Raw genomic sequence first — 71,905 nt, 5'->3', positions numbered from 1 at the left:
GCAACTGAGTTAAAATGGTTGGTCCATGTCTCCTCTAGAGTTCAAATCTATTTTTTTTTTATCAAAAGAAAGTATTGTTTCATTGTAATTATAAGAACAACTGAACAATGATTGTAAGCTCTTTGGTCAAACTAATTATCTATTTGTTTGGTTTGTGGCTTGGTTTATGGAAATGTTTAAAAAACAGTCAAGAACTCCCCAAGGCAACTCGCAAGTAAATGTTGAACACCATTTTTCAGAGATTTTACATGCTGTATGCCCTTGAAGTCCAGTATTTTTTCCAAAAATAGTGGGGCCCAACTTCACAGGATGATCCAAACCGTTCTTTTGTTGGGCCACGACATAAATATGCTATACCTGTGAATCATCTCCATAGGATGATCCTAACTCTAGGATCTATAGAGGTTTGTATAATGTGCAATCCCTCTACAAATCGGACGGTTAGATCATCCAAAGGAAATGATTTATGAGGTACAGCCTATTTACATTGTGGCCCAACTAACTAACGGTTTGGATCATCCTATGAAGTGGGTCCCACTGTATAAAATCTCCTTTTCATAGGGGTCTCATTGAGTCATCGTGATACCATTTTCTTTGCTTGAAATGATTTTCTTCTACAAGTTATAGCAAATTGTATCTGGAGGAATGATAAATGCAAGGGCTCTCTTTATGCAAGGGCCGGGGAAGTGTCCTTGAATAGATCCATGTCAGTTTTAAAGTCGGTTGAGAAACTGAATTCGGTTGCACTTAATGACGTGGATCTATTCAAATGCCCTTCTTTAGCGTTGCATAAAGAGGGCCCTTTCATCTTAAAAGACCATTCAACTCAGCTCAACTCAACAAAGCCTTTGTCCCAAACTAGTTGGGGTCGGCTAAATGAATCCTTTAGAAAAAAATCATGAAGAAGGTAAAAGGAATCTACCCGGCTCTAATCCAGGCTCTAGCTGGGTTCTTCTACGTGGATCATTTTCTTCCGTTCTATCTTCTAGAAAACTAGACACCCTTTGGATAATTGGAGTGGAGTGAAGTGGCAGACAGGTGGAGTGAAGCCATACCATACGCTCATTCATCTGTATGTAGCAAAAAGAAAATTATGGAAAATATTATTTTTAATGTAAAAATTATTCCATTGAAAAAATGGTCTGGTAGGTTTGCAGGTTTTGAGTAAAACTTTTACCTAATAATGTGTTTTAATATGGAGTTTTTTTTTGTTTTTTGGTTTGGATGGTTTCCTTTTCTTTTCTTTCGATCCATTGCTGCATAAAACGAAATTTCCAAAAGATTTTTAGCTCCTCAATCGAAACCATTGATCTTGTAGAACATTAGGAGGCAACCCATGTGATTTCGGTCCCATCTAATGCCTACAAAAATCAACGGTTTAGTTTCTCTTGACAGAACAATAACAAAAATCAACGGTTTAGCTTTTTCTAACAGAACAATAAACTAGACTTAAGAGGGATCAAGGGCCTAGGATTGGGCAAGGTAGGGCCTACAAAATGGATAATAAAAATTTGTCACTGCTGGATGATCCCTTGCTTTTGGAATCACAATGGGTTCAAGCAGTCCCTATTTAAGTAGACGGTTCTGATCAACCAAAGATGGGACCTACTGATCCATAGGGTAATCTCATCCTTTGAACAAATCTGTGTACACAATACACACAAAGGTTTCAAGGTTCTCAGTGCATTCAGCCAACTTTCTGTCTGGGTCTCATCGAAACAGCTGATATTAAAACTGGATGATAGAAAGAATAATGCTGGGAAACCGAGAATAGGACCTAAACAGGCTTTATCTAATCCTTGTACATGACTAACTATTTATTAATCTTGAAATTATCATGCCTACTGTTCACAAATTTTCTTGGATAAGCTGTTCATGTCAACCATTCAAAAAAAAAGATTAATAAATTATCCGAGCAGGATAGCCAAACCCAAGAACAACTTACCCAAGGATTTCTATCCCCGTAGAGAACAACCCCAATACTCTTGAGGACCTATTGGAGGCCGCCATTTCACTTCTGAGGCTACGACGCCAGCCAGCACAGTGAATACCAGACCATCACCTGTTGCGGGCCGAGTGCTACCAGAAAGGCGACTCCCCAGTGTTTAAAAATGCGGATGTGGCCGTATCCAAAGAACAGAACTCGGCCAAGGTAAAAGGGAGTCAAATTGGGGAATTCCCCCGATGATGCGGGTATGTTTTAAGACCGTGACTCCTTGCATGTTGAGGCCAACCCTAACCCAACCCAAGTCGAGGGACCAATTGTCCAAACCTAAGCCGACCCCACTCAACCCGTAAATGTCCAACACGACCCAACCCGCATATGGTTTCCCAACAAGAACCCAACTCGAGCAGATTAAAAATCTTAACCACCCATCTGTAAAAACTTGCTCACTGACATAAATCCATATAAGAGATCAAAACCCAGAAACCAGCATAAAAAGAAGACAGGTAAAATCTATGAACAGAAATATGAGAAACAACTGCTGATAGACTTAAGGTAGAAATAAATATGAAAAACCTCATAATACAATGTTTCAGCATGTCTAAAGAGCAGAAAACAAAACAAAATCAACAACAAAGCTACAGTATGGTGAATGTATCACAAGTCCCAAGTTCACCAGACCATGCTTATTAAACAACAGATATCACAGGGTCTGTCTAAAGAGGCTATTAACTTAGAATACTACAAAGTACTTTAGGGGATAAGATTTGAAAAATTAAGTACCAGCCCATTTATATGAGGTTGTGGGGAAGAAAATCACAGGCATTTTACTCTTTGGCATCATCATCAACACTGACCTCCTTATGGTGGGTGTTTTCTACTGGGCTTTCTGATGCCTCACCTTCTAAGGGATTATCAGCAATATCGGATGTCTCAGAGGGATCGGCAACAGGCCCGTCTACTACTGGCACAGTTTTCTTAACCGTTCCAACCTTAACGTACTTGCTCATGAACTTATATTCCCAATCCTGTAAGGCGTCGAGTTCAAATGGGCCAAGATCTGAGATATCTCCAGTTAAATCCTTTTCGTCGAATGACATTTTCGCTAGAGCTTTACTAGCATCTTTGCCAGTGAACAAAGCATAAGGGCCACCAGGTCCATAGAACATTCTACAAAAGTTATAGAAACCAATAATAATATCAGGACTGGGGATTTCTTATTCAAGAAATAAAAAACATAAGCCAAGTATATGGAAGTATGGAACGGCATGTGGGTGTCAAAACAGTGACCATGCAAAGGCTGAAAGAAATAAATTAGAACCATTTAAATAGAACATAAAACAATAAGAAAAGGGAACAAACTCCTGATCAATCTGAAAAGTCCACTATAAACAAGAACAAAATGGTTTATCAGCATTCAAGCTATAATTTTAAAGCTTGAGTTTGAAGAGGCAAGTCCAAATCATTCTGCGAAAATCAATATAAACTGACAACAAATGGGCAGTTGTTCTTCCTACTCCATTTAGATGACACATTCAGAATGTGGATCTGCATGTCTTTGGTTATGGAGGATGGGAATAAGGTAAACCTGTAACTGTCATAAAGGATAATAAAACTATAAACTAAAATTGTGGCCCCAATAACATATCAACATGATATTAAGTGCTGGCATGAGGCATTGATTCCTCGAGTTCAAGACATATTCTGACAATTGATGAGATGAAGTGTCACAGTGCTGGGAACTAAGGATAAAATCAGGCTAAAAAGGAAACAATCTTGGTTTTAAGAACATCAATAACTATGATGTTATGATATGTGGACACGGATTCGTGTGTCGAACTCGAATGTCGACACAGATACGAGGTAGGTGTTCGACACAACAACCTATAAAAATCTAAAAACAGGGACACACCCATATGCATATATACATATAAAATTACTAATTACAAATCATAATTTGCAACAAGATAAATATGGTTTTCATTTAACAATTAATAAATCTTAGGATTAAGCAACTATGAGTCTTAACACAAAGATAAGATAAAAATAGCAATGCATTATCAATTTATTCTGATACTCTTCAGTGACTCAGTCTGATATGCAGCAAGAAAGAGAGTCTAACAGGATACATAATTATTTATTTATTTTTTTGAATGGTAAGGATGCATAAATATAATATTAGAAGAAGAGTTTTTTTTAGGGTTTTAGGTTTAGCGGAAAGAGATAACAACAAATATTAGTTAAAGACAAGTTAATAATAAAATAAAAGCTAATGATAAATGAGGAGTTGAACATTATATTTAATAATAAACAATATTTTGTTTCTGAAATCAAGCAGTTGGTAAACTCTCGATAAGCCAAAACAAGACAATGAAATCAGGATCGAATTGGTAGAGTGGGAGACCAAAAAAATGACACCACCCTCCATTGAGAACCATGTGTGACCTGACGTGTATAAATTGTATATTTAGAATTCCTGCCACTTGATTTTATAGTCCACACATGAAGGATGTGCCAAAATTAAGAACCAGATGACTATAGAATAGTCTACAGTTGCCGAATTCTTCTACTTAGGATGTTGTTCCCTCTTTGGAATATTGTAAGTTACTAGGGCCCAAGCCTCCAGACATAATAAGATCCTACAGTCATTGGCCACTGTCTGGGTAACCACAGGCAGTCTTCGTGATCATATATCCAGCATATAGGCCATTACATATAGGCCATTAAAACACTCTATGAAGTGATTGGAGCCATTAGAAACCACTTAACCTTACAGTTGGAGACTACATAACAGCTGATCATAGGAGACCACAGTAATAAATTCCAGGCAATAGAAACCCAACTAGCAACCATCAACTATCGGACTGAAATTGTGAATAGGCAACAGAAATATGTAACTGCACTACGGACATGATAAACTTAAAAGTTAAAACCCAACTATTTCTAAATATGCATATTTCGCAATGGAAAAAGTGCAATCCAAACATGAAGATCGACTTCTAACACGATTGGGTATTACTTTTAAGATCTTTAATACGATAAATCCCATGTAAGTCGAGTATATAGGCAAAATTCAATTGTAGTAAACACTGACATCCAAAGAACAAATCTATTGACCAAATATATAGAACAAGAAAGCCTAAATCAAAAGGTCAAAATCAAATAATCCAGAACACAAACTTCATCAATGCAGTTAGCCCGGAGAATAGACAGTTACAAGTTAAAATAACCCAAAAATTACAGTAGAAAGAAACCCAAATATTTGAAAATGACCAAGATGGATAAATAGGATTTAGGTTTAGAAAACTAGACGATCTTGATCCTTGGGCTTCAGCCTTTGCTTTTAATATATCCTTGCTAAAAAAAACAAAAGATTTAGAATGACTAAATGATAAGAATAATTAAATCTTTCCGGGCTCATAAGTTATCAAACAACCTAAAATCTAACAAACCTAAAAGTAAGAATCAAGCAAGTACCGAGAAATCAGAATCGAAAGTTCACATTGATTCCAAATCAATGTCTCATCCACAGAGAATCAACCCTTATGCTGAAATCATCGAAAACACATCAAAGCACTAAAAATCAAAGGAAACCCCAAAAAATAGCACACCCCCAAACACACAGAGAGATCAACAAATATGGCACAATCTCCAATAACCATATGATAAAAAGGAAAATGACACCCTCTATAACAGAAGCAAAAAGATTACAAAACCTCATGCGAAAACCATAAGCGCCCTACAAAAGAGAATAGAGCAGAGAATAATTATGAACAAAAACTAAAGTAAACATGAAACAGACACCCAATGCTCAATTACACAGAAAGCATAATATAGAACAACAATCTATTGGAACGAACATGGAAAAAATTAAATTAAAAACACAAACCCATTCCTAAAACAACCCCAGACCCCTAAATCCACACCCCCATCTGCACAAACTCTCGTGTAAATTAGAAAGAGCGGGGAAAACCGCACAAACACATTTCCAGAAACCATCCAAAACTCCAGAAAACCTCACAGAATCATATTCTAAAACACCCCAAAACAAACAAAGGAAAAAACATAGAAAACAAAAGGAAAAACAGAAAACTAAGGCCCTGTTTGGATTGTAAGAAAAAAAAATTCTGGCAGAAAATTTTTTTCCTAGAGAAAATTTATTCGTTTCACAAATTAGGGGGAAATACTATGATTATGGTTATTTTAAAATAAAATTATCATAAACTGAACGTCCCCCTCTAAATAAAAATTGAAAAGGATTGGTCCAAGTTATGTTTTTTCATGTGTAAAAGAAATAAAAAATTTTACAAATATGTTTTCCTTCCCAAACTTTTCCAAAAAATTCCTGCAATCCAAAAATCAGTAAGACAAAGATGAAATCAAAACCAATCTAAGTAAAAACAAAAAACACCCTAACCCTATTTTCTAAATTAACCATAATCATATCATTTCCCTCTAAATCTTTCTTGCAATCCAACATGGCCTAAAGCAAAAGAAGAACTCAATAACTAGAAGATCAGAGAGAGAGAGAGAGAGAGAGAGAGAGAGAGAGAGAGAGATGGAAAAAAACCCTATAATTTCTAAATTAAGGAAAGCAAACACTTTTCCTAGTAAATTTTTCCATTAGAATTTTTTTTTCTTGCAATCCAAAAAGGGTGTACAGCAAAAGAAAAACCCAATAACTAGAAAATCAGTAAGAGAGATGAAATCAAAGCCAATCTAAGTAATTAAAAAAAAACCCTAATTTCTAAACTCCCCAAAAAACACAAAAAAACCCAAAACCCTATAGTCACACCCCCATGTGCTACTATGCCCAAAAACCTCGTGTAAATTAACAAGATCAGGGAAAAACTCAGAAACCCATTTTAGGAAGCCATCCAAAACACCCCCAAAAAAACAGAAAACTAAAAGAAAACCCCAATAACTAGAAAATCAGTAAGACAGAGATAAAACAAACAAAAAAACCTAAATTTCCAAATTGAGGAAAGAAAACTTTTTTCCTAATAAAATTTTCCATCAGAAACATTTTTCATGCAATCCAAACAGAAACTTAAAGAAAAGAAAATCCCAATAACTAAAAAAATCAGCAATACAGAGATTCATCAAAACCAATAAAACCAGAAACAAAACAAACCCTAACCCTAATTTCTAAACTCCCCAAAAAAATCAGAAAAAAACAGCAAGACCTGCTCTGAGAAACATCATAAATCTGTCCCTTGATCGCCATCAAGAGCGGCTTTTTCGGGTCCGCTCCATCGTAAACTTTCAATTCCTCCTCAGCGATTTCTCCAAGCTGGACTGGAGGAGGAAGTGGTTCTACCTCTTCCTCAACTTCCCTTGTCCTTGGGGCAGGGGGAGATTCAAAACAACCTGAAATTGCATAGTATAAAGCGATTGATACTGCCACCACCGTGAAGAAGGTGGCAGGAGAAAGGCCTGTGTAGGCAGTAATTGATTCTTTTAGGGTGTCCCAAAGTTGAGAAGCCATGCTTAAGATTTTCACTGAGAAACAGATAGAAGAAGGAGGAAGAGGAGAGGGATATGAGGAAGAGACGGCTAGATTCTGGTAGAAGAGGAGAGAAAAAGAAGACGTAAAGGTCGGACTTTTTTTTTTTTTTTTTAATATCTTTTTTGGCTCTTGTTATAGTGTAAAGTTACTCAAATGCCCCATCAGCATTCTTAATATCATGTTAATTTTATAAGGGTAAATTACTGTTACGTGTCAGAGAGGTGAATTATTGACATTTAAAATATCGTTTGTTGAGAAAAAACGAATAAATGCTTATTTATAAAAATTCAAAATTTTAGGACCAAAATGCCACTGGGTACATTTATTCTTCTTCCCTTCTTCTTTTTAGAGTTTTACTTTTACCCATTTTGTTCGAATCCTGTTTTTAACCTAGTTGAAGTGCTTCTTCATCTCCGGCGAAACCTACTCTTTTCCTGGTAATATATAAGAAGGTAAGCCTGAAATTAGGGGTGTAAACGAGCCGAGCCGAGCTTGGTCAGGCTCGGCTCGGGCTCGAACCAGGCTCGAGCTCGGCTCGGCTCGGTCAGGCTCGCGAGCCGTACCGAGCTCGGGTTAATGTTCACACCCCTCATCTTCCCTGGACAGCCCTACTAGTGTAATTTGACTACTTTTTTTACACTATGGGGGGGTGGTCCTAGTAACAAATGGGGTTCCAAAAATGAAGTGACATATTTTGCTCCCCCCTTTCACTTCCTGGACAACCCTTTTAATGTATAAATTAATATATAATATATATATTTAAATATATTAAATTCTTAACGAGCCTGGTGAGCCGGCTCGGCTCGGCTCGTTAAGGATTCGAGCCGAGCTCGAGTGAGCCTCCGAGCCCGAGCCAAAATTGACACCCTTACCTGAAATCTCATTCTCCCTCTCTCTCTCTCTCTCTCTATATTTCTATTTTTTTTTTCAAAACTCCATCTAACATCATCTCCTTCTCTCTCTCTCTCTCATTTTTTAGGGTATTCAAAGATTTTTTTTTGCTTGAAATGCACAAAATTGGACACATCGGCCTTCTGCCTCGTCAAATCTTTCTCAAAAAGGATTTCGAGATCTCCCCCTCTCCTTCTCGATGCAAAACAGGTACTCGAAGCGAAAACAGGTTATTCGAAGCCAAAATTTACTTGGTCGAAGTGAAAAATGTGTTTCCAGTAACATTCGCCGTTGTGTTTTTCGCTTTGACTAAATATTTTTAGGCTTCGAATAACTGGTTTTTTTGCTTCGACTAACATGTTTTTTGCTGCAACTAAAAATTTTGAATTCTAGTAACATTCAGAACTTTTTTCGTCTTTGACTAATAAATTTTAGCTTCGAGAAATATTTATTGGCTTCGACTATCACGTTTTGGGCTTTGATTAACTTCTTTTTTCGCTTTGACTAACATGTTTTGGCTTCGACTAAAATTTTTTAGCTTCGATAAATACTTTTTGGCTTCGACTAACTTTTTTTGGCTTCAAGTAACTTTTTCTGGCTTTGAGTAATTTGTTTTTTGACATCGACTAGTTTTTTGGCTTAAGTAAAAAATTTTTTTGGCTTCGAGTAAATTTTTGTTTGTCTTCGACTAACATTTTTTGGCTTCGACTATCACGTTTTGGGCTTCGATTAACTTCTTTTTTCGCTTTGACTAACATGTTTTGGCTTCGACTAAATTTTTTTAGCTTCGATAAATACTTTTTGGCTTCGACTAACTTTTTTTGGCTTCAAGTAACTTTTTCTGGCTTTGAGTAATTTGTTTTTTGACATCGACTAGTTTTTTGGCTTAAGTAAATTTTTTTTTTGGCTTCGAGTAAATTTTTGTTTGTCTTCGACTAACATTTTTTGGCTTCGACTATCATTTTTGCCTTCAAATAACTTACATTTTGCTTCGAGTACCTTGCTTTGCCTCATCTACTAATTTTCACTTCTTATTTTGGCTTCGACTATCACTTTGTGGGTTTGAGTTATTGATTTTGGATTCGAGTTACATTTTTTTAGCTTCAAGTATCCTATTTTTTGGCTTTGAATAACCCGTGCGAGTACCATTTTGGCTTCCACTACCTTTTGCCTAGTGAGAGCTCTTTGGGTAACTGATTTTGGCTACAGCCACCTATTTTTGGCTTCGACTAACTTTTTTTGGATTCGAGTAATATAGATTTTTTCTTCGACTCACTATTTTGGATTCAAGTGACATATGTTGCCTTTGATTAAACTATTTTGGCCCTAAGCTAGGATATTTGGAATTCAACTAATCTATATTGGAATGGATTAACAACTATTTTCTCTTCCAGTAATTAAATTTGCCTTCGAGTAACCAGAGTGTAAATTTGTTACAGGTTTGATAGGTGTGAAAAATGGTAAATAGCTTCTTTTATATTGCACTATGAGTCTATGATGCGAATTTGAAGGATAATATTTCGTATGACTATGTCAGTGGGGAGAGGAAGTTATTAACCGTGAATCGCCCATTTAATTTACGGGAATTTCAATCTCCAATTCACCGTAAGATCAATACAGAGGAAAATGAGGTTTCGTTAGCAATAAAATGCCGATATGCTGTTGATCAATTTCAGACCACTTTATATGATGTTGTAGACGAAGATGACCTCCAATCAACGTTTAGGCTTTTTGATAATAGTAGAGGGTTCAATTCTTTAAGTCTATACATAAGTAAGTTTAGTAGATATGCAGGTTATAATTCCCTGAATGTAAATTCACCTGTATTGCTCCTGAACGAAGTTCGTGTAAGTGCACCCTCTTCTCCCCCAAGCATGCCATTTATGAAGTCGACCTAAGGAAAGATCATGAAGAATCATTTTGTGGGAAGCACGTCATGAATGAGGTCGACATTAACATTAGACAAGATGATTCAGCCCAACAAATGAACAATGGCCGGTACTGTATTTCTTAGCTGACTATTTTGCAACTTCTACATTTGAAATTTGAAATATCAGTTAAAGTGTCCTAACTTTGAGGAGTCACAACGATGCAGGTGTCAATTAGACCTAAATAATGCTACTGAAGATGACTTTTATGTGAGCCATGTCAGAGAAGGGATCAATGAGAATATTATGCAACACGAATCATCCCAACCCATGAACAGTTGCCAGTACTTATTAATAGATTATTTTGCAACTTCTTTATTTGTAAACTGAGTGCATGGGTCTTGAGTGACAGATTAACATTTACACTTCAATGGACTGGTTTCATGTACATAAGCATGCCAATTCCTTCAATGGCAGCAACCAAAAATACAATGGAGCATTGCCCCTAAGAGTAAGTGCTATATAATCATTTACACTTTACTGCAATGGACTGTAATTGTTTCATGTACAAAACATGGTAGTAGTTTACCATCACTATCAAGGACAATCTTCTTGAATTGTTTCGTATTAGGAAAAATTGCCCCCACCATTATCTGATCACCATTCATATTGTCATTATGTGTTTGATTAGCTCCGACAAACATGTCATCCACTCCCAATCATAGTGTAATATAAACGAAGCTATTGAGTCTACCATTTTCAGCTCCTATCAAACCTGTAGCAAGGTTTGCAGAGTTAGTCGAAGCCCAAAAATACTTACTGGAAGCAGTTTCTCAAAGCCAAAAGCTATAAAACAGTGAACCTAAAAAACCAGTTACTCAAAGCCAAAAATCAACTTCTTAAGCCAAAAAACTAGTTACTCGAAGCCAATAATCAGTTAATCGAAGCCAAAACCAGTGACTCGAAACCAATAATCAGTTATTTGAAGCCCAAAACGCAGTTACTCGAACCTAAAAAACAGTTACTCGAATCCATAAATCAACTATTGAAGCAAAAAAACCAATTACTCAAAGCCAATAATCAGTTAATCGAAGCCAAAGACAGTTATTCGAAGCCCAAAACTCAGTTAGTAGAAGAAGAAAAAAAAACAGCAAATTTTGGATTCCAGTAACTGCATTTTGGCATCGACTAATTGCATTTTGGCTTCGAGTTACTATTTTGGCTTCCTATAACTCTTTGGCTTCGAGTCATTGTTTAATGGATTCAAGTTACTGGTTTTTTCAAAGAGAGAAAGGAAGATGAGATTTTGGGCTTACATGTTTACGTTTTTCCGAACAAAATTGCCTGAGAAGAAGCTCAAATTAGGGTTGACTAAAGCACCCTAAAAATGACAACAAGAAAGAGAGGAGATGATGTTAGATGGAGTTTACAACAAATTTTTATTTTTTTTACAGAGAGTACACAAAGTGAGGGGAAGGAGAAAGAGATCACATGCTTACCTTTACATGTTTTCCGGAGAAAAGTGGAGGTTTCGCCGGAGATTGCCGTTGTTTTACCGGAGAAGAAGGTTCAATTTCGAGAATAGGCTTCGAGAACAAATAAAAACTGTAAAGCAGTAGAAGAGGATTATGTTCATAAATGGTCGAGTACGGGCACCTTTGGAGTCGACTAAGGGTATTTTGGTAGTTGAATTTCATCTTTTAAATAAAAGAGCATTTATAAGTGATAAATGAACTTGCAACATTTTCTAGTCATATTTGCAACTCTGATGCACGTGACCGTGATTAACCCATTTTATAATCTTGTTTAGGGATTTGGTAGAATGGTAGGTGGTTCATATTCTATGGGCCACAGCATAAATGGGTTGTGCCTAAAAAATTATTTTCATATGATGATCCTAACCCTATGCTTATTATAGAAACCTCTATATAGGAGTGTTGGGGGGCAATGGTTCGAACTGCCTCACCTAGGCTTATCTTCACCTTCTCCTCCTCCCTCTGAACAGAAGTTAAGAAATGTGGAGGGAAATAGGGAGCTGTCACACTACCCTTCTTTATGTTCTCCACATCTCCTCCACGCCCGCCTCTGCTTATGGAGATCCGGCGCTCACCCTTAGGCTTCTTACCCTCCTTAAAGGGAGATACCAGAGGAGACAAGAAGGGCGCCACCACCACGAGCTCCCTTTCCTTCCAACTAGCCCCCTCGTCATCACCCACACTTCCTTGAAGGGACCAACCCCAATCAGAACATACAGCGGTACAAGGGGAGCGAGAAAGATGGGCTCAAGTGCCGGCTCACCGAAGATCACCGGAAGGTTAGGAACCCCTCCCCCCGAGCATTGGAGTTGCCGGAGGTAGCATCCCGCATACTACCCCAAAAATCGAGCCCCCGTAAGGAGGGGTCAACGAAGTTGAGCTGTGGTTGGACACTTGGACCCATGGGTGAGACTCGTGGTAGTTCTTTCCAGCACGGTTGAAACTCGAGGCAGATTCCAGTCCCCGAGACAGTCTACTCCACACAAATCACTGTCGGAAATAAAAAGCTTTTCGATCCTCTACAAAAAGGGAAAGAAAAACAAACTCAACATCTTGAAGACAACAGTAAAGAACCGGGCATCCTCACCCCTTCTTTTATAGAGCCACTCCGTAACGGCTCAAAACATGTTCCATCATATCAATGGTTGATATCATGTCGATTAATATTCATGGCCTAGATCCTGCCTCTTTAACTCTCCTCGAGGGCGTTAATCACGTTACGTCCGACGTTTCACCTCCCCGAATTTGGCGCAGAAGCTTTCGCCTATCATAATGCCTCGATAAATTACGAGGGAGGCACGCTGACCTCCACTCCTCTCTCCCGATCACCATAGCATCTTCCACAAAAAGGCTCCTTGACAATTGCCATCATGATCTGACATCACAAGGTTATGCCCCATATCTCAGTTTCGCGTATTAAAACCTGTATCAGCCTGCCGCCAATATGTCACCACCAGACCTCCTATCCTCTCGAATCACCTTCCAGGATCGTTCACGCATGCATTACCACAGCGATATCTTCAGCAATACACATAGCCCACGTCACGGTAACATCACGCCCAAGATACTGGAACTCCTGCCTATACAAGGGAGGACCCCCGATTCAAAAGGCAATGAGTAAAATACAAGAGAACTCCATAGCAAGCATAAAACCCTTGGTATTCCAGGGTCAGGGTAAGACACTCGCTCCAAGTGCACTACCGCCCTCTACATTCTAGTTCCCTTTTTCCTCCTGGTGCCTCGATCTGACTTGAGTGACAAAGGGTCCCCCCGGAGTTCCGACTCCGGGTGGTCTGTGGATGCAGGATACAGGTCAACATACACCCCACAAAAGGATCACCGATCTGGACCGTTCAAGCTCAAGTACGGATTTGAGCAGCATCACTTCCTATTAGAATGTCCTCTATTTTCAACTCTTTTGCTACATGAACACTACATAACTGTTAGCTTTGTTCCTAAGGTGGGTCATATTTGCTGCTATTATCCTCAATATACCTACATGAAGGATAAAGTAAAATTGAATATTGACCTCACGAGGAGCAATTAATAAACTCAAATCTAAAATGGTAAATTAGTCAGTTTCATAAGAGTGAACATGGATGATGGTAGGTGATGGTAGGTGTGGCTCTTTGGCTTAAAGTCTTGGGTATGCTCTAATGCTCTCCGAGACGAGAGTTCGAATCCCCTGGGCTTGCCCGATGCGCGCGGTTTACGGGTGATTGAGTGCATACGGAGGGAATTAGTCCCACTCTACAAAGTGGGGTGGGGACACCTACATCATCAAAAAAGAAAAAGAAAAAAAAAGTTAATGATAGGTGATGCCAGGGTCAAATTGGGAATTGAATTTTCTCAAAAATTTCTAGAAAGATAGATTTAAGATCAGGAGGAGAAAAAATAGGGAAATGATATTTACACCCCCTTTTATTACCAGGGACACGCATTTGTCAGTGTACTTTGCAATCAAAGCCGCTGGATTTTTCTGACATATTTGGTCCCTTTTTGCCATTGATACACTGACGTTGGGTGGCCAAGGATGGCTCTTCTTTCAAAATCTTTCTTCATTTTCTTGGAAAATTTATCCTAATATAATCCTTGGTTTTTTTTTTCTAGAATTTGGATTTTTCTTTTTTGAAAAAACTGCGAATAGGGGACACCAAAATACGAGAATTGGCAACCGGGGACATTCTTTTGAAAAATTGTTAGAGAGTGACGAAATGGGGGTTATCAAGTCTCTAAAAGGGGGTTATCAAGTATCAACCCTCTAAATGGGGTTATCAAACTCTCAAAAAAGTGGTTATCAACCCTCTTTAACAATTTTCCAAAACTGTGTTCCTCGTCGGCAATTCCAGCTTATTTGTGTCCCCCATCGGCAATTTACCCTTTTTTTAATAAAAAAGTTCCTTGTTTCCTAGGAAAATTTCATCCCAACTAGACCCTCGTGTTTCTTATTTCATGGAATATTTTTTCCATAGAAAAAATTCTGTCCATAAATTCTGAATTAAATAGATTTTACTAATTTTATAAGAACAATTTTCAACCATAGACATGTGTCACATGACTCATGTGACAAGTGACATGGTTAGAATTACTTAAAAGACACCGTTTATGAAAGGCATGATATTTGCACTACCACCTTCTGATAACGACACAAACTCACCCTGTATTTTACTTTTTAATTCCTGCTGAGAGCTCAGGGAATTGTAATAGCTTTTGACAACCGGTTAAAAAGAAAAATACAAGGTGAGTTTGTATCATTATCAAAACATTATAAAATAAGGTCTTTTTTCTTTGAAATAAAAGGGCGAAATGCCTTCTTTGATGGTCCCTAGCAAATCCCAAATTATAGAATTATCATTTACTATACAGCCCACTTCATAGGATGATCCAAACCGTTCATTTGTTGGGCCACAACGTAAATAGGTGGTGTCCCAATAGTCATTTCCATAGGATGATAGTAAGAGACCTTGTTGATCTCTTTCTTCCAAGTTTACACAAATCCCATCGTAGAAAACATTTCAAATCAACTTCACAACCATAGATAAAAATAGGAATGAGCAGCAGATACCATCATCACATCATATACACCACAATCCATACAATCAAAACATTCATAAGAGATCACATGATCTGTCTCACTCCGCATCAGAAAAGGAATATGAGATTCTACATTTACAAGCTTAGAGAGTAAGAGAAATGTAAGAGAAATGTTGCTGTAGCACAGACAACACCTCAACTGAAATTGACATCCTGGGTTGTTGAGAAAATGGGGCTCCAACCATTTCACATGTTGTAGACGAGAGGAAGATACACTATCTTCCTCAATTCATTTGAATCCAAGGAGGAGATGCACTATCTTCCTTTTACCTCACTCAAACGTCTCATATCTTGTTGAATGATGCCCACTCAAAGCTCATTTGAGTGTCATTTTAACACCAATGTAGTAGTAGTCCAAAATGTGTCCATCTCAAAGCCTCTTTTAACAGTAGAGAGCCCCTTGGTCCCACGCACTTGGGAGGGACTCCCACTCCATTGGTCCCACAAGTGAACCACATCCACACGAATCGGCCCTTTGATGATGCCCAAATACACAAAGATGGGTCCCAAACAGCCCAATCCGTGCAACTCCATTTGATTCATAATACTGACCCAAATGTTCCTAAAAAGGAACATTACAATGATCCTAACCCTCCCACATCCTAACCCTCTCATCCTATGGAAATGATTTTTGGGCAAACCTATCTACGTTGTGTGGACCAACAAATGAACGGTTTGGAACATCCAATGAAGTGGGCCGTACAGTACTTTTTGATAAATACTTGACTATAGGGCCACACACCATATAAAATCTCTCTCTCTCTCTCTCTCTCTCTCTCTCTCTCTCTCTCTCTATATATATATATATATATATATATATATAGATATATATAAGAATTTATATGATGGGTGGCCGTGAAAACACGTGAAGTCTGAAAAAGTAGGTACGGCCCACTCTATATGATGATCCAAACCGTTCATCTGTTTGGGCACAACGTAAATAGGCTGTGCCCCAAAAATCATTTCCATAGGATGATCTAACCCTCTTATCTGTAGAAGATTCCATAAATGATTTTTGGGGCACTCGATATTCAGATCAGTTCAGATCTATCTATCTAGATTATGTATGGTGTAAGCCCTTATAGCCCCGTATGTTTTCAAAATGTACTGTACGGACCAAACTATAGGATGATCCAAACCGTCCATGTGATAGGCCCTCTCTCTCATCTTACCATTCTTGCTAGTTTCTTTTTAAATGTTGGTAGGTAGGAAGATGTCTGTTTCAACTTTTCTCTCTATGTAGGTGTAATATCATTCTATGGTGGAGCCAAGTGGGACCCAAATGAAATTGCCCAAGGAGGGTTCAACAGTCATTTAAATTACCAATAAAAAAAAAATGAAGACCTCTCCATTTCAACTTTCAAGCCATCACGATTGAAGCAGCCTAAGAAGAAAGAAAACTAGGTTATACCATTTGGAGTTTTTACATGGTGTCTGAAAGTAGTTGCAGCTATTTTTGAAAAGAAAAAAAATACTGGGGTCTTGGAATCATGTGGGCCCCACTGAAAATTTTCAAAAAAAATAAAAAATAATTAGCAGAATGATAAATTCGCCCGCACCCTCTAATGTAAATGAGTGTAATCATGAACATGGTTTTAAATTTCGACCGAAGGGGACCGAAACCGGTATCTGGCGAAATTAAATATTTTGCCATTTACCAAATTTTGGCCGAAATTTCGAGAAAATGCATTTTTAAAAAAAAAAAAAGCATTACAAAATTTTGGCCGAAATTTTAGAATTTCGGTCCGGAATTTCGAACAAGTACCAAATTTCAACCGAAATTTCAGTTTTCCGGAAGTCCGAAACCGGTACCGAAATTGAAATTTTAAACCTTGGTCATGAATACGTTGTAGGAGGCTGTCCCAAGTAAAAGAAAGGGGCGAATTTATCACTTCCCGAAAAACACTTGCACCTATGTGGGGTCACCATGTAAAAAATATAGCACATGAATCATCCCAGCTTATTCCTATTCTATATTGTCTGTTTACTTCCTTTATTTTTTCTACAAGTGACATTAGGGTGATGATAAATTCGCACCCCCTATAGGATAATTCGCACCCCTTCAGCGTGAACTGATGTGGCAGACTTTAACTCTTATTCACAGTAAAAGGGTGTGAATTTTCGTACAGGGGGTGCAAATTTACCATTTCCCTTATTAAACTAAGGAAATGAGCTCCTAATATTGTTGGCAAAAGTTCTAGCAGGGGCCACTATTATGGTGAGCCAATTTGGGAATGATAAATTCACCCTCTTTTCTTCCCCGGGCCGCCCACTCTGTAGCGTAAAATAAGTAGCCATAAATACACTAGAGGAGGTGGCCCGGGGAAGAAATATTTATATACTAATTTGAACTGTGGTAATTCAATTTACTTTTTTTTTTTTCATGTGATCAAAACAATGGAGAACTAGGAAATTCTGGAGAAAATTTTCATTTCTAAACTTTTCCGAAAAATTCCTGCAATCCAAATGTGCCTCCTATTTGGATTGCAATAAAAATATTTCTGCTGAAAAAAATTTATTGGAAAATTTTTCTTTCCAAAATTTAGAGGAAAGTAATATGATTAAAGGTAATTTAGAGGGACATCATTATGAATTAAAGGTCCCTCTAGATAAAAAATTGAATAAGGAAGTTTTAGAAATATTTTTCCTTTCCAAACATTTTCAGAAAATTCCTGCAATCTAAATGGAGCCTTTCTTTAAACCATTGATTTTTGCACCCTCAATATTGCAAAAGAGAACTCTATTTGGTGTTAGACCATGTTCATCAAGACGAGATCAGTTTTCTCCCCTCTCTCTGTCTTCTCTCACCTCTCTTGTAGCCGCACCAAAGACTCGCACCCATGTCTTCACTTGTATGCTTCACCAAAAGAGAAAACCTGCACCTCACGTTTCCTCTCACGGTGGTGGGAAATAAGGCAACTTTCCCAACATGAATTACTAGCAAGGAAATTGGGTCGAATTAGGTAACCTTGTCAAGAGAAGAAACTATTAGTTTCAACTCAACCAAAAATATGACTATTGTTTTTTCTATTGGACTTTAAAAGCCTTATTAGACATCTCGCAAAACATGAAACATATAAAAAGACAACACACAATTAGCAACCAATTCATGTGCATTTATTACTTGGTGTCCTACCAACTCAAGCTTTCAGAGCAATATAAAATGGAAGTTCTAATTTGCCTCAGAGTCTATTCAATTTCATAAGAATTTTATACACTGGAAATTAAAAGGATAAAATTGTGCATAGATGCATTACTGAAACACAATCATCCCTCAATCGATACTCTTGAAGGGTTGAAACTTGAAACACAATCACAAATGATTAATGAATAACACTTCTCACACTCTCCTCATTCATGCCCTCTAAAGTCCTCCCACCCTCCTTGCCCCTCTCTCAGCACCTGAAAAGTTAATATCATGGTTGCCAACCATGCCCAAAGCCCTCACCAATTCAAATGAAACAAACACAGACGAACATTAAGAACGAACAACAGCTTGAGTTGCATTAGTTTAAAGGAAACTACAGGAGTATGCATGAAATGGAGGGAGACTTATGGAAAAAAAAGAAAGAATCAATCATAGCAAAAAATCACACATTCAAAATTTAAATGTTCTCATTCCTTATCATGTACTTTCTCTATGACACAAACGCCCTGGATTGCAAGAAAAAATTCTGATTTTCTCTATACGATTTAGAGGGTAATCTTTTATTGTATGTTAAAAATTAAGGAATTTTAGAGTTTGGTTCAAGTAATCTTGTTTCGTGTGATAAAAAAGTAATAACTTTGAGAGAGAAAAATTTCTTTCCAAACTTTCCCAGAAAAGTTGTTTTCCCTTTTCTGTATTGACCACCTCAGTCTCAGCTTATTAATAAAGTTGTCATCATTCAAAAAAAAAATTCCCAGAAAATTCCTGCAATCCAAGCAGGCCTAAGCTATGCCATCAAAAAATTTCAAAGAAAACGATACCATGATCCACAGTCAAAGTAGCAAATCACAGAAATCTGCAGCACTTACTGTTAAAACCCAAAATCCTAAAATCTCATCATTTTATATCAAACTTATCAATCCTAATCACAAACAAACCAAAAAAAAAAACTTATTGTACAATCCAATATAAAACAAAATAGGGAAGAACAGAAATTTGATTCAAGATAGTTGAAAATGAGTAAACAAAAATTGGACTTTTTTCCCGTGCTATTCTTCCTTTTCTTCTTTATTAAGAGTAAACCACCACACAATCAAAACTTAAGTATTTTAATTCCTCGACGAGTACTTTTTCTTTTCTTTAACTCTCTAATATAATCTTTTTACCCTCTAATATAATCTTTAGCCTCTAATATAATCTAAGGCGACGACATAAACTCAAGGTCCTGTTTGGATTGGAGGTAATTTTAGGAAAAGTTCGGAAAGGAAAAATATTTCTATTTTTTCTTACCCTTTTTACAAATGAAATAGGACAACTTGAACCAAATCTATTCAACTTTTATTTAGAGTGGCCTTCAATTTATAATAATATTTATCTAAATTGAAGGATCCTCTGTCCGGGCCTCGAACAAGGAGATCCTCTGTCGCCATTTCTTTTTGTTATCATCGCCGAGACTCTTAGCATATCGATGAGGAAAGGAAGTAACTCTGGTTTGTTTGAAGGATTCAAGATTGGTCTTAATGAGGTGGAAGTATCTCATCTACAGTTTGCAGATGATACCCTCATTTTTTGTGTTCCTGGTGTGAACCAGACACTGAACTTGAAGGCGTCTCTCAGGTGTTATGAGTTAACCACGGTACAAAGATCTAACTTTCAGAAATCCAGAATGTATGTTTTGAATATTTCTCCTACTTTGGCCTCGAATTTAGCGAAGACTTTGGAGGTGCCAGTTGTGTCATCTCCCACCCAACTGCTAAGGTGTCGCATGTTAAAGTCAAGCAAGGTTGCTTGAAGCATTACACCCTAGGTATCTAGTTTGGAATACCAAGTTTGTTGCCTACAGCCCCTATATATAGAGATACACTAGGGTTAATGACTGGTTAATGGACTCTAGCCCATGTAGGCCCACTACACCGGTCCATTATCTTATTGGGCTTATATTAGAACATACACGGGTTATATTATATACCCAACAATCTTCTCCTATGTTCTACATATAGCACAATCCAATAGATAGATAATGTGATGTTCAAACAAAATATTGAATCATCCATAGCACCATATCAAAAAAGATCTGTAATCCAACTGAAAACAAGAATACTTTTAAGACTAACCAAGAGTTTTAGAAATAATCTAAACTCAAACAAAAGCAGTTTCACATATAAATGAATTATTTTTTCAACTGAAAAGAAAATAATAGTCTCCACTACTTTATAAGGATTCACTCATCAAGTAAGTCATCCTCATCAAAATCCAAATCGAGGCAAGCTCCTCCATTTTTGCCAATTCCTGTAAATTTTCAAATATGAATTTCATGAAAATAAATTCAATCATTTGTGTAAAATATTGAAGTATCTAGTTCTACGAGAAGAACTTAATACAATTTCATAATGGCTGAAAAACAGATATCAATAAGCATCAATGTCAAGTTTCATTCAAGAATAAGACCTAAATAGTTTCTTTTGCAAAATAACATGGATGTAGGTTAAGACATGTCTACACAGTCTTTAACCCCATCTCCCCCACAGTTTTGAATATTCGATCTTTGTTCAGTCCCTTCTTAAGAGCATCGACCATATTATCCTTTGATCTCACATCAACCAAAGTGATAATACCTTGTTCTAAAAGATAATTCAGCGTGGTATGTTTCAGCCTGACATGTCTCATCTTACCATTAAAGAGTGAGTTATTCACAATCGTAATTGTAACTTGATTATCATAGAACATACTTAAAGAATTAATCTTTAAACTTGTCAATGGAATATCCAGGATCAGATCTCCTATCACTATGCTTCATCTCCTGTAGAAGCTAGAACATAAAGTTTTGATTCCATAGATGACAAAGCAATACAAGTCTGTCTCTTTGACTTCCATGCAACAACGGCTCCACCCAATGTAAATACATAACCACTAGTAGATTTACTGTCTCCTAATTCTGAACCCTATGATGCATCAGAATATCTTTCCAGGATAAGAGGATGGCCATTATAACATAGTGCATATCCTTGAGTACCCTTAAGGTATCTCATCAGCCTCATAAGGGCATCCCAGTGCTCGTGGCTAGGATTACTAGTGAAACGACTCAGCATGCCAACTGTAAAGGCTATGTCTGGTCTAATGCAACTCATTGCATATATGAGACTACCAATCAGTTTAGAATAATCCAACTAATTCACGCTGGCTCCTTCATTAGGTCTCAGCTTTTTGGTATAATCAAATGGTGTCTCAATCAGTTTACATTCACTGTATCCCCATGTAGAAAGTAGTTTCTCAATGTAATGAGCTTGGCTAAGAGTGATCCCTTGCCTTTCAAAACTTGCTTTCATACCAAGAATGATGTCTACCACATTAAGATCTTTCATGTTGAATTCTTTAGCCAAAGTTGATTTCACGTCACTCACTACAGAGAGATCGGAACCAAAAATTAACATGTCTACATACAAATCACAACCTTATTCGACACAGAACGAAAGTAAAGGCATTTATTTGAGTAACTGATTTGAAAACCAAAGCTCTTTACTGCCTTATCAAAAATTTTATGCCACAATTTAGGTGCTTGTTTAAGACTATACAAAGATTTGTGTAACTTACAAACTTTGTTTTCTAAACCTTCAATAACAAACCCTTCAGATTGGTAGTTAGATACATGAGCCACGTGTCATGTTTGCAACTCCAAGAAACTTTTAGTTGATGTAGTTGCCGCGAAAGAGACCGTTTGGAATACAAAGTTTGTTGCCTCCAGCCCCTATATATAGAGATACACTAGGGTTAATGGCTAGTTAATGGACTCTAGCCCATGTAGGTCCACTACACCAGTCCATTATCTTATTGGGCTTATATTAGAACATACATGGGTTATATTATATACCCAACATCGCATTGGGGGTGGGCTGACCTAAAAAACTTTATGGGATCCTATAGTGGAACATATTGAGAGGAGGTTGGTTTCTTTGCTTTTAAAACTTAACGTAAAAGGGGTTTTTTTTTGGGGGGGGGGGGGGATGATTTTATCCGTCAGAGGTGGGGCAAAATATCATTTGCCAAAGGAAAATGCTTTTAATTTGAATTTTAAATTTGAAATTAAATTAGAGAAAATCAAATATGAGATAAAATAGGGGGGAAATGTCCAAGGCACTCTTCTAATCTGTATTATCCAACTTGTTTTTTAAATTAGCTAATTTAAACTGATATTTATCTCTTTCAGAGAAAGTAGGGAAGTTGAGAATATTTTGGAATACAATTCTAATTCAAATTGAATTTCTACTGTTGGATTAAAACCAATACTCAACTCAACTAGGCCTTTGTCCCAAACTAGTTGGGGTCGGCTAATGAATCGTTTAGAAAATTTTCATAAAGAAGGTGAAAGGGCCTACCCTGCTCAAATTGACTAAGTCTAATGTTGACACTAATTAGATTAAAACCAATACGAGAAAAAATAGGGCAAAAAATGTGCAAGCCTTATTTTGTAGTGATTTGATCTCTTGGATTGTTTCATCAATTGTAATTCAAAAAGGATAACACTAACCTCCCTTGGAAATTCGTCCATCGCCTCTCCAAAAACTCTCTCTCTTCTAGTGCCAACTAGTTTCAACTTTTGTTGCTTCTTGAACACCAAAGCTCCATATTTTCTTTGTTGTTACTTTTGCTTCTAATTTTTAATCATAAGTATTCAAGAACAAGAGTTGTTCTTCTCCCATGGTGCAATTAAGAGGAAGCCATCGATTCAACTTGCGGGGTTGCATATTTGAGAACTTTTGCAGCCGGAGGAGATCAAGTGGAAGGTTTAATTTACACCAACAAATAAGGTAAGTTTTATCTTTATTATTTACTTTATAAATAGCAGTTCGTGTAGACCCTATGATCCTAGGTTTAGGGCATGACCGGATTTAAAAATTTTGTTCTATGAGGTTTTCCGCTGCACATAGCAATGTTGTCCGGGGTGAAAACCATTTCTAACAATTTTTTTTTGCAAGGGCACCCCTGCAAGAAGGGCTGAAAGGGTGCCCCCTTTGGTTGCATGTCATCAAAGTGCATTTACACTGAAATTGATAGTGGCACCTCATTTCCAATTATAATTTGAGGTATACTACACAAGGCCGGCAAAATTAGGCTGACAGGACACCCCCATTGGCTGCACATCACCATGGCAGGCAGTGGGGCCATGGTGATGTGCAGACAGTGGGGGCGCCCTGTCAGCCCATTTTTGCCGGGGCACCCTTATGTAGTATACCTCAAATTATAATTGGAAAAGAGGTACCACTATTAATTTCGGATAAGTATAACACAAAGGACACAAGAAATGGATGCACATATCAAAATGAAGGGTTATATTTCCAGCTTTTTTTCTTCCACCCCAACCCGATTCCCATTCATTAGCTGCCAAATACCAGCTGGAGGTAAGCCCACTTCCAGAGCAGACTGTCTCATGATATCTAATGGAATATGGACCCCAATTACAAAACTCTTAAAAAAAAAAATTAAAAAATAGCCACACAACAGAAAAAGCAGCTTCTTAAGCTGGGAAAACCATCCTTTCTCATTGCCTCAAATTTATCCATAGGCACCAAGAATGGAAGAACAAAACAATACCAATCAAACTGCAAAGAGGTATTCCTTTACATTTTACACCTTTATAACAAACTTCTATGAAGAAGGTTGCTGAAAACCAAAGTTTTTAACTCTATCTTCAACTGGTATTTCAGGTGTGCTGTGGTTACAGGGGCAAACAGAGGAATTGGATTTGAGATTTGTCGTAAATTGGCATCTAATGGAATAATGGTCATACTAACAGCTATAGATGAAAAGAAAGGGAATGAAGCTGTGGCAAATATCAAAGAATCTGGACTTTCTGATGTGATTTTTCATCAGCTGGATATAACAGACCCTGTTGGCATTGCATCATTAGCAAGCTTTGTCAAAACCCATTTTGGAAAGCTTGATATCTTGGTAAGAACATTAGTATTTATGTAGATTCAATAATTAATAACTGTCCAGTAATAACTCTGTTAGCGTTGCATTATTAGGAAGCTTTGTCAAAACCCATCTTGGAAAGCTTGATATCTTAGTAAGAAATAAATCAATTCATAAATAAATATTTGCATTATTAGCAAGCTTTGTCAAAACCCATTTTGGAAAGATTGATATCTTGGTAAGAAATAAAGCAGTTCATAAACAAAATCATCTCTTTTTTTTTTATTTCAATTGGTGGAACAAAGAGGAGAACATTAGTATTATTTGCATCCTCATTACTAATTTTCTTTTAGTACCATGTTTCATTAACAAATATAATCAAAAATTCAAAACACACTTTTGAAAGAGTGGACTTTTGTGAGAAACCAAATAAACCTATGAAATTTGAACATTCATGATTCCATATGAGTTCAAGATTGTTAGAAAATTCTTTATGTTAGTACTGTTCCATTAAGTAATGTTTTAGTGTCATTTCTTTGGTCAAGGGTATTGGAGATGGTCTATGATGAAAATTCAATAATCAATAATTTTAATGCAGCTCTAGTAGCTAGTTTTATTTTTGTTACCAAAACAGTTGAGAAAATAAGTGATTTACAAAATAAACATATCTTGATTTCAGTTGATTCCATAAAAATACAGAGAATTTTTGTTTTATAAATGATAACTTTTATTAAGAGGAAAAAATATTATAAGTTCAAATCAATGTACAAGGAATGCAAGGAAAATAAATGATCTCTAGTGGCTCCCAATTTAGCTAATCGGTCAGCCAACTCATTATCTTTACTGACCATTAGCCCAAGATACCACATAAGAGTATTCAGTTGTTCAAATTGGCATAGACACTCTTCTAACTTAACAAATATTTGAATGGTAGCATCTGCAATAAACTACCATATATGAAATCTAAATCTCTGATTTTCATTTTTTTTTCTTGTTGGGAGATAAATTGACAGTTGGGTTCTTTAGTTTGTTCTGGCTTTAGAAAAAAAAAATACAGATCCTAAAAGAGAACGTTGTGAAATGAAATGATCTTAAAAATGCCTAATTGATGGAAATCCTTGGTCATTTTTTCTTCTATTCGCTATTTCTGCAACGAGCATGGTGAAAAACAGAAATGTTTCTATGCAGGTAAACAATGCAGGGGACAATGGTGTCATAATAGATTTAGAGGCTTTGAAGGCCTTAAATCTTCCAGAAGGTGAGGTGAGTCTCTATTCTATAACCAACTTGGTTTATGCAAGGTTCAAATATATATTAAACATAACCATACTTATGGCTTAGAACAGTCTGCCAAGAAAACTATGAATAAGTCCTAATTCCTTGATAACAACAGCTATTTGTAAGCATATTTGGCAATTGCTTATGAATTGTGACATACTAATTACCTAATGGTAGCTGAAAATAGAAGGAAAAAAAGAAGATCATGATACTAACATTAAAACAACAAAAAGAAAGGATCATGATATTGTTGGTGCAAAAATTCTACACACTATCTTTACAAGAGAAAATATCCTTTGATCGAAGGTTGTGAATGCCCTTCCAATTAATTTAAGTGTAACTTGATTTCGAGTAATGTGTGAACTAAAATCAAAGGATTGTTTGTTCGAATGCCTCGTGAACAAGGACTTGACAATTTGTTTAATGTAAAGAAAAAAAAAAAACTCACCAAAGAACAAGACCAGAGAATACTTTCTTCGAGGCAATGTCCATTGATGTCTTTACCACACACAATAGAAAAGATACGAGCGGTATGTTGATGTTAGGGGAGGCCACAAACTCTTCTAATCTTTTTTTTTATGCACTATGATTTTGTTGATTGTTCTCGCCTGGGCACAAATTTCGAAAATGAGTTCTCGTACAGCTGAAAAGGTATGCTTCTGACAATTGGCGGAGACGCTATCTTTAAAGCGCTTTGCCTCCTCCTCCTCATCATCCCCTCCCCCAGGAGCCGACCCCAACCTTGGGATTACTCTGGGGCAATGACTGGTGGAAGTGGAGTTTCTTCTTCACCCAACCAAAGGTGCTTTCAGCGAAAGCCGGTCACCGGTAGGCTAAGGACCTTGATCACTTATGAAGAAAGCCACTTTTCAGGATCAGCAGGGGAGAGAAAGTGCTTTTATCAAAAGATTTGACTCGAGAGAGTGGCGTACAACTCACTGGTCACTGATTCGTACTCGCTATATGCTTAACACAAGAAAATGTTGCCAAATGGAGCGAGCATAGAACCAATGAAGCAATAGGTAATCCAATGTTTCATCTTCCTTGCCGCACAAGTAGCAGCAACTCAGAACTCTAATCCCAAGTCTAGTAAGTCTGTCACAAGTGAACACCTTACCCTGAAGAGCCTGCCACAGTAACTACTTTTCCTCTAACCACCAACTGTAATGTCTCCTTCAAATGTTGAATTTTGAGGGTGTAAACAGAAACTAATGTAAAAAAGAACAGTCAGATTCTTGTGGCTATGAAAGAATTGAATTATTTCTCTCATAAACATCTTTAAAATTGATGAATTTCTTCTTCATGCAGATGAATGATGAGCAAAAAAAGTTGGTAATGGGAGTACTGCATGAGCCTTATGAGAAGGCAGAACAATGTTTGAAAACAAATTACTATGGAAGTAAATCAGTAACTGAGGCACTTCTCCCCCTTCTTAAGCTATCCAAATCAGCAAGGATAGTGTATGTTTCCTCCTACCATGGAATGCTCGAGGTGATAAGCTCTCCCGATATTTCATAGTTATGTAATGTTGGGAAAAAATAAACAATCTCATGAAATCGGTTAACTAAGGGCCTGTTTGGATGCCAATGATTTGGATTTCTCACATTTGCAGCCCTTTTTGCGTTGTGATTGTTAGTATTTTAATATTTAAAATGAAAGGACATTTGCTTTTGCAAAAGATTCTTTTTTGCTTTTGAAATTTCCATCCAAATTTCAAAATTTTAAAAGATTCTCTTCTTTTGTAATTTCCCACCAAAACATTTGAACTTTTGAAGGAGGCTCTCTTACCTCTCAAATGTTTAGTCCAAGATGGGAAGGTAAGAAAAATTCTCCCATCCATATAAGAGGGAGTGTTGAGACAAAGGCTTGGGCCTTTCAAGGGCATTCAATTTGTTTGCCTTGGAGATTTTACAAAGAACACATAAGAACAAAATATAAATTAAAAAACACACGCGTGCGCCAAGCTGAGCCGTGGCGGGGCGGGGCGCGGGTGCGCGTGTGTGTGGGTTGGTTTGGTTTGGGTTTGGATTTTTCCCTAAACGAAATTATCGTTTTAATCACCAATAGTTATGTCCCTTTGTTTTATCTTAAACAACGTGTTTTTGTCTTTGATAAAAATCCAAAAGCCATGTCTTTTCTAAAGTGACCGTTAAAACCCTTCTTAAAACGTCTCTATTTTTTAAAATAACGTTTTAAGAGTTGTATCTCTACGGGTTTTAAAGGGTGTGTACGTTTCTTAAAGGGTGTCTTTAACAGACACGTTTTTGCTTATAAAAACATAAGCGTATCAACGTTTTTGAAAACACAACTTTTTTGCCTCCTCTTTCTCTGTTGTTAAAAGAACAGTGTATTACGTTTTCTTCTGTCCTTATCTAGTTATGTTTCTTGCTGGGCAATTGGAGTGTTGATCGTCTGGTTCAGATCTATCTGATCGTGCACTTCAGATAGATATGGACGGTGCGTTGGGCTGTTGTATCCTGGGGGTGATTGCGTTCGGATCTGTTGCACCGAAGGCTTTTCCGCAGAGGCGCAAAATCACCTTAAAGAGAGCGACCTAGTCCGTGTCTCATCTCGCCGCATTGAAAAATGTTCTACTTATCAGTTTCTCTTTTCCGTTTTCACATAAATACAGGCACGCCATATTGATATTTGGAGGAAAATTCTACAACAATGGTTTGGATCCAGATCAAATCCTTGGTTTTTCAAATCAACAATTGACAGTGAAAAAAAAATCAGATTTCCAAATATGCAGTTTCCTTCAACCTCTTTGCTCCTCAACCTCTCCCCTCCAGTAGGAAGTACCCCCTTCCCTCTGGCGGATCTATTCATTTTGTATTCAAAACTCAATTCCAAATCCAAATACAAAATATGAGGTATCCAAACGGGCCCTAATTGTATAGACAAATCTTGAGAAAACTTGAAACTCGACCGGGATTCAAGGAATGCCTTCAGTCCTAGTTGAGTTGAAACTGGGTCAAATTCTTGATCGAGATTTATATATCTTTTTAAAGGATTATATTGTAACCTGTCTTTCCAAGTTTTGAGTACTTAATTGAATTGTTCCTTATTTTATGGATACCAGGATGCCACTAGTTGCTCAAGTTGATTCAATTAATTGAGTTCTCCAAGTGCTCAGTCAAGTTCTTAAACCGGGTATAAATGTGTATGCTTAATGAATTGCCTCAAAACTTGGGGTGAGGGAAGAAAACAATTGATTCTATCCTTTGAATACTAGCAAATAGAATCTAAAGACAAAACTTTAAACTATTAATGGTATGATATGAAACCCAAATTCTTTCCTAGTACGAGGAGAAAGGTATTTTTTGACATGGTAAAGAAGTAAGGTGTTGTTTTAAATCCGCTGGGTTAATTAAGATTTGCACAATGCAACCACAGTGGACATAAGAGATACACACAAGCACAAGATGCACACACAAAGATTTACGTGGTTCGACAACAATGCCTACATCCATGGGTGAAAACATGATCTTACACTACATGAAAATCACGCGAAGATTGCAAGAGATTAAAAACAACCCTCATCCCAATCCTTACCCCCTCTCAACCCACAAGATCATCATGAATCTCACTGTCTTACACTCCAATAGAATACAGACAGCCTCTCTTGCTTCCGTAGAAGCACCTCACATTTCCACACTCCCAAGGGAAAACCCTCATTTGTTTTTATTTTATTTATTAAATAAGGCAGATAAGATCTCAACTCAACTCAACAAAGCCTTTGTCACAAACTAGTTGGGGTCGGCTATAAGGCAGATAAGATACCTTATATAATTAGGTTATAATTAGGTTTCCCAAACCTAAAGCATCCACTCGCTATCACTCTCATAATCTATTAGGAAATACTCAAAGATGGATCCCACCACTTGTGTGGGAAACAATACATAAACCCAACAATCTCCACACAGGCTTGTTTTTCCAGCCACTTGAAGATTTTTCATTGGCACTTGCTCATGGCTATTGTCATTGCAAACCATCATTGGCATTCTGAAGAACCAACTGCACATGTCATCAAACCATACTAATCCTCACTCTACCTAACTTGATCAACATGGTAAATGCACATTTGTAGCTGCCTCAAGTCAACTCTTCTAGTCAAATTTGGTGATGAACTTCACTCTATCCTCTCCTATCACAGGAACTACCTTGTCTCCATCATCATCTGCAACTTGGAAACAAGTTGAACTTGTGTCTGCTACAACTAGGAAAGAGACATTGCACATGCATGTGTGATTTTTATGGCTCCACCTACAATCGAGTATCTGCAGACCTTGGAGCCCAATCGGTCAGGAAAAATCAGAATCTTCCATATATTTTATAAATATAACAAACTACCCAAAATGCTCACCACTCCATTGAACATCTAGATCTTTCATTGGAGTACAAGATGCAACCACAATGAAAATGAGCAAGCCACACGAGCACAAGATGCACACATGAGATTTATGTGGCTCGACAACAATACCTATATCCACTGTTAAAAACAGGATCATCCACTATACCTAAACCTAAAGCACCAACTCTGGGAAGCAAGACAGAAACCCAACAAAAGGTATTTCAAAAATTATAGATTTAGCTTCTTTTTTTAATGATTTAAAGACAAAACAATGACAAAGTTGTTTTCTTGACAAGCTTAAATCTCTATGACATTCCATTTCTCAGGGAAACATATGATCCATGCACTGCTCTCATAATTGAAAATTGAGTCATTAATATTTTCCCATGGGATTCAATTCAAATAGTAATGTTTGGATGGTAGATCAAAGAATTGTTTTGACTCTGGTTTTTTCATCCTATTGTTTTTTTTTCCAGCGTATTCCTAATGAATGTATAAGAAAGGAATTGAGTGATGTGGATAGCCTGACAGTTGAAAGATTGGATGAGATTGTGCAAATGTTTCTTAATGATTTCAAAGAGGGTCTGCTGGAAATTCATGGCTGGCCTACTAATCTACATGCATATAGAGTCTCCAAAGCAGCTCTCAACACTTACGCAAGGATTCTAGCAAAGAGATATCCCACTTTCTGTATAAATTGTGTGCATCCTGGTGCTGTTAAAACAGACATGAACCCTATTGATGGGGTCTTGACCCCCGAAGAGGGCGCTAGAGGTCCCGCGATGTTAGCGTTGGTGCCTGATGGTGGTCCTACAGGCCTCTTCTTTGATCAGATAGAAGTTTCAACCTTTTGAATAGAATGCTAAGAACATCTCATTTATAGAGGGAACAAAGCTAGTTCTTTCCTCTACATGTATTTTCCTTTTTAGTATGTTAACTTGTACTTATGCATTTAGTTATGTTCTATTATGGTTCAAACTTTAAAATTTATGAGAAATGTTAATATATTATGCAGTTCTGATTGGGCCCACTCTGATCAAACAAATCATATTACTTTGGTTGGATACTACCAGTTTAAGAGTGAATAAGCATTGCATCCAAATCATATTATTTAAAGATCAAACTGGATACTTCTTGTACATGAATTTATGTTCTTCCATGCTTCAAACTTTAAAATTATTAGATATTTGAAGCTCAAACTGGATACTTCCTGTGCATGCATTTATGTTTTTTCATGGTTCAAACTTTAAAATTTATGAGAATATGTTAACTACATGATGCAGTTATATGAGAGTTCCCATTAGATGCTTTAATTGGGCCCACTCTGATCAGACAATGATAACTGTTTGATCAAAAGATTTCTGCCAAAGTTAACTCTACTGCTCAAAGACAGGTTCAATCACCAAATCTACGGCTGAGATTGGGCCCAATACCAACTTTGGTCGAAAATTGAACACACACAGATTGGGCCCATTGAACACAGATTGGGCCGAAAACCGGTCCGGCATGGGCTTGGCAGGACTAGTGCCTGGCTGGAGCTAAATAGTGGCATGGGCTAGGTCTGGCCCATTTACTGAATGGGCCTCAAAGATTAAATAATATTAAGCTCATATCCTAAACTGTGAAATATTTGCCCATTTTTTTAACTTGGAACAGGCCCCTCTAGTGTATTTATGACTAATCTTTTACACTAGAGGGGGTTGTCCCAAGTGAAAAAAAATAAAAAGGGGTGAATAATTTCATTTCCCTTGTTGGAAAGGGCAAAAAAATCAAGTGTGATTCCAAGTGTATGGTGGCTACGGAGGACCCAGATGGTGGACCTCTTCTATATGAGAATTTATATGGCGGAAGGCCGTGCATGCACGTGCAGCCCCAAAATACAGTGGGACCCACATCGTTTGGTTGATCTAAATGATTCCTGACATAGATAGGGTGTCCAAAAAATCTTCTCCACAGGATCATCCTAACCCTTGGATCTGTCAAGGTTTCTATATTATGCCGTCCATTTTAAACCTCCACAAATGAATAATTAGGGCCCTGACATAGATAGGGTGTGCCCAAAATCTTCTCCACAGGATCAGTCTAACCCTCCGGTCTGTCGAGGTTTCTATGCTGTGCTGTCCATTTTAAACCTCCACAGAATGGAGGGTTAGATCTGGATCATCCTATGGAGAAGATTTTATGGACCAACCTTATCTACGATAGGGCCCAACAAATGAATGGTTTGGATCACCTAAATGTGGGTCCCACTGCATTTTTGTGCACGCCGTCCGCCATATAATTTCTCCTTTTATGTGTAGGATTACATACTTTGGGTAAAAAAGGTGGGGGCAAAATAAGAAGAGTTTCTCCTTTGGAAAGATGTCTGTTTTTGAGTTCGACACAGATAACAACAAAAGGGCAGTAGCCATCTTCCAATTAATCTGAGGAGGCTGCTGTCAATTGCAACAGCCCATCTGCCAAATTCCTTGTGCTATGGATGCTAGCAACCTGACCTGGCAAACGGGTGGGCCGGGCCGGGTCAACCCGCGGGTGATGCGGCTGCGGGTCACACGGGTCGGGTCAGGAAATTACCCGCATTTTTGCGGGTCAGAATTTACGTGACCCGCGCGGCCCGCGGGTCACCCACAAATTCAAACAGTGGTTAAATTCAAACGATTTTTTAATTTAGGAAAATGTTAAAACTTAAAAGTAGGGTATGGCCGGCACCGTGAGATGATCCCAACCGTCCATTAGATGGCCCACAGCCTAAATAGGTTGTGCCCCAAAAATCATTTCAATAGGTTGATCCCAACCCTCCGATCTATAGAGGGTTAGGATCAAGTGATCAACCAATAGTGCGTGCCTTTTTCAGTATCTCTACGTAATCCATTTGGGGCCCACACACAATAGAAGATTGGATTTTATTGAAGGATTGAGATTGTTTGATTGGAGCAATTTGTGGGACTTTGACCTTTTTATGGTAGGACCCACAGTATGAACGGTTGTGATGACCCCCCTGTCTTTTTCGCGGGTGCCCGCGGGTTGACCCGACCCGACCCGTGTTTTTGCGAGTTGGGTAGTAGCAACTCCCTAATAAGAGGTTTTTTGAAATCCACAACGTGACTTATGACTTATGAGTAGACCTCGCAAACGGGTAAGCCGGGCTGGGCCGGGCCGGGCTTTACCCAACCCGTACCGGCCTGGTTGACACGGGTCAGGTCAAATGACCCGGAATCTTACATGTCACTATTTTGTGAATCCAGACCCCACCTGTATGGGCCCGGTGGACCCACGGGTCACCCAAATTTTTTTATTTTTTTTTCTATTTTTTTCCCCACACTATAGGATGATCTAAACTGCCAATGTGATGGGCCATAACGTATATAGCTTGTGCCCAAAAAATCATTTCCATAAGATGATCCTAGCCCTCTGATCTATAAAGGAATTGCATATTATTATTTATGGAAATCTCTATAGATCGGAGGGCTAGGATCATCCTAGTTCCGCTGTGTTCAATTTATTTGGACGGTTTAGATCATCCTAAGATGTGGTCCGTACAGTACTATCTGAAAAATACAGGACTATAAAGGACTATAAAGGCTTACACCATATAAAATCTCGGTCATTCTTGATCTATAGGAAAGATCGAATTTCTCTTAATAATGTTTTTGGGCGATGATATTTTCACCCCCTGTATTACGTATGCGCCCCCTTATAACGTGATTTGACGTCAAAAAGCGTTAAACTTGCTCACTTTTAGGGAAAACTAGGGTTCTTTCCTGAAGGAATTTCACGAGAGGACTTTGAATTTTATTAGTTCGGCTTCAGAAAAAAAAAAAAAAACAAGTTTCTTGAGGGATTTGTTCTAGAAATATCTATTCTTTGAGGTAAATTTACCTTTTTTTTATCATTTCTGCAAACTTATCTACTTTTTAATGTAGATATTTAGCTGTAATTAGCTCTCGATGCAGTTCTTTTTCTTGTATAGCTTGATTTTCGTTGATTTTTCTGTTTTTTTTCTTAGAAATTGACTCAATTTCTCCTTTTTCAATTACCTGTAGGGTTCAGCATTTTAGATCTGTTTCATGTTGCAATTTCCAATACAATTTGCCCCAAATTAGTCAGAATTTAACAGAGCAATAGAACTCTCAATTGTATATTGATGTATTAAAATTGTAAATGATATGTAACAGAGCAATAGAACTCTCAATTTGCCACAAACCCTTTATAATTTTGTGCATAATTGTGACAGAAACTATTTCCAAAGATGGCAGGAAGGAAAGCAGGTCTGATTGCTCTGTTTGATGTTGATGGGACCCTTACAGCTCCAAGAAAGGTACAATTTTTTCTCTTTTCTATGTTATCTATTTTACATTTTTTACAATGATAAAATAATGTTACTATACTTGGAAATTGATATTTCAAACTTTCATGATTGACTCAATTAAATCAGTTTAGAAGTCACCAGTTCTATACAAAATGTCTTGAGTTTGCTGATCATACTTAGAACCAAGTTTGGAGTCAAATTGATTACTCTGATGCATGATTTTAAATTTTGGTTACCGAATGCGTTTCGGTCCTCACCGAAACTGAAATTTCGGATGAAATCAGACGAAACCAATAAGTTAATATTTTATCTAGTCCTAAAACTTCGGCCGAAATTTCAGGAGAATATTAAATAATGTTAAAATTCCTGATTTTTTGGGATTTTCCTTAAATTCCTGCTTTTTTTTAAAATGAAAAAAAAAGGTTTTAAATTTCGACCCTCTGATGAACTTTGTCCCCGAAAATTACTGAACTCTGCCGCAATCCATTGTATGGAGACTGTGTTCTCTTTCTGTTACCAGATCATTAATCATCACATGTTGCACAAAATATATTTGTAGAAATTTCCATCAAAAGCTCCATTACATATTGGTTTTTCTCTATGAACTTATGGTATTTTCCCATTTCCATCAACCATATAGTCAGATTACCTTCATGTACTTTAAAATTGAATATGATGGTTTGTTGGTGTATCAAGTTTCTGAAGATGCACCCTTTATGTGGTCTAATTTGATAGTGCTCTTTTACTCAATTTCTACTTAATCACCAGGTAGTGACTCCAAAGATGTTAGAGTTCTTACGGAACCTTCGAGAGGTACTTGATTGCTACTATCTTCCATTCTAGCTTGGCAAATATAAAAATCTCTTTTCACATTTTGGCACTCTGTAGGAAAGATAAGGTTGCAAAATACATCCTATTATGCTTACTGAATTGTCTGATAACAGGTTGTTACAGTTGGTGTTGTTGGAGGATCTGATCTTGTAAAGATAACGGAGCAGCTTGGGAAGACAGGTTTGCTCTAACTAACTTGACTGTAGTGTCTGGATCTTCTACTTTTTGTGCTATTTGTTGACACTCGGGGTCATAAAGTAGTAGATTTTCAATTTTTTTATTCTAATTGCACTTCCTAGTTCCTACCACTCAAAACTAAGCTTTAGGCCATTCTTATTAAATGGGGCGTAAATGAGAAGGAACCCAGAAAATCTGGAGTTTTTTTTTATTTGCCTTGATGCATGCTGAAATTTGTGATATAAAATCTGAACCTAGCATCTATTGATATAATACTTGGTCCTAGAATCTAGAGCTTTAGTTTCAATGTAAAATGTGCCAGTTTCTACCCGTTATCGACTTTGTTGTCTTTGCATTCAGTAGAAATTCCTTTTTTTCCCAATAGTGCCATTCTTGAGTATCAATAGTTGTGATATGGGAGTAAGTTACTTATCACGTATAGGGCAAACAAGCTATTGATGCATTGAAATTATCTTATGAGAGCACCTATGTGAAAATTTTCATGGATGAAGTGTTTGGATATCTTGTTACAGAGGAAGAAGTAGACAGAAAGCAAGAGAACTTTCTTGACATGAAGGTTTGTAGTACCTCTCTTCCATGTAAAGTAGTTCAGCCCTCATTCTTGGATATTTCGCTAATAGTAAGAGAGCAGACCAAATGTTTCCCTTGTGGGACTGGGTGGTTATCCATGTTTTTTTGGGCTTTTCGGTCTTCTTATGTCTTTCGCCTGGTTATTCCTAACTATTTCTTTTTTAAGTATGATATCAAGCTACTCGTTCAGTATAGCTACCCAATCTTGATTGCTTGTTTGTTACACTTTTGCAATGCCCTTTTTCTATTATAGCAAGAGTTAAGTTAGCCAAATGAAGCTAGATATAAATGTTTCCCTCTGCTTTGATATCTCTGAGTGATTTCAAGTTGATCTTGAAAATATTATTTTGCTCACTAGTTATGTTATCTACGGCTGCACAAAAAACCGGCCAAACTGATAAACCGAACCGAACCGGGCCTTTCGGTTTGGTTCGGTTCGGTTTTTCTAGGCATCGGTTCGGTCACGGTTCAGACTTTTACCGAACCGATCCCATCGGTTCCATTCAAGGTTTTTGAGTTTTAATCCGAATTTGAACCGAACCGAACCGAACCGATGGGCATTTTTGTCATTTTTGCCGTTTCAACCCTAGATATAAATTACTGAACCGATCCCATCGGTTCGGTTCACGGTTTTTGTGATTGTTGAAATTCAATCTGTAATATTGAAGTCATTTGAATTTGGTCTTTTGAGTGTTTTCAGCTTTATCAAGTGAGGAGCGGACATTATGGTCCACAGGTTTTTTGTTGGTCACTTGAAACCAATTTTCAAGATCCAGGTCCCTTTATCTTACGAATGAGATCCGTTGGGTATTTGAACCAGGATCGTGTGGGTCGTCTCATGGTGGTCTAGAAGATCAACAGTTTCAGTTATAGATGCATATCCATTTTTAGATCCAAATATTGGTAGTTGGGATTGATCCTTTCAATGGCTGTCTATTTAGTAGGACTAAATTTTTTTTAGTGTGATTAAGTTGTGAATCTTATGATTGTATATGTTTTTGAAATTTTTTGCTCCTTGGTCAAAAAACGGATAAACCGTGAACCGAACCAAACCGAACCGGTCAAAATCGGTTTGGTTTGGTTCGGTTATTACCCCCATCGGTTTGGTTACAGTTTGGATTTTGTCCAAACCGATGCGATCGGTTCGGTTCAAAAAACCTCCAGTCCTCCATAAACCGAACCGACCGAACCATGTGCAGCCTATTATTATCCATTTGGGTTAGAAAATATTTTACAAAATCATCCACTTGGATTGGAGCATGTTGTTAACAATGGTGGTTGAAACAAGCAATGGCATTGTGTTATGATGGCACAACAAGCACATGCATCCTCTGTATCATACTAACACCTCCAGGATCTTCTTGGCCTGAAATAAAAATGTGAAAGAACTAATTTGGAAAGAATGTATCTAAAACAATCAGATCTGTCGGATAACAGGATTATGAAAACAAAGCATTTGGTTGATCTGAGCTCACTTTATCAGTACTGTTTCTAGATGGCAGTTTGTTTATATACTCGTGGTGGATTCTTTTTTTCAAAGAAATTGAATTTCCATACTATTTTATTTTATGATTTTCATGTCTATAGGTAAATTGTCTAAGACTAAATAAAAAATGAAATGAAACTTCTAGTCGTCTTTGTGTTTTTGGAGGACCTTCAGGGGAAAGCATAACTGGCTGGTGTTCATCTTGTGAATCGATTTATCATTTGATGCCTGAATTCTCAATTCTATAATAAGTAATAACAGTCTTACTTGTTATGTCTCTAGTCCATATCCCGCATGGATATAAACTTGACTTTCCTGAATTCTCAGCTCCATAGATGTTTTAGTTTTTACGACAACTCTATAGACAGTTACAAAACAATTCTTGGCTATATGAGAATGCCTCTAATGCACATTGCACATCTTTGATCTTGTTTGCCTACAGCTTATTCTTTTAAAACTCATGCGTCATTTATTTGAGAATATTTGATAACTAATTCATTACTGCGATTTATCTTCAAGATCTAACACCTATTTGACCATGTTCTTCTCTATGCAGTAATTGATGACTATGATTATGTGTTTTCTGAAAATGGTCTTGTCGCTCATAAAAATGGAAAGCTCATTGGCACCCAGGTATTAATCCCTAGTAATAAAATATTTGCAATTTTCATAGAGCAATTTTAGAACTGCATATTAGATTTATGTCACACCGAACTGTTTTTACTAGATAACTTTTATGATGAAACTACAGGAAGTGATGCATTTGGGGATGAGCCCATATTCAGGATTTTATGCCAAGCCTATTTGTCAGCAAGTATCAATAATCTGTATTTAAAGAAAATCTAAACCATTTAAGAAGAAAGTAATGGAATGTTATTCTTGTAAAAAATTAAAGCAACACATCTAAAGAATTTAAGAAGAAAGTAATGGGAGTTTTTTTAGTGGTAGAAAGTAATGGAATGCTATTTTTGTCTACAAAATTAGAACAACCTCTTTCCCCCATTTCTTCTTCTCCTTTTGTCCTGATTCCTTCTCTATATGCAAAAAAAACTCTAGTATTTCTACTTGCCATCATAGTCCAGGAATATCAACGCTGATATTGGTTTTTTCTTCCGCGCCTCTCATGATGATTGGAACACCCCACTAGGGGAAAACCCACTCTAGTGTAGATCTGTCTATACATGTGGTTGTATGGTCAGATCTACATGTATTGATAGGTCTAACCCTATGTGCATACATCTAGGGGTTTGGAAGGATCTTAATATGTTGTGATTTTCTCCTGTTTTCTTTATGGATGATGTTTTTTGTAGAAAGATTGATATCACATTAGATCTGGATTAGTTTGGGTTCTTGGTTATGTCAAGAGAGAACTTTCGGTGCACTGGTTTTTTCTCTTCTTTCTCTCTTGTGCTGTATTTTTCCTGGTGTGATTGGTATCTAGTTTATCCTGTGCAATCCCATCAATAAAAAAAAATCGTTATTAGTGCGAGAATTGGGAAATCTCCCGTGGGTTCTGGTGCAGCGCCCGGGAATTATGGTGTTGTGAATAGTTTATTGCACAAGACTAGTCACGGCGACCACTATCAAATTTATTGGTAGCAACTATTTAGAGTGGGCACAATCCTCCTGGATGTTTATAACTCGGACACATAAATGGTGATTCTTGATCAAAATCAGTTGGATATGAGATATGACAAGTGGGAAGAAGAAAAATTAACAGTTTTATTTTGGCTATTACATTAGATGAGTTGAAAATCAGAAGCGGTTTCTTGTTTCTACAACCAGCAAGAGATTTGGGAGTCGGCTTCTGAGACATACTCCCAGCTTGGAAAGTTTTTCAAGCTGTATGAGATTTTTTTCGATAGATGGTCTGGCTTGAACCCGCAACCTCCTGCTTGTTACTTGTTGCACTTGGGATTTTCCTACCAAGATAACATGCTCATGCCTAAAGAAGCCCAATTTTTTTTGGCGTCGCCCATACTTGAATCGGAGACCTTCATATGCAATAAAACCCTAGGATTTCTACTAACTGTTCTTCTTTCGGACTTCTCTAAGGTGCAGTTGCTCTATTTAGCTCAACTATAGAAAGTTGTTGCCATTTGACTATGTTACCCCGACACCTGGAAAGGATTAACATAACTTGTGCAACTCGTTTATCATGTTCTGAAAGCTTACGAAATGTGCCGTTTTCCTTCAGATTATCTCAAATATTTTATTTGTTTATCTCCATGCCATACTTGGCTAACACAACCCAATGGGCAGCTTTGCCTCACAAATACAGAAAATAAAATGAGCAATCCTCCTCTATCATGCAATATTGATTTTTGGATTTGGAAAAAAAAATTAGCGTGGAAATTTGTCTTTTTAATTGAAGCTTGAAATTCTTAACCAAGGCCTCCAAAACCAAACTATTTACCTTTTATGGATTTCTTCATATATCAGCCTCTTAATAGCCCCGCATGTTTCTATTTGTACTGCAGAGCTTGAAATCATTCCTCGGGGAAGAAAAACTCAAGGTGAGGCACTCCTACTCGTAACCAGACTTTGAAACATGTACAAAACTGTGTAAAATAATCACACGCTACAAATATCTGTGCAGGAATTTATTAATTTCACACTTCATTATATTGCTGACTTGGATATTCCAATAAAAAGGTGAATGAAGAAAACTTCTTTTAGCAAGTTAAGTCCTGTAAAGTATAAACATCAAATGAAAAAAAAAAAAAATCATTTCCTTATTTAGGGGAACCTTCATAGAATTCCGGAGTGGAATGCTTAATGTATCACCAATTGGGCGAAACTTAAGTCAAGAAGAACGAGATGAGTTTGAAAAGTATGACAAGGTATACATTTCTTCCAAAAGACAAAAAAAATGTCATTTCTTGTGTTTATGCTATCAAGTTCTTTGTGAGCAAATGAACATTCTAGTAACATTTTCAGGTTCACAACATAAGGTCAAAAATGATCTCTGTGCTTCGGGAGAAATTTGCTCACTTTAACCTGACATTTTCCATTGGGGGGCAGATAAGTTTTGATGTGAGCCAATGCCATCTCAGTTTTATGCATTGTTGGTTCTCTAACTGTCAAATCTGCATTTAAGTTTACTTTTGGTGCAATGGTTGTCACAGGTATTCCCTCATGGTTGGGACAAAACTTACTGTTTGAGATACCTTGAGGAGTTCCATGAAATCCACTTCTTTGGGGACAAGACTTACAATGTAAATTTCTCAAAGCTTTGAACAACAAAATTATGCATATGTATGTATATATATTTGCTAATGTTTTAACATAGTTGCAAATATCTCCGAGATTTTTTTAAAATATCGTTATATTTTGCAATTTTTTGATAAAACAATAAAATTTTCCCAAAATTCTAAAATATCATTGAGATTTCTTCATATTTTATTTTTTCTTCATATTTTATTTTTACTGTGAAGATATCACAGAAATGTCAGGATGAATTCACGATATTATATGTTGTCTTATTTTTGTTATTAAATTATATATATATATATATATATTAGATTTTAAATCTTTTTTCATGTTTTCCCAATATAAACCTGAAACTACCAAAAAATAAAAAAATAAAAATCCCAAGATTGACGCTGACTGTGTTTTTGTGAATACATCCGTACATAGATAGATATATACATATGTACATTAAGTCCATATCTATCATGTCTCTGTTTATATGTGTCATAATTTCCTCATTGCTGTGGGTTTCAGTTAGTGTGAACTTTATTGAACTTTATCAACTTTTGTTGAACAGGGAGGGAACGACTATGAGATTTATGAATCGGAGCGAACAGTGGGACATACAGGTTTATCCTTACCTTTTATAATTGAAATTCCAACTATTTAATTTAAGATTCAAGTGAATTAAATAAGGAGACTGGGTTCTTTATAGTTCTTGGTTTCACATCTTAGGACTAGCCCTGGTGAACTAGCCCTGATGAGGGCTGATGTCCCCAAAACATTCCCTGTTCGTTTTAGATTTTGACAACGGATTGAGTCCAAAACCGATTACTGAACTCAAAATTAAACGTGATTTTTGTGTCCAATAGTTGGTTTTGGACTCACAATCTGGTATCAAAATCTAAAAGGAACAGGGCCTTATTGAATCTGATTATCAGTCTATCATCATCTAATGCCAAGATCTTGAATGAGTTATTTTTCCTGTTACACCATTTTCGCCTCTTTATTCTCTTCATATATGCTTTTTTTTTACAGTGACCAGCCCTGAGGACACAGCAAATCAGTCTACAACCCTCTTTCTTGCCAAGCAAACTGGAGGTGCCTAAGTGTGCGTAAACATTGTATGTGCTCAATTATTTCATAGTTAATTTTTTCTAAATTAGCAGAATATAAATGATTAAGGATGCCATTAATTAGTATTAGCATTAGTAGCTTACATAATCTGTTTCCAGAAATGGGTAGGCAAGCACAATAATTATCATCAATAATTTAAAGATCTATTGTCGTATGCAAAACAGAAGGCGGAAAATGAGATGGGGAGATCTTAATCTCTTCCATATTTGTATTCGACTCAGTTTTCATCATTTTATATCATAATTAGTGAAATAATCACAAATTTAGGCTGCTGTTTCACTCATAATCTCTTTTAGTCTTAATCCCTTGTAGATCTTCAATTAGATTCCTTGAGATTGTAACGTCTTCATTTTTTAGGCCTATTCAATGTTTATGTTCTAAGGTGACCACCGAAGGATTTGGCTAATTCATGACTGCCGAAAAATTCCCTCGGAAATCATTAATTAGATTATCTTGTTAGATATCATTGTTAGATCGGGTGGTCAATGGTGAAGCATTTCAGCTAATCTATGGCCATGATCTTATGGGTTTTTTTGTTAATCAATGGTGGAACTGGGGCTTTAAGGATCAAGGCTTGGGATCGTCTGATCAAGATTTGATCAATGGGTCCCATAGGCTCTTTCCTAACAACCATGATTTTGCTGGGCCCGCATTTGCTTGCTGGATGTGATCAGATCCATTGATCCAACCTTGATCGGATGATTCTGGACCCTTGATCCATCAAGCCTCATCTAACTATCTAAGGTTCCACCAAGAAAATCTAATAGTCTGTAGGGCTTTTAAATGATTAACGGCCTTGACTTCAGATAAATGTGCTTGTGTGGAACGGACAAAAAATGCGCCCTTTTAAGAGTACATTTTGGGTGATGATATTTTCACACACCCCCCCCCCCCCCCCTGCACACCTCACTTATAACGTGATTTGACATAAAGTTGCTCCCTTTTCACGTCAAATCAGGTGGGGTTGGTGCCCCGTCAGGCAGGGGGTTTAAAATAAAATAGTCCCTTCTCTTTTCCGACCGATTCGGGGCTAAATTAATTCCCCTGAGCACCGTGCATTGGTTTTTGTTTTTCTTTATTTAAAAAAAAAAAAGGTTGGGGGGCAATTTGGGTTGGCTTGGTGCTACTCGGGTTGGGTTGGATCGGGTTGAGGCGAACCCGAACACGACCCGAGGAACCATTTACTCAACCTGAACCCGACCTTACCTGAGTTCCAACCCGATGAGGTTTAACTCGACCCCACCCGAGGAACCCTTTTTTCCAACCTGAACCCAACGCGACCCGAGTTCAACCCGACATAACCTGAGTTTTTAAGCTTACTAAAATAATAAATAATAAAAAATGTCGAGTTCACTCGGGTGGGGTTGCCCAAGCCCTCAACCCCAACCCGAACTCAACCCAACCCGACCCAACTTTTTTTCGGGATGAACCCGGCCCAAGTTGCACCCCTCGAAGCCGAGCCAATTTTATGGTAAAAGCCCAACCCGAATTCCCAAAAATCTACCCAACTTGCAGCCCTAATAAAAGTGAGTGAAATTTCCAAGAAATTTATATTAATAAATCATTACCTATATTTAAAAGCTATAAATAAATTATTTAATAGCTATATGAACTTTACATTTATAAGGTTTTAAATAAGAGAAAAGAGCTCCTACTCCCTAGAGTGGATAACTTATTTATTCCCTAGTGTAAAGACTCGGCTTCACACAGGCCTAGAAAGTTAATAACTTTAATTAAATCTGGATCGGAGATCTCCAGACCAAAAATCACAACAGTGTATTTTCATTTTTTTTTAGTATAACCAATTTTTGGGGCATCAAATCTTGTCCGTTTGACATGATTTTGGTCCCGGTAGATGGGTTTTTCGAATACCTATCCAACGGACCAAAGATTTAGCGATTCAGACGTAATTTGAGCAAGTTATGACCTTTTTTCTATTATGGCTAGGCATATTTATAAGTTTTGTCTTATTAGGCAACTTTTGAGTTTTTATTTTTATTTAAAACTTTAGTTTAGTTAAATTTGATAAGTACACCCTTAGAGAGTTTTAATAAAGATAGACTCTTGCTAATTGTGGAAGACTTAGATTAGGAAACTAACTTTTAACATTAAATCTAATTGGGAAACCCACTTTAAGCACAAAACTCATTAGCTATTAAAAATCCAAAATATGGGCTTTTGCAACCCTACGTATGCACACCAAGGGAGAGAGAGAGAAAAGAAAAGAGAAGAAGAATTGGTATTTTTCGTCATTTTGGGTTTTCGTCTTCGAGTTCCTTTCCGATTGGTACATAGGGCTTCACGTCTCACTCTACACTCAAACTATAAGGCAAGTGATGACTGACTCTTGTAATAATTGTTACATTAATGATTTTTTTATTGTAGTTTTGGTTCATATGACTATTCTCATATCCTAGAATATGTATCATTGAACTGTTAATAAAATCTACGGTTAGAAGTGCCTACTTAGGATTTTTATTTTTAGGACATATGCTATATACGCGGGAACATTTGTTGCCTCATATTAAGGTATGAGATGTTTGTATATGTATATTGTTTTAGATAGCCACAGACTACGATTTGTGACGATGTTCACCGAGTATATATATATGATGCATTAGATGGGACTTTCATATCTTTATAAAAGATGATTTATTGGTAGCATCTTTATCCTTGTGTCTCTTTTACTTGTTACGTGTTGTCATCATATTTAGTTATCAGTTGATACTCTCACATTTTTCACAGTATTCTATATCCTGATCATTTATCTTGAGATTTTTGTTGTTTCCTTCTTATCACACGAATACCATAAGAACCACTATTATAATGCAATTTACATTTTTTGTCAGCCAGTCACATGGCCCTGCTATTAACTTAGATTATTTTCCAGCCCTTGTAGGTGAGGAAGGTGAAGGAGCCTTCGTCGATGAGCAAATCTAGGCGGCACATGGGATGGGAGAGAGCACTCATAAGATTTCTTTTGGGGTTGAGATAAATCATGTAATAGGCATTCTGTTAATGAAATAGAATTTTTTTGTTGTTGTTTTCCTTTTTGGGGTAGCGATTCGGATGTTGGGATTTTTTTTAAAAAAAATTGCCCCAAATCCGGGTCGTTACACCTAGGCTTAAAATTTGCCCCAAATCCTAGGCTTAAAATACAGTGGTGGCCACATTGTTTGGATGATCCAAAGCATTCATTTGATGGGTCCTCACATAGATAGGGTGTACCCAAAAAATCAGCTCCACAGGATCATCTCAGCCCTTCGAACTTATCATCCTTCATCACTCTCCTAGACTAGTTCGAAGGGCTGAGATGATCCTGTGGAGGTGATTTTTTGGTCATCCTTCATCACCCTCCTTTTATTCTGCTTCTTCTCCTTGATAAAAATCTTAAACAAATGCTACACACTTGAGACCATAACTAGGGCAAATATCAACCTCACTGCCACCTGCTTCCATAAACCCTCTTAACTCCATGCAAAATCTAGAAAGACACATACCTAGCAAAAGCCTATTAACAAGTCCAAGCCTTCTGATTCCTGCCAAAAATTCATCCTTAGAGTTAGGCCTATACACTATTTTCCCATCTTACCAAGTGGAATTTATGGCTTATGCGTCCTCTATCTACAAGGAATCTCACTAGATTCACCCCAGGAATCAGATATCGACATCAAATGGATAAGTTTGCTGTTTAAGTGTTTCCACAAGTGTAACACATCCTCGTAAACAAAAATAGATGCTCTTCTACAAAGCCAACCTATTTCACATCATTCCACCACAGATCCAACGGTGATACTAAGCAACAATGATGATAATATTCGAAAGGGATATGATATTTATATCCCCTCTTGTTTGTCTTTTCCTGTAAATGGCTGCAATTCCACCTCCTTTTGTTTGGCCTTCTCTTTTTCTTCATTTTCAGAAGACATACAAAAGGGCCTGGAAATGCTGAAAAGGGGGTGGAGATATCATTTCCCTATTCAATAACAAGAAAACAACTGGGGAGACACAATGAGGAAAGACTCAGAGCAGCAGGCCATGAGCAATAAATGCAGAATGCAGAGTAGCCTTTACTTCATCAGATTTTTCAAAGGCCATCAGGTTGCAGATGTCTACATCAGAGTGGCTCAAACCAGGGAACTGAATACCAGGCAATGAGTGGAGGAAAACCGGAGTGGTTTGTTCAAAACCAGAAGCTGTGAGTCTTGTAAACTTCTGTCCTAGTGCATCTGATCTTGAGGAGGTAGGAACTCCAACAATGCGAATTTCAAATGTTTCTCAGCTTGGGGAACTTACAGATGTCAGAAAAGATAGAAAACCTGTTGGAATCCTGTCCTACCCCCTGTAGCTTCTGATCATTGTGTGCTGCTGGACCAGTTATCTAAAAATGTTGCAGAAGATGCAGAAAAAGTTAAAATTTCAAATGCTGATTCTCAGGTTGGTTCCCGCCCAATTGTTGGGCCTTTAGATTTTGACTTAAATGACCCTATCTTCAACACTTCTCCAAACCCTTCGAACTGCTTAGACCCAAATGCTTCCCACCCCATAGCTAGCAGCACCTATCCTTTGATTTCTTCCAACTTCGATCAGAGTAAGGATCTTCCAATCTCTGTTCCGAATCCAAGGAACTCCATTCTTGCTCCCGGAAACAGTAAGAATCTGTCTCTAAAGCCACCCAGCTCTACCCCAAATCAATGGAAAAAATTGTTCTCAAACCATGACCCAGGGATTGTGCCTACAAAGTTAGATCTCATCACCCCTGTTGCTGAAGAACAAGAAAATTTGAAGCTTCATTTCAATGATGATGAGACCCTGGAATCTGAAGCTAAATGGGCGAATTGTCTGATGGGTATTTTATTGGCAGAAGACCCTTCTCCATCTCCCTTCGAGAATCTCTCTTGCGAAGATGGCAGATCTCCGAAAATCTGCAAATGTACTACCTTGATCATGGTTTTATCATATTCAAATTCTCTTCTGCAGCCAATTGCACCCGAATTCTTGAAGAAGCTGGGCAACATTATGGAGGCAGACCCTTGATCCTTCAAAGGTGGGATCCAGATTCCTCTTTGCAAAAGAAGCAATTACCTGACATTCCCGTTTGGGTAAGGCTCCCAGGGCTTCACCTAAAGTTTTGGTCCCAGCATTGTCTAAGTAGAATCGCTAGTTTGATAGGTAATCCTCTGTACATGGATACCCAAACAGCAAAAGCTACTCGGCTAAATTATGCCAGAATGTGCATTCAAATCAGTGCTAAACAACTCCTCCCATCCTCCATCACACTCAAAACCTCCTCCAAAGAGATTATCCAAACCATAATTTACGATTGGAAGCCGAAGGCTTGCACAAATTGTTGGGATTTTTGTCATTGCTTGGAAGATTGCCCTGCTTCCATTCCATCCCATTCTAGGAAGGAATGGAGACCTGTTTCCAGAGTTGCTGAGGGTGTACGTAGCAGTCCCATAAATCCAGATCTTCCTAAATCTGATCCTATGATTGGGTCTAAAGTTCCCAAAGAAAATATTCTTTCAGTTCGAAATGATGAGTTTACCCAAGCTAACAGTTTTACTTCCTTAGCCAATTCGGAAGAGGTTTTCGATGGGAAGGATTTATTGGCAAATCTCTCAAAAGAAGACCCAGGTAAGGGCATTGTCTCCTCTCCTCCACATCCGAGGGAGGAACTTGGCAAACCATATCAAAGAAGAAAGGAAAAGCTTTCCCATTCCCCCCTTCTCTGCCGGGCCAAAGAACCCCCTTCAAAGGGCTCCTCCCCGGATCTTACAAGTCCTAAGTGGAGTTTGGCTTGCTTCTCTTGGGTGATTTTGGGTTCTTGTCCCCATCTGTTTGCTGTTGGGCTTTGAATTTTGTTTCCCTTAGTTGTTGCTTGCTGTTGTTTTTTTGGGGTTTTCTTTTTTTTGCTGTTTTCTTTTGTTGTTCTCATGTTGTTGGTTTTTTGCCATTGTTCTTGATTTGTTTTTGTTCGTGCTGCTTTGCTCTTGGCTTGTTTTTGTTTCCCGGTTGCTTGTGGCTTGGGTTTGCTCTTGCTCAATCTTTGTAATCTCCATTTTATCAATATATCTGGTCGAGGTCTGCCTAACCCCGGCTTACCCATAAAAAAAAAATAAAAAAAAATAAATGAGGGAAGACTCGATAGGTAGGAACATATCAGAGAACATGACCTTGGATTGGATAGAATGGAAGAAAATGATCCACGTAGAAGAACCCAACTAGAGCCAGGATTAGAGCCGGGTAGATTCCTTTCACCTTCTTCATGAAATTTTTCTAAAGGATTCATTTAGCCGACCCCAACTAGTTTGGGACAAAGGCTTTGTTGAGTTGAGTATTCAATAACAAGAATAGCTACAAATGAGAAAAAACAGACAGTAGCAATTACAATAACAGCGGAGCCGGAAATGGTGGTTTGATGTCAAGACAATGTACTGAATAATAAGTCCATCAGCTAAAAGTTCTTAAAATTCACCAAAAAGGCAACGTCAGGGAATTTTAATTCCATGCCATAAATATAGTGAATAAGATACTGAAGACTTCAGAATTTATATAATTACTTGAAGAGAAAAAGAAGGGGGAATAAAACAAGAGAACTCGGTTCATAGCTCGTGGAAAATAAACAAGATGTAGCAGCATGAGCATGCAATTCACTGACAACTAAACACAAGATAAACAAGAAAATGACTTCGCTTTATTGATGATAGAAAAAAAAAATGAAAAAACAAAAGCTGTTAGAAGCCCCCTCTCTAAAGTATCCCGAAGTATACACATGAAAAAAAAACATGGAATTATAGCATATGTCAGCAAACAGAAACATGCCTAACATTGGCCATGGTCTAAAATTCTGATAATCGATTTCAGTATATACCTTTAAAGAAAAAAAATTATATACATTTAGAGAAAGCAGCGCCAGATAGTGCAAAGGAGAAACAATGTTACAAAAGAGAAACAAATCAGAACAGTGCACCTCTCTTTCAATGTGTGTCACAATCTTGAACTACATGCCAAAGCTCTCCTAACTTTGAATCTCTGCCAGAAATGCCACTGGATTGTGATGGTCAGGTACCAGGAGATAGTAAGCAGCTCTCACCAGAGAAATTCTTGATTGGATGTGAAGTTTATGCAATAAAGGGAACCCAAAGACCATAATCTTCTCCAATCTGAGTTTTGCTCAAGGTCTCGAATTAATTCAAGGACATATTTGAAGAAATTCTGACTGTTAGTTCTTTGATGTTTGTATCTAAGACCATTAAATGAGGTTGCTACCAAGCCATCTCAGACATAAACTTCACATACTCAGATTTCACAACTTTTGCGTTTTGCCCAACGGATGCCGCCCAAGGAAGATGTGTTTTACCACTACTGCCCAATGATGAAGAAAGATGTACTTTCGAAGGTGTCTGACCGCATGTAGTCGTAGTATAGTATGACCGGTATTGAGGGGACGTGAAGCTTTTCAGATTACCACGGAACTGAGGAAAAGGACTAGATGACGAGATTGGGACCCAGTATGATGACTGATGATAGGAAGGTAACAGTCTGCCGAAACAATCACTTTGCCAAAAACAGCTAGATGGAGGCAGATCTAAGGCTTCACTCTTGGGAAAAGGATTATAAGGTTCTTGTAATGTTGGCCCTGGTGGCCCTGGCCAAGTTGACTGACGTGGGCCCTCTTGAGGCACTGATGCAGAACCAGTATACTTTGGCAAAAGGCTAATGGGTGTGGGTCCCACCGAGCCCGAGTTAAGAGGAGCCACCGGAGGGAAGCCTGCTAACCTGACAACTAACGATTTCCCTTCGATTTTGTGCCCATTCATGCATTTCACAGCTGTAGAAGCATTGACAGGATCAGAATACTTAACAAAGCCATAGCCTTTACTCATACCTGTGGTTCTGTCCCTGATCACTTTTGCATGGATGAGCCTTCCATAAGGAGAAAACATCTCTGTCAACCAATCATCATCCACACATTGCGGAAGATAACCAACATATAGATTTGTGTCAGCAATAATATCCTTATCGTGTTGTTGACTCTCTGTTGTTGCCATAGTTGAACCAAGGCCTGACCAAGAATAAGACCCATAATAAGATGGCAAAGTACGCAAGGCTCCACCGTTCACCACCTCCCAAGGTCCTCCACTGCTTGGAACAGGTGGCAAAGCACTGAATGGTGGCCGCCCTCCCCCACTACCCACGTCTGCAAGAAAGCTATGGTATTGGCTGTCCATTATGGGCCCCGAGGCCAATGCTGTCAAAGGGCAACCAGAGGAGGTGTCGATTTTGAATGTAGAAGAATTCTTATTAGGGCATGTATATTGTTTATGCCCCTGTTCACCACATAACCTACATATACTTTCGTCTCTGGTTGTTGTTCCATTCAATTCAGCAAGCTCCTTTAGCTGGGCATGTTTGTGCTCATTATTTTCTTCATCGACTGGAACTAGTAGTCTCTCAACCATTTTTGCCGCAGCATCCAATGACTTGTGAGTACCCGCCTCTACCAAGACGTGTAAATCTTCATTATCCGAAGGGTCACGCTTTTGAGGTTTCCCTTCCTTCACTGAGCCTTTTCCTCTTATAACAATCCTTGCCCCACTTTCCTTCTCCATTCTCTTGAGTGTGTTCCCACGGGGCCCAATTATAAGACCGACAAAATTATATCCAGGATATTCTCGCAGTGGTAAGTAGAGTTTTTTGTAAAGCTTCACGGGTTTGTATTCGGAAGGACGTTTAAATGTGGGATTCTTCTGAGTCAACATTGAAAGGATCTGTTGCCTCTCTAAAATGAGTTTCTCACGTAACCTGACCCCCCTTGAATTTATTCTGATTCCCAAATTATCGTACACAGGTGGGGGAGAAGGAGATCTATCTTCCTCTGCCCTGTCATCAACAACCTCTGATCCCTGTAGCTTTCGGTTTATCTGTAGGAGTCTGAAGTTCAGCTCACGAATTTCCCGATTAACATCATCGGCTACTAAAACAGGGTCCTCCTTCACAAAATCAGGTAGTTGGATAGGACCCAGCATTTTTAACTGGAATTCATCACCAGCCCACCTGTTCCTCCTCCTTTTGCTAGTCCCCCCGTCACCCTCGCCGTCACTGTCACTACGTTGTCGCTTTCCGGAACTCCCTTTCTTTTCCTCTCCCTCCTCAGAAGTATTTGCATCATAAACCAAGGTCTTGGAAAGCCTGGACTTGTTTTGAAGATCAATAGTAGCATTTGGTTTTGTCTCCAAGGTCCGCCGTACCTTCTTGTACTTGTTTTGTGACCAAACTTCTTCCAAAACACCTCTCTTTTCTGTTGAGTTGGTTTCAACAGATTCTGAGGAGTGTCCAGAGTAAGCCCCGTCACTGTCCAATGGCTCCTCACATGGTGGTTCTTCACTAGGTTCCTCAATTGGTTCTTCACTTGCATCTTTGCTTTTGGCATCAGATATCTCATCGTCACTGCTTTTTTCTTGCAACATACTTGAACCATCCAAAGCTTTCCGCTTCCCCATGTCTCTTTTATATACTGGGCTCAAGTCTGTGGTCCTCCTTGAAATAGTACCCAATGATGGGTGGAGCTCGAATTAGGTATCACTGATCCACAAAAATTACCAAAATATATTAACAAATACATACCGAACTTGAAAACAAATACATAACAAGCATAAGGAATATACAAAAGGCAGCCTTCGCTGAATGAGTGTTCAATATTGAGTTTCAAATGTGGCATTGTGTAGGCATTCATTTCTTATGTTCCATTCAGCGTTTAGCATGTAAATGTTTCAACAGGACTCAGTGGGTCCTGGTCAATGGAGTCACCTCTGTAAGTTGCATGAAGTTTAAATTTGACAGTGGGCTAGTTTTAGAGGTTTTATCTATAATGCAAACAGAAAACGGCAATTTCAGATGTTTCATCCTATACTGCCAAGTACCCTCAACTAGGGTATGTGCCTTGGAACTAATTTGTAGTACACTTGTCCATTAACACGTCAAATGCCCAGTCATTAGCAATTTAACCAGTCTATTAATTAGTTCACTAATTGATTCAATCATCGTACTAATTTGATCCCACTTATGCATCCCTAAACTAAATCTGTTTTTTTAAATGGTGAAAAAACTTCATCGACAATGAAAAATCAAATCACAAATTTGACAACGCAAATCAAATCACTAACTTTACCCCCACTTAGGCATCCCTAAGCTATATCTTTTTTTTTCTTTTTAATGGTGAAAAAACTTTATTGACAACATAAAATAAAATCACCCATGATGATCAAGGCACTTATAGGCAAGAAAAAATCAAGAAACAAAAAAAAAATCACCCATGATCCTCAAAGGGGATTTGATCCTTAACGACCAAACCCATCCTAGTCACATCACTGTGAACTAACTCATCCACATCGCCATTAATCAATCGCAATGTATGCTGAAAAGTCACCATATGCCCCTCAGTGTGATCAAATATCTCCTCATTCAGATCGGCAAATCCGCATGGATCGCTAACCCAATGCATGAAAGTCAAGGAATCACCCCATGGTCCACACCAACAAAGAAGCTAGAAACTCTCTCCTGCCCAAAGAATACCGGTTTTAAGAGCTTGGACTTGAGCCTCAGTTGAGTCCTTCACTCCAACCAAACCCAAGAAAGATATCTCTATCATGCCCACATAGGACCCACCCCCACCACAACACCCCACTCCCAATATCAGCCGGGTTTTAAGAGCTTGGACTTGAGCCTCAGTTGAGTCCTTTACTCCAACCAAGCCCAAGAAAGATATATCTATCATGCCCACGTAGGACCCACCCCCACCACAACACCCCACTCCCAATATCAGCCGGGCCACTTTCGTAATCCCTAAACCAACTCTTAACTCACCTATTAATTCATCTGCAACCGGTTTCCCCTTAACCCACACAATTAGCTAGTTAATTTTCTCCTTAATTGACTTAATTGGCATATTAATTCACCCGACCCAGTCTCCTCTTAACCCACTTAAATGACCAAATATTCTTCTAAGCTTAAAGTGTTGAACACAAGACATCCTCGTTACCAACAGACAACTTTACAAAGTGAGCTCTAGCTTACCAGTTGTAGTGCTTAATGTAAAAAATTTAATGTCACAGCTATTGTTGAAGTAATGCTAAAGAACAGTGTTTGAAAACATAGAGAGATGATGCCACAGAACGAACAAATTTAGTGGCAACCAAAACCAGTGAACTGACTTCACTAGGGCCCCACACGAATTCTCAACTTCAAACTGATCAGAACCAAATGAACTGTGAACCTTCAATCTAATCAATTGTTTCTCAACATGAAACCCAAAACTACATTCACTCCATGAAATACAGTCCAATGTTTCTTAAATGTAAATTTAACATAACAATCGATGTTCCTTGAAATATAAGCCGTTCTTAAATCAAATCAGAACCCTAGTAACCCTAAAATTCAAGACTCTGTCCTTGAACCATCTAAAATATCCTGTTTCTTAAAATGAAAATTCGACAAAATGACAAAAGAGTTTCCCAAAAGGCAGTCAGTTCTTGAAACCCTAAAATTCAATAATTTTTTCTTTTATCAAATAAAAAATATAACCGTTGAAACCCTAAAATTCAAGAACCTTTTCTTTTAACAAATTAAAAAAAAATAGAACTGTTGAAACCTTAAATTCAAGAATCTTTTCTTTTATCAAATATTAAAAAAAACTGTTGAAACCCTAAATTCAAGAATCTTTGCTTTTATCAAATAAAAATAAAACTGTTGAAACCCTAATATTCAAGAATCTTTTCTTTTATCACATATAAAAAAAAGCTGTTGAAGCCCTAAATTCAAGAATATTTTCTTTTATCAAATAAAAATAAAACTGCTGAAACCCTATAATTCAAGAATCTTTTCTTTTATCAAATAAAAATAAAACTGTTGAAACCCTATAATTCAAGAATCTTTTCTTTTATCAAATCAAAAACTACAGATTGTACTCATTGCCAGTGCTAAAATTCACTGTTTTTAAAATCCGAGTTAGACGAAATGATAAAAGAACTCAGCCAAATTGCACTCAACCAAGACATGTAACAAAGAAAATAAGACAAAATAAAAAGAACTAAACGAAGAAACATACGCAAACCCTCCTAAAACATCTCTTAGCCTTCAATTTCCACAAAAATCAGAAATAAAATGCAACATAAATTTCTAATCATGCAATGTTGAATCTTGTAAACAGAAATTTATAAAGAAAAAATAAAAAATTAACACTAACCTAATCGAAGAACCCTAGAAAGAAGAGAATTACATATCATCGATGAAAGAAACTCAAAATTATAGGGGAAAAAACTCGAGATTTAGAAGAAAAGAACCTGTTATAAGATTCAGAGATCCAAATGGGCGATCGGACGGTGAGAAATCGTCTGAATCGCTATGGTGAGATATCAGAGGTTGAAACCCTAACGAGGCTCTTTATGAATTTTTTTCCAGATGGTTGAAACAAAGGAAAAGAGATCCGTAGTTGCAGAATTCAAAAGAAATGCTTTATATAGAGTGGGGTGTGATTATAAAGGGAAAGACGTGTGGATGATGAGGTTATATATATCTAAACACAGTGATAAATTCGCAGCCCTTGTCGGATAATTCGCATCACGTTAACGTTAAATTATGCCAATATAATCCATATATCCTCTTGTTAAGGGCGGGCCCGAATTATTCTACAGGGGGCCGAATTTAATAATTTATCATCGCCCTATATATATATATATATATATATATATATATATATATATATATATATATATATATATATATATATATATATATATATATATACAGAGAGAGAATAGAGTTCCTAAGGTGTCACCTCATATAGCTTATATGAGGTGGCGCTTAAAAACGTAAGGGGCCTACTTTGTTTGGATGATCCAAAGCATTCATATGATAGGCCCTCACATAGAGAGGGTGTGCCCAAAAAATCAACTTCATAGGATCATCCTTACCCTTCCATTTGTGGAGGTTGAAATGGATGGGTATAAACCTCCATAAATCTGCCCATTTTTAACCTCCATAAATGGAAGGGTTAGGATGATCTTATGGACTTGATTTTTTGAAGGCAATCCATCAGGGCCTTTCAAATGAGTGGTTTCGATCACCCCAAAAATGTGGGGCCCTTATGTTTTGTGAGCGCCACCTCATATAAGCTATTAGGAACTCTATTCTCATATATATATATACAAGCGAAATTTTGGTCCTTACCGAAACCGAAATTTCACTGAAATTTGATAAAAGTTCTCAAAATGTCGTTTTTTTAAGCCCAAATTTTGGACGAAATTACCGAAATTTCGGTTGAAATTTGGTAAAGGATTAAAATAATAATAATTTATCAATTATTTAGCCGAAATTCCTGAAATTTCGTACATTTTTGGAATTTCATTTTGGGTGCCATACTGCCATTTCGTTTCGGTCCCGACCGAAATCCGAAATTTCGAATTTCGGTCGAAATTTAAAACCCCCTTTTCTTCCCCAAGACACCCCATAATAATTAATTATCAATGATAAATTCGCACCCCCTGTAAGATAATTCGCACCCTCTAAAGAAGGATAATTCAATTCATGTTACAGTAGTGCGAATTATCCTACGTGGGGTGCGAATTTACCATCGCTCGTTAATTATTATGTTTGATGTTCTGTCCAAGTGTCCAAAACCCTACAAAAAAGGAGAGAGAAGTGAAAAAAAAAATCTATCCTCTTTCCCTCCCTGATATTTCACTCTCTTTTTCGTTCCCATTCTCTGCAAAACCCTGTCTTATCAAGGGAAATCCATCTCTCTCTCTCTCTCTCTCTGGTAAAAGATTTACGAATAGTTGAGTTTTGAAGTATATGATGCTTCTCCGTTGTATATCCAGTAGGAGCTTTGTTCACCAGAGAGAAAACACCTTGCCTTCAGAACCACCCACACTATTTCTATCTAGGGTTGGGGTTAGACAAGTGAACGAATCAGGGCTTCCTATGTAACTCATCAGAGGTGGGAAATCTGACAAATCATCTTTTTTCCCGTAGAAAAATCAGATTTCATGTTCTTCTTCGCATTCTAGCCAACCCGAGTGTGCTAAAATCAGGTCTTGATTTCATCTCCTGAAAAAAAAAAATTCACTGATAAACTTAGGTTTTTGTTTTGTGCAAAACATGATATTGTTTGTTATTATTATTATTATACTTTTTTTTATCAATTCTTTAGCCGAAATTCCTGAAATTTCGTACATTTCTGGAATTTCAGTTTGGGTGCCATACTGCCATTTCGTTTCGGTCCCGACCGAAATCCGAAATTTGAAATTTCGGTCGAAATTTAAAACCCCCTTTTCTTCCCCAAGACACCCCATAATAATTAACTATCAATGATAAATTCGCACCCCCTGTAAGATAATTCGCACCCTCTAAAGAAGGATAATTCAATTCATGTTACAGTGGTGCGAATTATCCTACGTGGGGTGCGAATTTACCATCGCTCGTTAATTATTATGTTTGATGTTTTGTACAAGTGTCCAAAACCCTACAAAAATAGAGAGAGAAGTGAAAAAAAAAATCTATCATCTTTCCCTCCCTGATATTTCTCCCTCTTTTCCGTTCCCATTCTCTGCAAAACCCTGTCTTATCAAGGGAAATCCATCTCTCTCTCTCTAGTAAAAGATTTACGAATAGTTGAGTTTCAAAGTATATGATGCTTCTCCGTTGTATATCCAGTAGGAGCTTTGTTCACCAGAGAGAAAGCACCTTGCCTTCAGAACCACCCACACTATTTCTATCTAGGGTTAGGGTTAGACAAGTGAACGAATCAGGGCTTCCTATCTCACTCTTTAGAGTTGGAAAATCCGACAAATCATCTTTTTCCCGCAGAAGAATCAGATTTCATGTTCTTCTTCACATTCTAGCCAATCTGAGTGTGCTAAAATCAGGTCCTGATTTCATCTCCTGAAAAAAAAAATTAATTGATAAACTTAGGTTTTTGTTTTGTGCAAAACATGATATTGTTTGTTATTATTATTATCATTATTATTATTTATCAATTATTTAGCCGAAATTCCTGAAATTTCGTACATTTCTGGAATTTCAGTTTGGGTGCCATACTGCCATTCCGTTTCGAAATTTAAAACCCCCTTTTCTTCCCCAAGACACCCCATAATAATTAACTATCAATGATAACTTCGCAACCCCTGTAAGACAATTCGCACCCTCTAAAGAAGGATAATTCAATTCATGTTACAGTGGTGCGAATTATCCTACGTGGGGTGCGAATTTACCATCGCTCGTTAATTATTATGTTTGATGTTCTGTCCAAGTGTCCAAAACCCTACAAAAAAGGAGAGAGAAGTGAAAAAATATATATATCATCTTTCCCTCCCTGATATTTCTCCCTCTTTTCCGTTCCCATTCTCTGCAAAACCCTGTCTTACCAAGGGAAATCTATCTCTCTCTCTTTCTCTCTCTCTCTCTCTCTGGTAAAAGATTTACGAATAGTTGAGTTTCGAAGTATATGATGCTTCTCCGTTGTATATCCAGTAGGGGCTTTGTTCACCAGAGAGAAAACACTTTGCCTTCAGAACCACCCACACTATTTCTATCTAGGGTTAGGGTTAGACAAGTGAACGAATCAGGGCTTCCTATGTCACTCATCAGAGGTGGAAAATCCGACAAATCAACTTTTTCCCCGCAGAAGAATCAGATTTCATGTTCTTCGCAATGTAGCCAATCTGAGTGTGCTAAAATCAGGTCCTAATTTCATCTCCTGAAAATTAAAATTTAACTGATAAACTTAGGTTTTTGTTTTGTGCAAAACATGATATTGTTTGTTATTATTATTATTATTATTATTTTAATCAATTATTTAGCCGAAATTCCTGAAATTTCGTACATTTCTGGAATTTCAGTTTGGGTGCCATACTGCCATTTCGTTTCGGTCCCGACCGAAATCCGAAATTTCAAATTTCGGTCGAAATATAAAACCCCCTTTTCTTCCCCAAGACACCCGATAATAATTAACTATCAATGATAACTTCGCACCCCCTGTAAGATAATTCGCACCCTCTAAAGAAGGATAATTCAATTCATGTTACAGTGGTGCGAATTATCCTACGTGGGGTGCGAATTTACCGTCGCTCGTTAATTATTATGTTTGATGTTCTGTCCAAGTGTCCAAAACCCTACAAAAAGGAGAGAGAAATGAAAAAAAAATCTATCCTCTTTCCCTCCCTGATATTTCTCCCTCTTTTCCGTTCCCATTCTCTGCAAAACCCTGTCTTATCAAGGGAATTCCATCTCTCTCTCTCTCTCTCTCTCTCTCTCTCTCTGGTAAAAGATTTACGAATAGTTGAGTTTCGAAGTATATGATGCTTCTCCGTTGTATATCCAGTAGGAGCTTTGTTCACCAGAGAGAAAGCACCTTGCCTTCAGAACCACCCACACTATTTCTATCTAGGGTTAGGGTTAGACAAGTGAACGAATCTGGGCTTCCTATCTCACTCATCAGAGGTGGAAAATCCGACAAATCATCTTTTTTCCAGCAGAAGAATCAGATTTCATGTTCTTCGCATTCTAGCCAATCTGAGTATGCTAAAATCAGGAACTAATTTCATTTCCTGAAAAAAAATTAACTGATAAACTTAGGTTTTTGTTTTGGTGCAAAACATGATATTGTTTGTTATTATTATTATTATAATTTTTTTTATGAATTATTTAGCCGAAATTCCTGAAATTTCGTACATTTCTGGAATTTCAGTTTGGGTGCCATACTGCCATTTCGTTTCGGTCTAAATTTAAAACCCTCTTTTCTTCCCAAGACACCCCATAATAATTAACTATCAATCACAAATTTCCACCCCCTGTAAGATAATTCGCACCCTCTAAAGAAGGATAATTCAATTCATGTTACAGTGGTGCGAATTATCCTACGTGGGGTGCGAATTTACCATCGCTCGTTAATTACTATGTTTGATGTTCTGTCCAAGTGTCCAAAACCCTACAAAAAAGGAGAGAGAAGTGAAAAAAAAATCTATCATCTTTCCCTCCCTGATATTTCTGCCTATTTTCCGCTCCCATTCTCTGCAAAACTCTGTCTTATCAAAGGAAATCCATCTCTCTCTCTCTCTCTGGTAAAAGATTTACGAATAGTTGAGTTTCGAAGTATATGATGCTTCTCCGTTGTATATCCACCAGGAGCTTTGTTCACCAGAGAGAAAACACCTTGCCTTCAGAACCACCCACACTATTTCTATCTAGGGTTAGGGTTAGACAAGTGAACGAATCAGGGCTTCCTATCTCACTCATCAGAGGTGGAAAATCCGGCAAATCATCATTTTTCCCGCAAAAGAATCAGATTTCATGTTCTTCTTCGCATTCTAGCCAATCTGAGTGTGCTAAAATCAGGTCTTGATTTCATCTCCTGGAAAAAAAATTAATTGATAAACTTAGGTTTTTGTTTTGTGCAAAACATGATATTGTTTGTTATTATTATTATTATTATTATTATTATTATTTATCAATTATTTAGCCGAAATTCCTGAAATTTCGTACATTTCTGGAATTTCCGTTTGGGTGCCATACTGCCATTTCGTTTCGAAATTTAAAACCCCCTTTTCTTCCCCAAGACACCCCATAATAATTAACTATCAATGATAACTTCGCACCCCCTGTAAGATAATTCGCACCCTCTAAAGAAGGATAATTCAATTCATGTTACAGTGGTGCGAATTATCCTACGTGGGGTGCGAATTTACAATCGCTCGTTAATTAGTATGTTTGATGTTCTGTCCAAGTGTCCAAAACCCTACAAAAAATGAGAGAGAAGTGAAAAAAAAATCTATCCTCTTTCCCTCTCTCATATTTCTCCCTCTTTTCCGTTCCCATTCTCTGCAAACCCCTGTCTTATCAAGGGAAATCCATCTCTCTCTCTGGTAAAAGATTTACGAATAGTTGAGTTTCGAAGTATATGATGCTTCTCCGTTGTATATCCAGTAGGAGCTTTGTTCACCAGAGAGAAAACACCTTGCCTTCAGAACCACCCACACTATTTCAATCTAGGGTTAGGGTTAGACAAGTGAACGAATCAGGGCTTCCTATCTCACTCATCAGAGGTGGAAAATCCGACAAATCATTTTTTTCCTGCAGAAGAATCAGATTTCATGTTCTTCTTCGCATTCTAGCCAATCTGAGTGTGCTAAAATCAGGTCCTGATTTCATCTCCTGAAGAAAAATTAATTGATAAACTTAGGTTTTTGTTTTGTGCAAAACATGATATTGTTTGTTATTATTATTATTATTATTTATCAATTATTTAGCCGAAATTCCTGAAATTTCGTACATTTCTGGAATTTCAGTTTGGGTGCCATACTGCCATTCCGTTTCGAAATTTAAAACCCCCTTTTCTTCCCCAAGACACCCCATAATAATTAACTATCAATGATAACTTCGCAACCACCGTAAGACAATTCGCACCCTCTAAAGAAGGATAATTCAATTCATGTTACAGTGGTGCGAATTATCCTACGTGGGGTGCGAATTTACCATCGCTCGTTAATTATTATGTTTGATGTTCTGTCCAAGTGTCCAAAACTCTATAAAAAAGGAGAGAGAAGTGAAAAAAAAAATCTATCATCTTTCCCTCCCTGATATTTCTCCCTCTTTTCCGTTCCCATTCTCTGCAAAACCCTGTCTTATCAAGGGAAATCCATCTCTCTCTCTTTCTCTCTCTCTCTGTTAAAAGATTTATGAATAGTTGAGTTTCGAAGTATATGATGCTTCTCCGTTGTATATCCAGTAGGGGCTTTGTTCACCAGAGAGAAAACACTTTGCCTTCAGAACCACCCACACTATTTCTATCTAGGGTTAGGGTTAGACAAGTGAACGAATCAGGGCTTCCTATGTCACTCATCAGAGGTGGAAAATCCGACAAATCATCTATTTTCCCGCAGAAGAATCAGATCCATGTTCTTCGCATTCTAGCCAATCTGAGTGTGCTAAAATCAGGTCCTGATTTCATCTCCTGAAAATTAAAATTTAACTGATAAACTTAGGTTTTTGTTTTGTGCAAAACATGATATTGTTTGTTATTATTATTATAATTTTTTTAATCAATTATTTAGCCGAAATTCCTGAAATTTCGTACATTTCTGGAATTTCAGTTTGGGTGCCATAATGCCATTTCGTTCGAAATTTAAAACCCCCTTTTCTTCCCCAAGACACCCCATAATAATTAACTATCAATGATAACTTCGCACCCCCTGTAAGATAATTCGCACCCTCTAAAGAAGGATAATTCAATTCATGTTACAGTGGTGCGAATTATCCTACGTGGGGTGCGAATTTACCATCGCTCGTTAATTATTATGTTTGATGTTCTGTCCAAGTGTCCAAAACCCTACAAAAAAGGAGAGAGAAGTGGAAAAAAAATCTATCCTCTTTCCCTCCCTGATATTTCTCCCTCTTTTCCGTTCCCATTCTCTGCAAAACCCTGTCTTATCAAGGGAAATCCATCTCTCTCTCTCTCTCTCTCTCTCTCTCTCTGGTAAAAGATTTACGAATAGTTGAGTTTCGAAGTATATGATGCTTCTCCGTTGTATATCCAGTAGGAGCTTTTTTCACCAGAGAGAAAGCACCTTGCCTTCAGAACCACCCACACTATTTCTATCTAGAGTTAGGGTTAGACAAGCGAACGAATATGGGCTTCCTATATCACTCATCAGAGGTAGAAAATCCGACAAATCATCTTTTTTCCAGCAGAAGAATCAGATTTCATGTTCTTCGCATTCTAGCCAATCTGAGTGTGCTAAAATCAGGTACTGATTTCATCTCCTGAAAAAAAATATTTAACTGATAAACTTAGGTTTTTGTTTTGGTGCAAAACATATTATTGTTTGTTATTATTATTATTATAATTTTTTTTTATGAATTATTTAGCCGAAATTCCTGAAATTTCGTACATTTCTGGAATTTCAGTTTGGGTGCCATACTGCCATTTCGTTTCGGTCTAAATTTAAAATCCCCTTTTCTTCCCAAGACACCCCATAATAATTAACTATCAATCACAAATTTCCACCCCCTGTAAGATAATTCGCACCCTCTAAAGAAGGGTAATTCAATTCATGTTACAATGGTGCGAATTATCCTACGTGGGGTGCGAATTTACCATCGCTCGTTAATTACTATGTTTGATGTTCTGTCCAAGTGTCCAAAACCCTACAAAAAAGGAGAGAGAAGTGAAAAAAATCTATCATCTTTCCCTCCCTGATATTTCTCCCTATTTTCCGCTCCCATTCTCTGCAAAACCCTGTCTTATCAAGGGAAATCCATCTCTCTCTCTCTCTCTCTCTGGTAAAAGATTTACGAATAGTTGAGTTTCGAAGTATATGATGCTTCTCCGTTGTATATCCAGTAAGAGCTTTGTTCACCAGAGAGAAAACACCTTGCCTTCAGAACCACCCACACTATTTCTATCTAGGGTTAGGGTTAGACAAGTGAACGAATCAGGGCTTCCTATCTCACTCATCAGAGGTGGAAAATCGGACAAATCATCCTTTTTCCCGCAAAAGAATCAGATTTCATTTTCTTCTTCGCATTCTAGCCAATCTGAGTGTGCTAAAATCAGGTCCTGGTTTCATTTCCTGAAAAAAAAAATTAAGTGATAAACTTTGGTTTTTGTTTTGTGCAAAACATGATATTGTTTGTTATTATTATTATTATTATTATTTACCAATTATTTAGCCGAAATTCCTGAAATTTCGTACATTTCTGGAATTTCAGTTTGGGTGCCATACTGCCATTTCGTTTCGAAATTTAAATCCCCTTTTCTTCCCCAAGACACCCCATAATAATTAACTATCAATGATAACTTCGCACCCCCTGTAAGATAATTCGCACCCTCTAAAGAAGGATAATTCAATTCATGTTACAGTGGTGCGAATTATCCTACGTGGGGTGCGAATTTACAATCGCTCGTTAATTATTATGTTTGATGTTCTGTCCAAGTGTCCAAAACCCTACAAAAAATGAGAGAGAAGTCAAAAAAAAATCTATCCTCTTTCCCACCTTGATATTTCTCCCTCTTTTCCGTTCCCACTCTCTGCAAACCCCTGTCTTATCAAGGGAAATCCATCTCTCTCTCTCTCTCTGGTAAAAGATTTACGAATAGTTGAGTTTCGAAGTATATGATGCTTCTCCGTTGTATATCCAGTAGGAGCTTTGTTCACCAGGGAGAAAACACCTTGCCTTCAGAACCACCCACACAATTTCTATCTAGGGTTAGGGTTAGACAAGTGAACGAATCAGGGCTTCCTATCTCACTCATCAGAGGTGGAAAATCCGACAAATCATCTTTTTCCCGCAGAAGAATCAGATTTCATGTTCTTTTTCGCATTCTAGCCAATCTGAGTGTGCTAAAATCAGGTCCTGATTTCATCTCCTGAATAAAAATTATTTGATAAACTTAGGTTTTTGTTTTGTGCAAAACATGATATTGTTTGTTATTATTACTATTATTATTATTATTATTATTTATCAATTATTTAGCCAAAATTCCTGAAATTTCGTACATTTCTGGAATTTCAGTTTGGGTGCCATACTGCCATTCCGTTTCGAAATTTAAAACCCCCTTTTCTTCCCCAAGACACCCCATAATAATTAACTATCAATGATAACTTCGCAACCCCTGTAAGACAATTCGCACCCTCTAAAGAAGGATAATTCAATTCATGTTACAGTGGTGCGAATTATCCTAAGTGGGGTGCGAATTTACCATCGCTCGTTAATTATTATGTTTGATGTTCTCTCCAAGTGTCCAAAACCCTACAAAAAAGGAGGGAGAAGTGAAAAAAAAAATCTATCCTCTTTCCCTCCCTGATATTTCTCCCTCTTTTCCGTTCCCATTCTCTGCAAAACCCTGTCTTATCAAGGGAAATCCATCTCTCTCTCTTTCTCTCTCTCTCTCTGGTAAAAGATTTACGAATAGTTGAGTTTCGAAGTATATGATGCTTCTCCGTTGTATATCCAATAGGGGCTTTGTTCACCAGAGAGAAAACACTTTGCCTTCAGAACCACCCACACTATTTCTATCTAGGGTTAGGGTTAGACAAGTGAACGAATCAGGGCTTCCTATGTCACTCATCAGAGGTGGAAAATCCGACAAATCATCTTTTTTCCCGCAGAAGAATCAAATTTCATGTTCTTCGCATTCTAGCCAATCTGAGTGTGCTAAAATCAGGTCCTGATTTCATCTCCTGAAAAAAAAAATTTAACTGATAAACTTAGGTTTTTGTTTTGTGCAAAAGATGATATTGTTTGTTATTATTATTATTATAATTTTTTTTAATCAATTATTTAGCCGAAATTCCTGAAATTTCGTACATTTCTGGAATTTCAGTTTGGGTGCCATACTGCCATTTCGTTTCGTTCCGACCGAAATCCGAAATTTGAAATTTCGGTCGAAATTTAAAACCCCCTTTTCTTCCCCAAGACACCCCATAATAATTAACTATCAATGATAACTTCGCACCCCATGTAAGATAATTCGCACCCTCTAAAGAAGGATAATTCAATTCTTGTTACAGTGGTGCGAATTATCCTACGTGGGGTGCGAATTTACCATCGCTCGTTAATTATTATGTTTGATGTTCTGTCGAAATGTCCAAAACCCTACAAAAAAGGAGAGAGAAGTGAAAAAAAATCTATCCTCTTTCCCTCCCTGATATTTCTCCATCTTTTCTGTTCCCATTCTCTGCAAAACCCTGTCTTATCAAGGGAAATCCATCTCTCTCTCTCTCTCTCTCTCTCTCTCTCTCTCTCTCTCTCTCTGGTAAAAGATTTACGAATAGTTGAGTTTCGAAGTATATGATGCTTCTCCGTTGTATATCCAGTAGGAGCTTTGTTCACCAGAGAGAAAGCACCTTGCCTTCAGAACCACCCACACTATTTCTATCTAGGGTTAGGGTTAGACAAGTGAACGAATCTGGGCTTCCTATCTCACTCATCAGAGGTGGAAAATCCGACAAATCATCTTTTTTCCCGCAAAAGATTCAGATTTCTTGTTCTTCGCATTCTAGGCAATCTGAGTTTGCTAAAATCAGGTACTGATTTCATCTCCTGAAAAAAAAAATTTAACTGATAAACTTATGTTTTTGTTTTGGTGCAAAACATGATATTGTTTGTTATTATTAGTATTATAATTTTTTTTATGAATTATTTAGCCGAAATTCCTGAAATTTTGTACATTTCTAGAATTTCAGTTTGGGTGCCATACTGCCATTTCGTTTCGGTCCCGACCGAAATTCAAAATTTCGAACTTCGGTCGAAATTTAAAACCCCCTTTTCTTCCCCAAGACACCCCATAATATTTAATTATCAATGATAAATTCGCACCCCCTGTAAGATAATTCGCACCCTCTAAAGAAGGATAATTCAATTCATGATACAGTGGTGCGAATTATCCTACGTGGGGTGCGAATTTACCATCGCTCGTTAATTATTATGTTTGATGTTCTGTCCAAGTGTCCAAAACCCTACAAAAAAGGAGAGAGAAGTGAAAAAAAAATCTATCATCTTTCCCTCCCTGACATTTCTCCCTCTTTTCCGTTCCCATTCTCTGCAAAACCCTGTTTTATTAAGGGAAATCCATCTCTCTCTCTCTCTCTCTCTGGTAAAAGATTTACGAATAGTTGAGTTTCGAAGTATATGATGCTTCTTCGTTGTATATCCAGTAGGAGCTTTGTTCACCACAGAGAAAACACCTTGCCTTCAGAACCACCCACACTATTTCTATTTAGGGTTAGGGTTAGACAAGTGAACGAATCAGGGCTTCCTATGTCACTCATCAGAGGTGGAAAATCTGACAAATCATCTTTTTCCCGAAGAAGAATCAGATTTCATGTTCTTCGCATTCTAGCCAATCTGAGTGTGCTAAAATCAGGTCCTGATTTCCTCTCCTGAAGAAGAAAAAATTAACTGATAAACTTAGGTTTTTGTTTTGGTGCAAAACATGATATTGTTTGTTATTATTATTATTATTGTTATTATTTTTTATCAATTATTTAGCCGAAATTCCTGAAATTTCGTACATTTCTGGAATTTCAGTTTGGCTGCCATACTGCCATTTCGTTTCGGTCGAAATTTAAAACCCTCTTTTCTTCCCCAAGACACCCCATAATAATTAACTATCAATGATAAATTCGCACCCCCTGTAAGATAATTCGCACCTTCTAAAGAAGGATAATTCAATTCATGTTACAGTAGTGCGTATTATCCTACGTGGGGTGCGAATTTACCATCGCTGGTTAATTATTATGTTTGATGTTCTGTCCAAGTGTCCAAAACCCTACAAAAAAGGAGAGAGAAGTGAAAAAAAAATCTATCCTCTTTCCCTCCCTGATATTTCTCCCTCTTTTCCGTTCCCATTCTCTGCAAAACCCTGTCTTATCAAGGGAAATCCTTCTCTCTCTCTCTCTCTCTCTGGTAAAAGATTTACGAATAGTTGAGTTTTGAAGTATATGATGCTTCTCCGTTGTATATCCAGTAGGAGCTTTGTTCACCAGAGAGAAAACACCTTGCCTTCAGAACCACCCACACTATTTCTATCTAGGGTTAGGGTTAGACAAGTGAACGAATCAGGGCTTCCTATGTCACTCATCAGAGGTGGAAAATCCGACAAATCATCTTTTTTCCTGTAGAAGAATCAGATTTTATGTTCTTCTTCGCATTCTAACCAATCTGAGTGTGCTAAAATCAGGTCCTGATTTCATCTCCTGAAGAAGAAAAAATTAACTGATAAACTTAGGTTTTTGTTTTGTGCAAAACATGATATTGTTTGTTATTATTATTATTATTATTATTTTATCAATTATTTAGCCGAAATTCCTGATATTTCGTACATTTCTGGAATTTCAGTTTGGGTGCCATACTGCCATTTCGTTAAAACCCCCTTTTCTTCCCCAAGACACCCCATAATAATTAACTATCAATGATAAATTCGCACCCCCCTGTCAGATAACCCGCACCCTCTAAAGAAGGATAATTCAATTCATGTTACAGTGGTGCGAATTATCCTACGTGGGGTGCGAATTTACCATCGCTCGTTAATTACTATGTTTGATGTTCTGTCCAAGTGTCCAAAACCCTACAAAAAATGAGAGAGAAGTGAAAAAAAAATCTATCCTCTTTTCCTCTCTGATATTTCTCCCTCTTTTCCGTTCCCATTCTCTGCAAACCCCTGTCTTATCAAGGGAAATCCATCTCTCTCTCTGGTAAAAGATTTACGAATAGTTGAGTTTCGAAGTATATGATGCTTCTCCGTTGTATATCCAGTAGGAGCTTTGTTCACCAGAGAGAAAACACCTTGCCTTCAGAACCACCCACACTATTTCAATCTAGGGTTAGGGTTAGACAAGTGAACGAATCAGGGCTTCCTATCTCACTCATCAGAGGTGGAAAATCCGACAAATCATTTTTTTCCTGCAGAAGAATCAGATTTCATGTTCTTCTTCGCATTCTAGCCAATCTGAGTGTGCTAAAATCAGGTCCTGATTTCATCTCCTGAAGAAAAATTAATTGATAAACTTAGGTTTTTGTTTTGTGCAAAACATGATATTGTTTGTTATTATTATTATTATTATTTATCAATTATTTAGCCAAAATTCCTGAAATTTCGTACATTTCTGGAATTTCACTTTGGGTGCCATACTGCCATTCCGTTTCGAAATTTAAAACTCCCTTTTCTTCCCCAAGACACCCCATAATAATTAACTATCAATGATAACTTCGCAACCCCCGTAAGACAATTCGCACCCTCTAAAGAAGGATAATTCAATTCATGTTACAGTGGTGCGAATTATCCTACGTGGGGTGCGAATTTACCATCGCTCGTTAATTATTATGTTTGATGTTCTGTCCAAATGTCCAAAACCCTATAAAAAAGGAGAGAGAAGTGAAAAAATAAATCTATCCTCTTTCCCTCCCTGATATTTCTCCCTCTTTTCCGATCCCATTTTCTACAAAACCCTGTCTTATCAAGGGAAATCCATCTCTCTCTCTTTCTCTCTCTCTCTCTGGTAAAAGATTTACGAATAGTTGAGTTTCGAAGTATATGATGCTTCTCCGTTGTATATCCAGTAGGGGCTTTGTTCACCAGAGAGAAAACACTTTGCCTTCAGAACCACCCACACTATTTCTATCTAGGGTTAGGGTTAGACAAGTGAACGAATCAGGGCTTCCTATGTCACTCATCAGAGGTGGAAAATCCGACAAATCATCTTTTTTCCCGCAGAAGAATCAAATTTCATGTTCTTCGCATTCTAGCCAATCTGAGTGTGCTAAAATCAGGTCCTGATTTCATCTCCTGAAAAAAAAAATTTAACTGATAAACTTAGGTTTTTGTTTTGTGCAAAAGATGATATTGTTTGTTATTATTATTATTATAATTTTTTTTAATCAATTATTTAGCCGAAATTCCTGAAATTTCGTACATTTCTGGAATTTCAGTTTGGGTGCCATACTGCCATTTCGTTTCGTTCCGACCGAAATCCGAAATTTGAAATTTCGGTCGAAATTTAAAACCCCCTTTTCTTCCCCAAGACACCCCATAATAATTAACTATCAATGATAACTTCGCACCCCATGTAAGATAATTCGCACCCTCTAAAGAAGGATAATTCAATTCTTGTTACAGTGGTGCGAATTATCCTACGTGGGGTGCGAATTTACCATCGCTCGTTAATTATTATGTTTGATGTTCTGTCGAAATGTCCAAAACCCTACAAAAAAGGAGAGAGAAGTGAAAAAAAATCTATCCTCTTTCCCTCCCTGATATTTCTCCATCTTTTCTGTTCCCATTCTCTGCAAAACCCTGTCTTATCAAGGGAAATCCATCTCTCTCTCTCTCTCTCTCTCTCTCTCTCTCTCTCTCTCTCTCTCTCTCTCTCTCTGGTAAAAGATTTACGAATAGTTGAGTTTCGAAGTATATGATGCTTCTCCGTTGTATATCCAGTAGGAGCTTTGTTCACCAGAGAGAAAGCACCTTGCCTTCAGAACCACCCACACTATTTCTATCTAGGGTTAGGGTTAGACAAGTGAACGAATCTGGGCTTCCTATCTCACTCATCAGAGGTGGAAAATCCGACAAATCATCTTTTTTCCCGCAGAAGAATCAGATTTCTTGTTCTTCGCATTCTAGGCAATCTGAGTTTGCTAAAATCAGGTACTGATTTCATCTCCTGAAAAAAAAAATTTAACTGATAAACTTAGGTTTTTGTTTTGGTGCAAAACATGATATTGTTTGTTATTATTAGTATTATAATTTTTTTTATGAATTATTTAGCCGAAATTCCTGAAATTTTGTACATTTCTAGAATTTCAGTTTGGGTGCCATACTGCCATTTCGTTTCGGTCCCGACCGAAATTCAAAATTTCGAACTTCGGTCGAAATTTAAAACCCCCTTTTCTTCCCCAAGACACCCCATAATATTTAATTATCAATGATAAATTCGCACCCCCTGTAAGATAATTCGCACCCTCTAAAGAAGGATAATTCAATTCATGATACAGTGGTGCGAATTATCCTACGTGGGGTGCGAATTTACCATCGCTCGTTAATTATTATGTTTGATGTTCTGTCCAAGTGTCCAAAACCCTACAAAAAAGGAGAGAGAAGTGAAAAAAAAATCTATCATCTTTCCCTCCCTGACATTTCTCCCTCTTTTCCGTTCCCATTCTCTGCAAAACCCTGTTTTATTAAGGGAAATCCATCTCTCTCTCTCTCTCTCTCTCTCTCTGGTAAAAGATTTACGAATAGTTGAGTTTCGAAGTATATGATGCTTCTTCGTTGTATATCCAGTAGGAGCTTTGTTCACCACAGAGAAAACACCTTGCCTTTAGAACCACCCACACTATTTCTATTTAGGGTTAGGGTTAGACAAGTGAACGAATCAGGGCTTCCTATGTCACTCATCAGAGGTGGAAAATCTGACAAATCATCTTTTTCCCGAAGAAGAATCAGATTTCATGTTCTTCGCATTCTAGCCAATCTGAGTGTGCTAAAATCAGGTCCTGATTTCCTCTCCTGAAGAAGAAAAAATTAAGTGATAAACTTAGGTTTTTGTTTTGGTGCAAAACATGATATTGTTTGTTATTATTATTATTATTATTATTATTTTTTATCAATTATTTAGCCGAAATTCCTGAAATTTCGTACATTTCTGGAATTTCAGTTTGGCTGCCATACTGCCATTTCGTTTCGGTCGAAATTTAAAACCCCCTTTTCTTCCCCAAGACACCCCATAATAATTAACTATCAATGATAAATTCGCACCCCCTGTAAGATAATTCGCACCTTCTAAAGAAGGATAATTCAATTCATGTTACAGTAGTGCGTATTATCCTACGTGGGGTGCGAATTTACCATCGCTTGTTTATTATTATGTTTGATGTTCTGTCCAAGTGTCCAAAACCCTACAAAAAAGGAGAGAGAAGTGAAAAAAAAATCTATCCTCTTTCCCTCCCTGATATTTCTCCCTCTTTTCCGTTCCCATTCTCTGCAAAACCGTGTCTTATCAAGGGAAATCCTTCTCTCTCTCTCTCTCTCTCTGGTAAAAGATTTACGAATAGTTGAGTTTTGAAGTATATGATGCTTCTCCGTTGTATATCCAGTAGGAGCTTTGTTCACCAGAGAGAAAACACCTTGCCTTCAGAACCACCCACACTATTTCTATCTAGGGTTAGGGTTAGACAAGTGAACGAATCAGGGCTTCCTATGTCACTCATCAGAGGTGGAAAATCCGACAAATCATCTTTTTTCCTGTAGAAGAATCAGATTTTATGTTCTTCTTCGCATTCTAACCAATCTGAGTGTGCTAAAATCAGGTCCTGATTTCATCTCCTGAAGAAGAAAAAATTAACTGATAAACTTAGGTTTTTGTTTTGTGCAAAACATGATATTGTTTGTTATTATTATTATTATTATTATTTTATCAATTATTTAGCCGAAATTCCTGATATTTCGTACATTTCTGGAATTTCAGTTTGGGTGCCATACTGCCATTTCGTTAAAACCCCCTTTTCTTCCCCAAGACACCCCATAATAATTAACTATCAATGATAAATTCGCACCCCCCTGTCAGATAACCCGCACCCTCTAAAGAAGGATAATTCAATTCATGTTACAGTGGTGCGAATTATCCTACGTGGGGTGCGAATTTACCATCGCTCGTTAATTATTATGTTTAATGTTCTGTCCAAGTGTCCAAAATCGTACAAAAAAGGAGAGAGAAGTGAAAAAAAGTCTATCCTCTTTCCCTCCCTGATATTTCTCCCTCTTTTCCGTTCCCATTCTCTGCAAAACCCTGTCTTATCAAGGGAAATCCATCTCTCTCTCTCTCTCTGGTAAAAGATTTACGAATAGTTGAGTTTCGAACTATATGATTCTAGACACCCCATTTTGACCGGACCATTTTTCCCAAAATCGAATAAATTTCTGAAATCGAGTAAATTCCCGATTGAAGTTAAGCCGAAACCTCGAAATTAAAACCCCCTTTCAATAAAAAAGGATAAAAATACATAAAAATCAAATAACAAAAATTCAAAAAACATCCAAAAAGCATTCGAAGCGTATTTCGAAAAGCTGATTCGAACTACGTTGGCTTGATCCCTTTCCGCAGGGTACGTAGGCACCTTGGGTTTCTCGTCTCAAGTTTAGTCAAACTTTTCAATAAAATCATTTAAACCCTTCAAAAAATCATTCAAACATTTTCTAAAAAATCTTTCAAACCTTTCACACCAAAAATCAAAATGGGCAAGGATGAATGATTACCAGGTCACTCGGAGCCTTCCTTTCATTTCATTTCCGATTTTGATCGTGGTTTTCCGGTTTTATCGGTTTTCTGACGTTTTATCGGATTTTGGGACGAGCGACGACGTAGCGTGGTCCCTTCACAGGGATTGTCCTCGCTGAGCCCAACGATAGGCTATTACGATCGTGAGACTTATCCGATCTTTAGCGGATCAGGATCGCTGAGCTTGATTCATTAGAATCGCTCCCTGAGCCTATCGTACGCTCTCTTTTCTTTTCCCTAGTATTCTTGGTCCTCATGTACCGTTGATTTTCTGATTCATTTCTTTCCCTGTATCTTTTAGCTCATTGTGTGTTTATCT

General features: G+C 37.5%; 4 protein-coding genes and 2 long non-coding RNA genes across 6 annotated transcripts in view; 3 read left to right on the top strand and 3 right to left on the bottom strand.

Annotated features, from left to right (window-relative positions):
- The window catches only part of LOC143859179 (uncharacterized), a 6,677-nt gene extending 6,510 nt beyond the window's left edge, over positions 1 to 167 (top strand). Inside the window, exon 5 of the long non-coding RNA XR_013239180.1 lies at positions 1 to 167. This exon is cut by the window's left edge and continues 43 nt beyond it. This is a non-coding gene — a long non-coding RNA (uncharacterized LOC143859179).
- Positions 168 to 2,490: 2,323 nt separating this feature from the next.
- Positions 2,491 to 7,544, bottom strand: LOC143859048 (membrane steroid-binding protein 1-like). The gene is made up of 2 exons (XM_077369715.1): positions 7,132 to 7,544; positions 2,491 to 3,115 (listed from the first exon to the last, which is right to left on the bottom strand). Exons 1-2 carry the CDS (start codon positions 7,431 to 7,433, stop codon positions 2,773 to 2,775), a joined length of 645 nt encoding a protein of 214 aa, XP_077225830.1. The 5' UTR covers positions 7,434 to 7,544; the 3' UTR covers positions 2,491 to 2,772.
- A 3,068-nt stretch (positions 7,545 to 10,612) lies between these two features.
- Positions 10,613 to 11,824, bottom strand: LOC143859047 (uncharacterized). Its single transcript, XR_013239097.1, has 3 exons — positions 11,713 to 11,824; positions 11,530 to 11,594; positions 10,613 to 10,988 (listed from the first exon to the last, which is right to left on the bottom strand). It is a non-coding gene; the product is annotated as an uncharacterized LOC143859047 (long non-coding RNA).
- A 12,048-nt stretch (positions 11,825 to 23,872) lies between these two features.
- Positions 23,873 to 31,062, top strand: LOC143859196 (short-chain dehydrogenase/reductase 1-like). The gene is made up of 5 exons (XM_077369888.1): positions 23,873 to 24,097; positions 24,193 to 24,436; positions 25,589 to 25,663; positions 26,987 to 27,169; positions 30,509 to 31,062. Exons 1-5 carry the CDS (start codon positions 24,060 to 24,062, stop codon positions 30,884 to 30,886), a joined length of 918 nt encoding a protein of 305 aa, XP_077226003.1. The 5' UTR covers positions 23,873 to 24,059; the 3' UTR covers positions 30,887 to 31,062.
- Positions 31,063 to 33,665: 2,603 nt separating this feature from the next.
- LOC143859193 (phosphomannomutase-like) lies at positions 33,666 to 42,034 on the top strand. The gene is made up of 12 exons (XM_077369885.1): positions 33,666 to 33,901; positions 34,267 to 34,350; positions 35,110 to 35,154; positions 35,286 to 35,352; positions 37,983 to 38,059; positions 39,907 to 39,942; positions 40,026 to 40,081; positions 40,170 to 40,269; positions 40,367 to 40,462; positions 40,555 to 40,644; positions 41,196 to 41,247; positions 41,657 to 42,034. Exons 2-12 carry the CDS (start codon positions 34,282 to 34,284, stop codon positions 41,725 to 41,727), a joined length of 759 nt encoding a protein of 252 aa, XP_077226000.1. The 5' UTR covers positions 33,666 to 33,901; positions 34,267 to 34,281; the 3' UTR covers positions 41,728 to 42,034.
- A 6,398-nt stretch (positions 42,035 to 48,432) lies between these two features.
- Positions 48,433 to 54,297, bottom strand: LOC143859083 (splicing factor-like protein 1). Its single transcript, XM_077369765.1, has 2 exons — positions 54,100 to 54,297; positions 48,433 to 51,343 (listed from the first exon to the last, which is right to left on the bottom strand). The coding sequence occupies exon 2, from the start codon at positions 51,259 to 51,261 to the stop codon at positions 49,024 to 49,026; it is 2,238 nt and encodes a 745-aa protein (XP_077225880.1). The 5' UTR covers positions 51,262 to 51,343; positions 54,100 to 54,297; the 3' UTR covers positions 48,433 to 49,023.
- Between the last annotated feature and the right edge of the window lie 17,608 nt (positions 54,298 to 71,905).

Source organism: Tasmannia lanceolata, unplaced genomic scaffold, assembly GCF_043159265.1.
Source record: "Tasmannia lanceolata isolate RefF3 unplaced genomic scaffold, GAP_Taslan_0.1 ptg000029l, whole genome shotgun sequence".
Classification (NCBI taxonomy): Eukaryota; Viridiplantae; Streptophyta; class Magnoliopsida; order Canellales; family Winteraceae; genus Tasmannia; species Tasmannia lanceolata.
The sequence above is the reverse complement of the archived record's forward strand: the minus strand, read 5'-3'. Positions and strand labels throughout refer to the sequence as shown.

Coding starts and splice junctions, on each gene's coding strand:
- LOC143859193 (XM_077369885.1), top strand. CDS start 34,282: ATGGCAGGAAGGAAAGCAGGTCTGATTGCTCTGTTTGATGTTGATGGG. Junction 35,353..37,982: donor GGAGCAGCTTGGGAAGACAG/GTTTGCTCTAAC, acceptor TTCTCTATGCAG/TAATTGATGACTATGATTAT. Junction 40,082..40,169: donor TTGGATATTCCAATAAAAAG/GTGAATGAAGAA, acceptor TTCCTTATTTAG/GGGAACCTTCATAGAATTCC.
- LOC143859083 (XM_077369765.1), bottom strand. CDS start 51,261: ATGGGGAAGCGGAAAGCTTTGGATGGTTCAAGTATGTTGCAAGAAAAA.
- LOC143859196 (XM_077369888.1), top strand. CDS start 24,060: ATGGAAGAACAAAACAATACCAATCAAACTGCAAAGAG. Junction 24,098..24,192: donor ACCAATCAAACTGCAAAGAG/GTATTCCTTTAC, acceptor CTGGTATTTCAG/GTGTGCTGTGGTTACAGGGG. Junction 24,437..25,588: donor TTGGAAAGCTTGATATCTTG/GTAAGAACATTA, acceptor GTTTCTATGCAG/GTAAACAATGCAGGGGACAA.
- LOC143859048 (XM_077369715.1), bottom strand. CDS start 7,433: ATGGCTTCTCAACTTTGGGACACCCTAAAAGAATCAATTACTGCCTAC. Junction 3,116..7,131: donor TATGATGTTTCTCAGAGCAG/GTCTTGCTGTTT, acceptor TAACTTTTGTAG/AATGTTCTATGGACCTGGTG.